Source organism: Nelumbo nucifera, chromosome 1 (assembly GCF_055504915.1).
Source record: "Nelumbo nucifera cultivar China Antique chromosome 1, China Antique-T2T, whole genome shotgun sequence".
NCBI lineage: Eukaryota > Viridiplantae > Streptophyta > Magnoliopsida > Proteales > Nelumbonaceae > Nelumbo > Nelumbo nucifera.
In genome coordinates, this window is record NC_142649.1 from 111,490,217 (window position 1) to 111,558,931 (window position 68,715).

A 68,715-nucleotide genomic window follows, 5' to 3' on the forward strand; every position below is an offset into this window, starting at 1 on the left:
ATTGCTTTTACCCCAAAGGGCGGATCTACTAGAGTCCAGACTCCATTGGTCTCCATTGAGTCCATCTCTTCTCTCATGGCCTCCACCTACTTCTGGGAATCTATGTCCAACATAGCTTCCGCATAAGTTACGGGATCCTCCTCACTAGTCAAGGTTTCCACCAGGTAACTATCCTGGTCATAACCATAACGGAGTGGTGGCCTGGATACCCGAGTGGATCTTCTAGGTTGGTCACTACCTGGAACTTGTGGGACATCACCCACTGCTCCTGAGCTCTCCTCATCAAGAACAACTTCCTGATGATGGGTGTCCAGGATGTAATCAGTTTCCAAGAATTGTGCATTTCGACTGCAGAACACTTTCTGCTCACTTGGGTCATAAAATAGGTAACCTACAGAGCCTTTTGGGTAACCTACAAATAGGCAACGGCTGGTATTGGATTCCAACTTGTCTACACTCGTTCTTTTAACGTGTGCTGGACAACCCCAAATCTTCAAGTGTCTGACACTTGGTTTCTTTCCGGTCCAAAGTTCATATGGAGTATTCGGAACCGATTTGGTTGGAACCCGATTCAGCATGTAAATCGCAGTCTCTAATGCGTAACCCCAAAAGGATGTGGGTAACTCTGAGTGTATGAGAAGCGACCGGACCATATCCAATAAGGTCCTATTCCTCCTCTCTGAAACACCGTTAAGTTGTGGTGTAGCAGGAGGAGCTATTTGTGATACTATCCCATTGTCCTTTAAGTAGTCCCTGAATTCGTCAAAGAGATACTCGCCACCTCAATCTGATCGAAGGGCTTTAATTTCTCTCCTAACTGTTTCTCAACCTCTTGTCTAAACTCTTTGAACTTTTCAAAGGATTCAAACTTGTGTCTCATTAGGTACACGTAACCATATCGTGAAAAATCATCTGTGAAGGTGATGAAATACACGTGTTGATTTCGTGTCCTAACACTCAGGGGACCACATACATCAGTATGTATTAGGTCAAATGTGCCTGTACATCTTTCAGGCTTACCGTAAAATGGTCGTTTCGTCATCTTGCCTTGTAGGCAAGGCTCACAAATGAGAAGATCTTCTATAGTTAAAAAATCCAAAGGACCATCCTTTACCAACCTTGTGATTCGGTCAACACCAATGTGGCCAAGTTGATAATGCCACAGACACGTGGGATTAACTGTATCACGGGCTCTCTTCTTGGGGATTTCAGCCGACGTAGTTTCGGTTATGTTAGTTTCTAGAGAAGGATGTAGAACATAGAGACCGTTCTCCAGTTCCCCGTATGCGATGAATCTGTTATTTCTTTTAATAGTAATCGTATTACTAAAGAAGACAGAAAAACCATCTGCACACAGTTTTGAGACAGAAATCAAATTTCTCCTTAAATTTTGTACATAAAGACAATCTTTCAGTACAATTATTCCTTCTCTAAAAAGTAACTCCATGGTTCCTATGGCCGCGGCTGCAACAGTTGTAGTAGTCCCCAAGTAGAGTGTGACTTCTCCTTCACTCAGCCTTCTGCTTACTTTGAACCCCTGCAGTGAGTTACACGCATGAGTTGAAGCCCCGGAGTCAATACACCAGGACGCAGAAGCTACCAATAAATTGGTTTCTATAACACAAGTTTCGAAATTACCTTTCTTGGATTCCAGGTAGGCAGGACAGTTCCTTTTCCAGTGGCCGATCTTCTTGCAGAAGTGAGAGGCATCCGATGCTTTGTCTTTCTTCTACTTCTTGCCCTTAGTGGCTTTCTTCGGAGACTTCTTTGCCTTCCTCTTTCTCTTGCCTGTCTTGCTAGCTTCAACAAGCATAGCTACGGGTTCATCCTTTCTAATCAGTTCTTCAGCTCTTTGCAACATATTGCTGAGCTCTTGCAAGCTGACATTCAGTTTGTTCATGTTATAGTTCATGATGAACGGATTGAAGGAAGGAGGCAAAGAATTAAGGATAGCATCTATCTGGGTCGCAAGGTCCAGCCCGAATCCAAGAGCCTCCAGTTTGTTGATATATCTCATCATCCGAAGACAATGATCGTGAACTTATTGGCCCTTGGTCATTTGTGCGGTCATGAACTGTTTCAAGACCTTTTGTCGAGTAGAATGATTCTGCTCTTCATACATCGTCCTGAGACTGTCCAATATGTCCTTGGCAAGTTCGATCTGATTGAACTGCCTATGTATTGGCTTGTCCAAGGAGGCAATGATGTAACACCGGGCAAGGGAGTTTTTCTCCTTCCATTCCTGATAGTCTCTCCTTCGGGCCTCAAAAGCCCTATCTCTCGGACACTCCGGGGCAAGATTCTTTGCCACTTTGTCTAGCTTTTCAGAAGCTAGGACCAGCATAAGGTTCCTGTACCAGTCGACATAGTTTGGGCCCTTCAACTTGTTGTCATCAAGTAATTTTTCAAAAGATCCGTTTGCCATTTTCTGATAAAAGAGCAAACATCAGTCCACAACCTAATTTGATTCATGTTCATTACATAGGTATGGATTTTAACCTACATTCCATTTCCATTTATTCATCTCTGAGATTTCCCTCATTTCTCAGTGACGGAGACTACGGGTTGTCTCTGGAAATGTGGAAAATCACATAGGGTGCATGGAGCCAACTGTTTCAGCTGCATAACCCCACCACCTTTCTGTGAAAGATCATATCCATTTTCGGGTAAACCTTTCTGTCCAGTGAGTGCTTACCCATCATATTCATGAACGCCAAAGTACCGTGAGAGAGTTCCCATTTTCTAGTGAAGCCCCTCCCACATCGGTCTATGACGCCCCTCTCATCTTATGAAACACTCAGACAAGCCCAATAGCAAATGGATAGCCCATTTTCTGGTGCGTTTCCTCATTACTGAAGGACCCATCCTCATGCTAATGATGGAAGGCCTTTAGAGAGTTCATCATATGAATCTCCCTATCACATGCACTCATATTAGCTGGAGGGAACAGTTAATTACGCCCTAGTTCTTATTTTAGGTCAAACCAAAGTGGCTCCCACCGACTTTCATAAAGCCAGATTTCGGTGGGCCTAAATTGGCTAGGGTTCCGCACGTAACCTCTTGATGAGGTATGGGGCCCACCATTGAGGGAGGTCATCCAATGACCAAAAGGGACACCATGGTAATGATGTGCATTCAGCCATGGTGTGCGCAAGAGCCACTGTCGATTGAGCATGGGCCAAGCACTTATGGCCCATTTACGTAGCACATCACACATCCATACATCAAATGCAGGGATAAATTGATCCAATCAATTAATCATCTATAAGGCCCATCTGAAGCCCATTTTAAATCCATAATATTAACGATTAATATTATCTAGGTATATGGGCCGAATGGTTCAACCCATATAGCTTTAAATGTTAAGTGGGCTTTTAGCAGTTTTACCCTTTTAAAACTGGGCCTTTACAGGTTGGGCCGAATTAACCATTTAATTAAACATCAATCCTCATGCCCATTAGTGGGAAAATTAGGGCTGACTTTCAGCCTTGATTAAACCCTAGATTCGGTCCAAACATTTTGAACCAATCTTGGTTCGAATGGGTCTAGGTTTGATCTTTAATTAAATCTTTAATTCAAGAAAATAATCTGAAATTAAATACTGATAAAAGAAAAAGAAGAATCAGTCAATCAGGGTTGTTCGCACAATCCATCCTGCAAAACAGAGGTTAGATCACAGTTTCCAGTTTCGTAAACTACAAATCGCAGATTGTAGTTCTCCCATCTGCGAAATCTCCTTTTCTGCGCCGCCATCTTCGATCCAAAATAAAATAAATAGAAATCTTATTTCTATTAATGATTACATCTGATCGAATACCTAATACATTGAGTCTAGAAAATAAAAAAAAAAATATTTACAGACCAAATGTAATGAATAAATCAAGAAACTGCAAATCTTACAGGTTCCCTGCGCAAACCAAGAATTCGATCTTCTCTTGTACGAACAGCCCATAAATCAAGAAAATCATAAAGAACAGTTCTAAATAATTATCAGATTTATGCAAAATTAATTTCAGATTATTCACCCATTAATTTTGGGAACAAATTTCCCAAAACCCATATCTGCGCAAATCGGGTAGAACACCTTCTGCCCATTTGCGCAGGTTCAGATCTGAAACAAACTGGTTCAAGATTTGAACCTGGCTCTGATACCACTGAAGGGGATGAGAGATCCATCGAATGGATGCCCAAAGATTGCGGAATAAGGGGGCGAATTTCAAAATTTTTCTCTCCCTTCAACTGGGAATCGCATTCCCTATTTTAGAAAATCATATTTTCAATGATCATTCTTGAACCATAAACTGAACCAGATTTGAATCAAAAGGAGTATGAGAGGATTATACCTGATACGGAGAAATAGTATCTCCCAACGAAGGTGTTCACGCCCAAGGAAGGATCCAAACACTACTCCCACTGAAGATGGCACAGTGCAGGAGGGAGCAGAATCAGCAGTGTTCTTCTCCAAGAACTTTGTCTTTCGCAAGAATCAGCAGGATGGCACGTGACCACAGCTTCCTATCAATTCTTTCTCAAAGAACTGATGTCAAGATCGAATCTTGACTTCTCCCACAACTGGAGATCGAACTGGCAAACAGGGCGGCAAGAACAGGGAGGTGGCAAGAGAGTATTAGCAGGGTGCAGAATTCTCTCTTCTTGTGATTTCAGCACTAAAGAAAATCTGATTGTGCGTATTCTAAAGGCTGCCGCCCCCTCCTTCTTTTGTTAAACTAAAAGATCAGCTCCTGATCCAATTAGGAGCTGCTTATCCAAATCATATTTGGATAAGACCTCTTTTAGGTGATAGGGATAAACCCTTATCTTATCTGCAGATTAGATTAGCTTTCTCCTAATCTCATTAGGAGGTTTCTAGATCTAAATCACATTCAGATCTGGACTCTATGAGTGGATAGGGTCAAGACCCTATCCTATCTACTAATCCATCTCAGAATTTGCCCCATTATTAACTAATAAAATAGCCCAGTTCAAAATGGGCTTTAGGCCCATTAAGCCTATGTGCTCACCTAACCTTCCTAATTGTTGCCCAGTTGGGCTTCCTTGTATGGTGTGGGACCCAAGCATTGATCTACACATCAGCCACATGGGTTCGGCCCAGCCTTTGTTATAAGGCCTAGCCGAATACACTGTCATGGATAGTGCGCCCCCTGAAACCCATCAAATGGGCTCTATGGGCCCAACACTTACCCTAAGTGGTCCCTGGGCCAAGCCACCTTGTAACACCCAGGGACTGTGGGCAGATGCAAGATTAGCCCATCTGGTATTATCCTCAATGGTCTTACACTTAACTTCTCAGCCCATAATGATTATACACTGCCCGACAAGAGAGGACCTCTCCCTCGGCTGCAAGGAACAGTGTTGCACTCTCTACTTAAATGGATCCCGGGAATTAAAACCTTCGTGCAAACCTTTTAGAAACCATAATATATATACTTTTATATCTCATATAAAATATATTTTGCAAAACAAATCTCAACATTTGAAATCGGCTGCCGGTAGTCTTGGTTTCCATCAGTGAGAGTGCATCCCCGATCATTACCTTTGTCTGACAAAGGGGCTGATCCTGTCACTATGATCACCCACTCAGATGAATTCTCGGACTGTCCCAACATACCCAGGTTTTGACCCCCGCTAAGGATCTCACTGAATGGTACATCAAAGACAGCCCAATCCGACACCTAGTGCAGTATCATAATCTCCAAGGTCCAGGGCAATACTGGAAATTTGGTCCAGTTTATAGATTCAATTAATCCTACACTGTATGTGCCTAGGGTCTCACCCTAGCAGCTAAGACAGGCCACCCCAACCGACTTGGTGGCACCACAGTGTCAGCCTTGTCAGGATAGGTCTCCCCAGACCGACCCACTAGCTGTGAACATTCTAAACTAACACAAGTCTCATTAAGTGTCCAATTTAAGGGTATTACACAGAAACATACCAAGGGAGCATAAATCAAATATGCACTTTTATTCATTTACAATAAATTCATAAAGTACATCATTCTGATTGAAGCTAAGGGCATACAAAACATGTCTAACAGACATATCATAAAAAAATCTAGAGTGATGAAAATAAATAAGACAGAAAATATTCTACGCTAAAACACAAACAATCAAAGTGGTCTCTATTTTTTTTTTCAAAAGTTTCAAGAATGAAACAATGATCACAATAAGCACAAAAACCGATTAGAAAAACTCCCCGGTAGCAGTGCCAAAATTTGGCATGCTGTCGTAGGCACCAAAAAATAAAACCTATACTCCTAAAAATAAATGCAGTAGTGCGAGTAAGGATCGTTCCCATAGAGAGTATCTACCCTAGTTTGTGTGCTGCGTGAACAAGGATGGAGGGGGGGGGTTTGTATGTAATGAAAACCAGAATTAAAAAGAAAGAAAACCAAATGAGAAGCAATGCAATTCAAGGTATTGGAATTAATCAAAAGAATGAGTGTTGGTCTAAGTCAACATCCACCATCAGAATTTCACTACTGCTCATCAATGCAAAGATATATCAATTCAGACTTTGAATATTCATTGTATGAATTATTTTCCTGTATCTCCCTAATCACAGTTATTCAAAAAACAAGCGATCCTCTTAACCCTTACTATTGAACAATCCCTAAACAAGCATTAAAGATTTAATTCAGCAATAGCCTTAAGCATTAGAAATCGATAAAGCTAAACAACACAAGCATAAGCAGTTGCATTTAATTCAGTTGTGTTCATCCTAAGATCTAACAATTTCTGACGTAGCAAATCATTAAACCTAGTTGCTTCACAAATTAGAGGGATCAAACAATTATGAATCTAATATCTAACCTAGCAGTAGATTGCAATGATTAATAAATTAGTAGGCCTCCTAGGAATCAGACGAAACAATCATAAACATGAACATAGAAGAACATTCGATATTCAAAGCATAAATCAAACAATAAAAATTAAATTAGATCTCACAGTTTTGTTGATTCTGAGGCTTCCGTTTCCTTCGACCAAGTATCAGAATCCAGCCACGCATGATTATGGTGAAAAATCAAGAAAGAATTGGAGAGGAAGAAAAGAGGGGCGGCAGCCTAGGTCTGATTGTTTTCTTTCTTGTTTTTCCTCTTCTTTTTTTTTTCTCTTTACTTCCCCCAAGAGAAGTTTACAAAATCTCCTAAAATTTCTCTCTAAATAACAGTCTCTAAGTCTGACTTATCAAGAAAAAATTCAAAAATAAGATAAAACAAAGTCCTCATGTAAGTGGGAGAATAGTGATTTCGCATATGAAAACTTGTAGGCTAAGGAACGTTTTCAGCACGTTAGTAGTGCGGTTGCAGCTACTTCGGACCCGATTTCGACTTCGATGTAATTAGTATCTATCAAAACTCAAAACATGAAAGTTGTAAAGTTTTTCCTTATCGTTCCAACGCATCTTGAATCATTTCAATCGGAGTTCGGATGGGATAATTATACCCAAATTACGACGCGGTGCTGAAACTGTCCAGAATTACCGGATTAGCTTTGTTTTTCACTTAACGCCTCCATTTGTGCCCTAAATCAAAATATAAGAATAATGAGTCCATTTAGGCACTAAATAAGTATAAAAGACTAAACATTAAGGAAGAAAAATATGATATTTTGCATTTGCATCAACCGGTGACGTTTTACACTGATTCGAAACTTGGCCTTAGTGGATGAATATAAAATATATTTTTCAAAGAGCCATATTAATGTTTTAAGACCCAAAACTGGAACCATTTTGGCAATCAGATTCCAGGTCAGTGGTTCGACCATCTGGTTCAAATAGATCAGCCTGATAAAATTTAAAACAAAAAATAAAAAATAAAAAATAAAAATGGCCAAAAATTATAATCAGGATCGAACAGATCAACAGTTTGATTACTTAGGACAGTGGGACACTAATCAAGAACGGTTTTTAGTAAACTAACGATTTAGGGGTGGAATGGAACTTATTGCTGGTCAATATCTTGGCTAAATGGTCCAACTATCCATCCCCATCCCCATCCCCTTACCCCCCAACCCTAGTGGCGATAGCCGATAGGATTTGATCCTATGTCTCCACTAGACGAATCAGAGTTTTTACCAAGTAGGGGTGTCCATAGTTCGGTTAATCAAACCATAGGTATTTTTTTTTTCAAATCAAATCAAATCGGTCTTATTGGTTTTTCTATTTCTCTGAACCAGTTTTATCGGTTTTTCTATTTCTATAAACCGAAACTGAACCGATACCACTGATTAATTGATTTATCAGTTTTGGTTTTTGACTAGTTCGATTCTTTTGTTTTTCGGCCTTTTATATTTATAATATATATTATATAAAAAAATAAATATATATATATATATATGTGTGTGTGTGTGTATGTGTGTAATAATATATTATAAATAATAAATGATGTATAAATATATATGTATAATATTATATTATAAATATTATAAATAGATCATTGTAAATATATAATGAATATATATTTATATATAATATATGTGACATATATTAAAAATATATATAATTAACATAAAATAAATATATATATATATATCGGTTGATTCAGTTAATTGCTACTTTTTTCTAGGTTAACCGAAAACCAAACAGGTCCTTCGGTTTTTTAAAAATACCGAACCAAAACCAAACTAAACGATTCGGTTAACCACATTTTCCGATTCAGTTTTCTCGATCCAGTTTTTCTGTTTTTTATGGACACCCCTACTACCAACTAAGCCACCATAAAATTCAAGGGCAAAGTAATCTGTCTATATGTAACCTCCTTAAAAACTTATTTATAAAAAACAAAATAATAAGCTATTTAATTCAGCCACTACAGTTGTAATCAAACAGATTCTTGGGCATCGTCTATACCTGTATCTTAGACTGATGGCCCATTTCAAGGTTTTAAAAATCGACCCAGAACTAAAACAGTTCTGGCCATCGATTTTTTGGTTGACCGCTTGAATGCCTGGCTCATTCTAACTTAAAAAATAAAAACAGTAAAAAACCGTTAAATGGATCAAATTGGTCAATGGTTCAATCGCTTAAATCATATTGACCGTTGACCAAATCAATAATTTTTAGCCAAAGACCAGATTATGGGTGAAACAGAACCAATTGCGTGAACAATTTCCGGGCCAAATACTCTGACCATCCGGGTCAGTGAACAGTTCTATTAATGCGTTCTATAATCTATCTATTACTATAACAGGATACTTAACTTGCGTGGGATCCACCCATAAAACGTAAAGTGGTTCTCTATTTTTTATGTCTATTACTTGTATCAGGTGCAAGGTATGTCTATCCCTACCTGCTATCGTATAAGGAGGATACCTGACTTCAATAAGACTATCTTCACTAAAAAGATTGGTATATTACAAGTAGAACCGCAGATGATTTGAACTCCAAATAATCAAAATTGGAAGATATCTTGGCTGACCATGAAAAGAAAGTAAAGTAAAAAAGAAAAAGAAGGAAAATTAAAATTCCTTTTTTACCTCTACGGTTTGCATTATTTACATTATGTTTGGGTCAAGGCAATAACTGATTAAAATAAATCAGATCAGAAGTTTACATTCAAGTCATTTGCACTCTCATTCTTTTGCATCGATGCATGCATTGAGAATAAACCATACCTAACTTCTCCCAATGCCCCCTGAAAATGTGATAAGGACATAGTCTACAATGCCCCCTGAAAATTGTTCACATTTCTTGTAAAACTTTCCATTTTGAGGGGTTTTGAAATACCTATATGTGGAATTTACCATAGAACTTTGGACAAAAAAAAATACTCCAATACTTCTACCAAAATTATCCATACATTAATATTTAGGAAAATATTAAAAAAAAATAAAAGGATTATGAGCATACCGAATGGAAAATGTTGATGGAAGTGATAGATATTTTGGCCAAAGCCAAATTTACATGTTTTTCCATATAAATGCATTTTATGTTTGGTGAGTCTACGTTTGTTACCCACAATACACTGCAACTTTTGCACTGGACAAAAAATCACAGGTCAAATAATCAGATCATCTTAGTTGACCTTTAACATAAATAAAAAATTAAGCAAAATATACTTAATACCATGGGTCATAGCAAATATACATGTATTTCAGGGAAGTTTAACCAAATGGACAGCCTTAAAATCGTTGTAGCTTTTAATTCACGATTTTGATGATCAGACCATATAACCATTCGAATACATTCATGTGTGAATGTTCTTCACATGGGTCCAGTCCTCACTTAGAGGTGTAAAGTGGGCCGTGCCAGGTCAGTGTGGCATGGCTTGCAGGCGGCTCGTATAAAGTGTGGATCATGTCGTGTTGGCTGTCACAGGCTGTGTTGCCCTCCCCAATGAAAAGTTTGGGGGTCGGCCTGGCATAGTCCATGGCCTAAGCCTGTGCGTGTTGTGTTGTGTCGTGGGTCGGGCTGGCCTGTGGGCCAAGCCTTGGCCCAAGCCGGGCCATGGACCGGGTCAAATTTATTTTTGTCTATTTATTTAAAAATTAAAAAAAAGCTTAAAATTTTAATTTTATATGAATTTTGATGTACACAATTGCTTATATATACAATAATTAAATAAATTAGTATAATAAAATTGAAAACAATTATTTATTTTATTAATATATTATATACTATATATTATCATATAATTATAATTTATATAATTATAATAATATTATATATAAATATATATATATATATAATATAAATAGTATATATGGGTCATGCTGGCACACGGGCCGCGAGCGACACGACCCACTTGGTGGTGCTGTGCCAACCCAGCCCGCGGACCTAAAACCCTAGGCCCAATATGGCGCGGACCATTGTGTAGGGCCTGGCATGGCCCGTGTGCCATCCGATTTACACCTCTACCCTCAGTGCCCTCACCCTACGAGTGATCATGGGCCAGGCTAGAATTAAAGTATTTGGCCCAAGTCTGGCCTGAAAATTTGTGATCTGATCCAAGCCAGGCCTAAAATACAAACCTAGGCCCGACTAGAATTTTTATGCTAGACCGAGCTAATAAAAAAATAAAATAAAATAAAAACACCCCTAACTCACCAAGACCTTTGGGCATCAAAGATGGTTATTAAATGGTCATGGTGCTAACAACATGGTTTTCGAACTGCCATTAACCCAAACTGTTGGACTATTCGGCTTGGGAACTATCCAAGCAACTGGTTCTATTTTACCCCAAACCTGGTCCTTGGCCAAAAATAATTGAATTGGTCAATGACATGTTTACCCGAGTGGTCAAAAATTTTGACCCATTCAACAGTTTTGACCATTTTTTATTTTAATTATTTATTTTTTATTTTTTTGTCAGAATATGCCATCCGTTTCAACCAAATGGTTGAACCATCATCCTAGAAACTAGTGGCGAGAATGATTCCGGTTTTGGGACATTTTTTTTTAAAACATTGGCTAACAATCTGAAAACTCGTTAAATGGGATAGATAGCTCAATCGTACAGGTTGATGAACTGTTAACCGAATCCTTTTTTTTTTTCTTTGGTAACTTGACATGTTAAAGACAATATTTTAAGATTCGACTCATGTCAAATGGTTGAAGTTGAACCATGAAAATCAAGAACTGTGGTCTTTCCAGTCCTGGTTAAATGGACAGACAAACTGCCTACTTAAATGGACCTAGAGAGCCTACTTAATTGGTCTTTCCAGTCTTTCCAGTCCTGGTCAATTTCAAAAATAAGCCCACGATTTGGATAATCGAACCATTAGCACCCCTAACTGACAATGAATTAATTGTAGTTTTATTTTTTGTTTATTTATTTTTTTTATAATGGTTAATTGTTAGTCTTAATGGTTATCATTTTCAAGACTGTTGAGAGTGATTTTTTGGAACGTAAAGAGTATCATTCAAGATTATTGCGAGCTCAAAGAGAGGAGCGGGAAAAGAATCATCTACAAGCATTATTTATTGAGAAGCAAATCAAGCTGTGGATTGGGTGGCTCACCATTTGTTATAGTGATTTGTGGGGACGTGCTACCCTTATTTTTATTATAAAAAAAGGGTTATCATTTTCAGCCCGGGCTACCCAAAAATTCTGGGTTTTGGGCCAGATATTTCAAACTCGGCCCAGCCTTGCCCATGACAAAACAGAAGCAGAAGGAAGTTGGAGGAAAGTGGACAAATGTACTTTATTACGAGTATACGTGTTCATTCACTGAACATTAATAGCTGATTAAGAGGGAAGAGTACAAGAGGTTGGACATAAGGACAAAAAGAATTGATGCAGGTTGATTTCCTGATATCGATATTTGATACATCGATTCTTAATGACCGTCCGTGTCTCACGACTCTCTTCGGGAGGGTCCCACTCGATCTCTCTCTCTCTTTACGACTTGCTTTTCCTGCTCTCGACAGCTCTCGATGATGGCGGATTCAAATGCAATGCTGCAACTCTTATCTAGCTCTTCCTTACTCCTTTTTTAAGTTCTTTTGAGTGTTGGAGCTATTTTTCTACTTTCCTTTAATGGCTATCTGCAGCTCTCTTTCTCTTCTTCCTTCGTCTAGGTTCTCCTCAATTCAGCTTGTCCCTCACAAAGTTTGTAACCTTTCATCTGTTTCATCTACCGCCAGCACCGTAAGTTACATTGCTGGCTCTCTAACTGGTTTGAAATCCCAAACCGAGAGGAGAATGTCCGAGCGAAGATTTTCGAACGACGATGTTACTGCAGATCTCGTTGGAGTTGGAGACGATTTGCCAGAAGACTATGGAGAATGGTTTCCGAAGGCGGACCCGAAAGATCAGAGGAGAGCCGGTGTGCTGCTTCATCCGACATCGTTGCCAGGACCATACGGCATCGGAGATCTCGGTGAAGAGATCTTTCGCTTCTTGGATTGGCTTCACGAAGCTGGTTGCACCATTTGGCAGGTCTTTGCTTCTACTTTCAGTTAATCAATTTTGAATTTTGTAATGCTTTATCTTTTTCTCTTTTCTGCTTTTAATTTTAATGCTATTGTTTTTTCCTGTCCTTCATGACTAGCAAGGATGTCTTACTTCATTCATAGGAAACTAGAGTTAAAACTTAATTTATTTAAATTGTGCAAATTAATAGCGAATTGCATACTGAAATAGTCTTCATATACTTTTGAGTCAATTTTGGTTTTTGTTTGCTTATAATTCCTTTTCAGAGCTTGTTTTTTCCCCGATATTTAATTCAGAGTGGCTGCATATCTGCAGGTCCTCCCACTTGTCCCACCAGGAAGGAAGGCTAATGAAGAAGGATCACCCTACGCTGGGCAGGTGAAATTTAGAGTCATAAGTAGACTGTTTAACTAGAATTTAAGCATCATTGCACTTGGAATGTTTTTCTTAGACAAACAATTATTATTATGGTCAATTGGTGGAAGAGTGGTGATCATTCATGGGGAATGGGCGGTAAGGACATGCGCTTTTATGGAAACTGTGATTTATTAAAACGAAAAGTCAAAGGGAGGGGCAGGGAAAAAGGGATTGAGTTCAGACTCCAAATGAATGGAATGGGCTGATAAGGATTAAGGAGCTATGATCACTTAACAGCCAAGGGATTGTTAAGTGTTACGTTCCAGGGCTCCTGTAAATTTGCATTTGGGTTGTTTTATGGGTTTTCCTTTGTTTTTGGTGGTTGGAGTAGCTTGTGATGAATTAATATTCATTTTTTCATGTAGGTATCTCATGCTTGTTCTGCTTGCTTGATTTCTTTTCTTATTGTTTTGAGAGGCTTAGGGGGTTCCAGGCGGTTTGGGTGGTATTTTCTCATTTCTTTTTGTTAGTTGCCCGTAAATTGTGGCTGGTATTTTTTTTTGAATTGTGTTTTATAGGGTGGTATTTTCTCATTTCTTTGCTCTTGTTTTTATACTCCCTGACTCCCTGTATATCTATTCTTTTATTTATACATCTACACTTGTTATAGCTACTACTGATACTACTACTGTTCTAGGGGTACCTAGCTAGATGGATGTTTTGATGCTAAGTTTTGGAAGCTTGTCAGGAGCAAAATAGGATGCAAGAAAGTAAACTGCATGGTTGGCTGCCCACTGAAAATGTAAAACCTCAATGAAGATAAAGGAAGAAATGATCATGGAAATAGCTCATTTGTAATTTTATAGTTAATATTATTTTTATATTGTATCCATATTGGATGATGAGGGCTTGAAACATACCATCAGATAAGTGCTATCTGGGAGATCTCTTGGAAAAAAAAGTTTACCTGACGGTGCTAATCATTTGATGAACTCCATACTCTTTGACATTTTGGAAAGAGAAAACAAGTTGGTGATTGGTTCAAAAAGAGTGTGTGGATTGGGTGGCTAGTTTCTCCCAAATTGTTTGATTATCGTGTACCAAACCTTATTTGTTCGATCTGTCCAATGATCACTCTCAACCTTTATGTATGTGTCTCATGTAGTCACATGTTGCATGTAGAAAAACTGTTTTGGAAAATGTCCAACTATTAATCATGTAAAACAAGGAATTTAGTGTACCAAATCTTATTGGTTGGACCTGTCCAATGATCAGTCTCAACCTTTACGTATGTGTCTCATGTAGTCATGTGTAGCATGTAGGAAAACTGTTTTGGAAAATGTCCAACTATTAATCATGTAAAACAAGGAATTTAATGTACCGAGTCTTATTGGTTGGACCTGTCCAGTGATCAGTCTCAACCTTTATGTATGTGTCTCATGTAGTCATGTGTAGCATGTAGGAAACTCTTTTAGAAAATGTCCAACTATTAATCATGTAAAACACGGAATTTAGAGTTTTCGATGATTACCTGTAGGATGCAAATTGTGGTAACACCCTTCTGATTTCTCTTGAAGAGTTAGTCAAGGATGGCTTGCTGATGAAGGATGAGCTTCCAGAACCAATGTAAGATTTTTTTTGTTTGTTTCTTTCCAGTAGCTTATCATATGTGATTGACAAGCTTAATTAGGTTCTCTCGTGTATGTATAAACATATTCTTTAGGGATGCTGAGCATGTCAATTTCTCAACTGTTGCTAAAATAAAGGACCCTATGATAGCAAAGGTAAACTGTGGGAAAGTATCGTACTCTTCTTGGAGCTTACTGTATGGTTCTAAATTATGTGATGTATGAGGTAGGCTACCTTATTTAATATGGTTGTCATTTATTTGTCGGTACTCTTGATGTTTGCTTCAATGGCAGTACTGCATACTTTATATGTTAATTCTTAGGCCTTTCCTCTTTATATGCTTTAGAAACTGTAAAATAATACTTACGATATTTTGCTCAAAAAAATGGAGATCTGATTTTGTCTTACCATGCACAACAGCTATTGATAAGTATTTTAGGGGAATGAACAGAGGTGAACATAGGCAACATGACAAATGCTCAGGGTGTTGTCACATTATAATACTTTGATTTGTTTGTTTATTTGACAGACGTCTATTTTGATTTTGCCATTGCTACTTTATTTGTTCATTTTTAACATTTTAGGTTGTTGTTCACATAATATTTTATACTTTTGCTATGGAGAATGCATATGGAGAAAGAAGCAGCAGTCCTTTGGATTTTGTGTTTCTGCTGAAGAACTTATTTCTTTATTTTTATTTTCAAGTAAAAAATAAAAGATGAGGAAATAAGAAGATATATCAATTGGATGAAGTGTTAGGAAACACCTTGTGTTTGAACAGAAACTCCACAGGTTATAAGAGAGAAATGCATATGAAAAAGAAAATAAAAGTTTCTATAAAATAGTGTGCAAGACCCAAAAAAATCCAAGTATGTCTGTGGTGGAAGCCTATGTTGTAAAATGTCTATAGAAAGTAGTATAATACTTCCTTGCTTGTTCTATTGTCTATGGCACCTCTTTCCATCCTTGCTTCAATGCTATCTTGAGTCTTTAGGTTTCTCATGCCATTTGCTTTGATATCTTTAAATGTTTCTTCTATATGCTCTGCTCCAGAAGAATCATTTTGATTGGTTATTCCATTATTTTGCTCATTCCTCAATTCAGACCAGTCCATATTTATTGGAAACACAAAGAAAAGATCTTATAAACCATGATTGCGTTCTTTTGGTCAAATGTCTATTTATTGAATATAAAATATAAATACTGAGAGAAATTCCAAATGAAATGTTGGGAGAAATTCAAACATGCAAGCATAATATAATGAAAATAAAAAAAAAGCATAAAAAAAATATATCAGGGTTCTATCTCATCTCCATGTTATACTAGACCTTGCCCTAGGAGGCAACTGAGCTTGTAAGCCCCCCTAAAACAATTTTAGGCCCTGTGTTTTCGGATTTCTCCCTAGATTCTCATTACATGATTTTTCTTCTAGAGTCTTTTTTGTAGGAAAACGAGCTTTCTTCTGGAATTTACTACATCTTAGGTAGACACTAGACAGATATCATTTTGTTTGTATCAGTAACATAAAAGATTTATTGAAGTAGTAGAGATGAAGGCACTATCATAACCCCCATCCAAAGAGGCAAATTGATAAACAATAGGTCAAATCAGAGAAGTACAAGACTTGGAATAGCTGATCCATGATATAACTTTCCCCTCCCGACTGCATCCTTGATAAGAAATCAGCTAGAGATGTAGTCAGTCCTGTATATATAAGGTAGATGTTCACTCTGGATGCCAAAAGATTTGACCTCCCTAATAATAATATGGCATGGAGTCTGGGGCCATGGGTAACTGCTGCATCCACCTAATAACAACATCTGAATTTTTTTGGATGCATCAGTCGAGCAGATTTTAAATCTAAGAGCTGTCTTGTTGAATTTTGAGTTGATGACAGGGCTGAAAGTTAATCTCTCAAAGAGTGTGATAATTGGAGTAGGGGAGGTGGACAGGGAGTTATTACTGGAGTGCGCTGAGGCCTTTGAGTGCAGAATTGGGGAATTGCCTTTCACTTATCTAGGGATGCCGGTTGGGGGTGTTTCAGGCTTTCAGCTTCAGAAGTTTTATGGAGCCAATTGTGGAGAAGGTGGAAAGGAGACTGGATGGATAGAAAGCAAAATGCTTATCTTTGGGAGGCAGGATAACTTTGATTAAAAGTGTATTATCAAGCTTACCAACATATTACTTATCTTTACTTGGGATTCCTTCTCAAGTGGCTGAAAGAATTGAAAAAATTCAGAGGGATTTTCTGTGGGAAGGGTGGGGTGCAGAAGTTTCACTTGGTGAATTGGGGGAGAGTTTGTAAACCAAAGGACAAGGGTGGGCTGGGTTTCAAGAGAGTGAAGGATTTCAACAAGGCTTTGATAGGGAAGTGGTTATGGAGATTTGGTTTAAAAAAGGAGAATGCATTATGGAGATTTGGTTTAAAAGTGTATTATCAAGCTTACCATCATATTACTTATCTTTACTTAGGATTCCTTCTCAAGTGGCTGAAAGAATTGAAAAAATTTCAGAGGGATTTTCTGTGGGAAGGGTGGGGTGCAGAATCACTTGGTGAAAAGTGATTTCTTCAGTTTTTACTGATAACTCTTGGGACTTGGGTTTGAGGAGAGGTCTAAGGGAGTTGGAAATGACAATGGTGAATGAATTAATTAACCTTCTAGGGTCAACCTACTTGGATCAATCTTGTTTGGACAGTAGAATTTGGAAACCTTCCCCATCTGGTGTGTTCACTTGTTCCTCCTTTTTTGATGTCCTTGTAAACGTACAAGAAAACAGGAGGAAGAGAGAAGAGAGAGAAGAGAGGAGAGGAGAATAAGAGAAAAGATGTGGGAGTTGAAATCTTAGAGCTGGTGGCTACAGCTCATCTTTTATTTAAAATGTGTTATAACTTATAACAAATATAAGAAATTGCAATTAGGCCCCTGGGGCTCACCCTAATACAAAAGAAAAGAACATGATGATAGCAGTCTAAGCTGGCAGCATTGTAACAGCATAAATAAAGAAAAAACTATTTAAATCTAACAACACTCCCCATCAAGTTGGGTTGAATATATCTATCATACCCAACTTGTTACACAGTTCATTGTGCCGCAAGTGTGGAAGTCCTTTTGTGAGAACATCAGCAAGTTGCTCCTTGGATTTGACATAAGGGGTGCAAATTTCTCCCTTTTCCAACTTTTCTCTTATGAAATGCTTGTCCACCTCAACGTGTTTAGTCCTATCTTGTAGGACTGGATTACTAGCAATGTTAATGACTGCCTTATTGTCACTATAAAGGAACATAGGATTGTGGACAGTAACCCCAAGTTCTCCTAAAAGGTTCTTCAGCCAAGGAACTTCAGCCACCCCATGTGCCATTGCTCCATACTTTGCTTCAGCACTTGATCTTGCCACTACACTTTGCTTCTTACTTCTCCATGTCACTAGATTTCCCCCTACAAAGGTACAATACCCACTTTTGTTGAATAGTAACCCTGTTCCTGGATACTTCTTCAAGTACCTAAGAATCCTCTCTGCTGCCTGCATGTGTTGTCTTTTAGGAGAATGCATGAATTGGCTTAGGACCCCGACTGAGTAAGAAATGTCAGGGCGAGTCATGGTCAACATCCATAGGGGTATCAGCTGGTTTTGCACCTAACTTGCCTGTATCCTGTAATAGATCTAGGATATACTTCCTCTGAGAGATGAAGATGCCCTTTTTTGAGCGGGCAACTTCAATTCCAAGAAAGTACTTTAGGGGGCCCAGATCTTTCGCTTCAAATTGAGAGACTAGGAATTCCTTCAGCTTTTGTATTTCTGTTCTCCAATTTCCTATAATGATGATATCATCTACGTACACTGTTAGAGTCGGTTGTACAAGGGTAATACAATCCTTTTATGTTTAGTTATATATGTACTGCTCAGCTAATGTGGCTCTCACTTAAGTGAGGGCACAATGGTAATCCTTGTATATCTTAGAAGAGTATAAATAAAAGAAGGGCCGACTAGAGGGATTTGATTTTTTCTCTCTAGTTCGGCTGTGACTTTTCTCCTTCTTTTTCTTCTCTTTCTTATTCTCCTTCTCTCTCTCTTTTCCTTCTCTTTCTTTTGGTCTGAACATATACGAACATCTAATCTGAGTGTTATCATGGTATCAGAGCCACGATAATCAGTTCAGATCAGTTGTCTCCTTTTCTCACTGTTTTGCGCATTCCTCTCTAAGGTTTTGCAAAGTTTTCATTGATATTTAGAGAGTTTTCCAGAAAGAAAGAAAATGTTTGGTCGTTTTCTTCTTTTGGGGGTTTCCATGCCTCCAATGAGTGCAACCGTTGTGGTTTTGTGTGGTTGGTAGAAAACCCTCTACTCACAATTTGAAGAGAGCTGGTTTTGTGATGGTGATAGTGCAGACTTGGTACCCTCTACTCGACAAGTACATGATCTTCGAACTAAGTTGTGGTATGTAGCAAATTTCTTTTATATGTTGCAGAACTGAAAATATTATTCGTGAGGTGTGTTGTGAGGGTTTCTAGTGCTGACAGTAAATGGCAATAGTAGTGTTGTTGCTAAAAGTGGTGAACAGTTTGAAGGGATGAGATCCATCATATGAATAGCCGAACCTTGCAGGAAGGTAGGGCGAAATTTCAAAAATTTCTCTCTCCCATGTGGGAATCATATTCCCAGTTTTAGAAAAACTGCATTTTTCAAGGATCAATCTTGAACCAAGAACCGAACTAGATCTGAAACCAAAAGGTAGGAGAGGGAGATACCTGATACGGAGAAATAATAACTCCCAATGAAGGTGTTCACGCCCAAGGAGATCTCCAAAGACTGCTCCCACTAAAGATGACACAGTGTAGGGTGGAGTAGAATCAGCAGGTGGTTCTTCACAAGAACCAAATCCTTCAGCAAGAATTCGATGGAGGGTATGTGAGCACGAATTCAAATAAGTTTTTCACCAAAAACTGATATCAAGAACTTTTCTTGATCGCTCCTACAGGTGGAGAACGAACTGGCAATGGCGGCAGCAGGAGAAGACAAGAACAGAAGATGGCGCAGTCTTATTGTTGCTTTCTTTCTCTCTTGTATCTGAGAAAAGATTGAGTGAATGGAGGTTCGCCCTCCTCTTCCTTTTATAGCCTTAAAGGAAGCAGCTCCTAATCTCATTAGGAGTTTCCTAATTCAAATCCTTATTTGAATCTGGACTCTCTTTAAGAGATAAGGATAAACCCTTATCTTATCTGCAGATTAGGATCAGCCCTCCTAATCTAATTAGGAGTTTCCTAATCCAAATCATTATTTGGATCTGGACTCTCTGAGTGGATAGGGATAACTCTCTATCCTATCTGCTGATCCAAATCCCAGAACCACCCCTCTCTAATTAATCAAATTAAACCAGTTCGATTTGGGCTTTAGGCCCATTAAGTCCATGTGCTCATTCGGCCTCCAAACTACTGACCAGTTGGGTATCCTTGTATGGCGTGGGACCCAAACATTGATCTACACATCAGCCACATGGGTTCTGCCCAGCCTTTGTTACAAGGCCTGGCCGAATTCACTGTAGGATACAGTGAACCCCTGAGCCCATCACTATGGGCTCTTAATGGGCCCAACACTTACACTAAGTGGTCCCTGGGTCAAGCCACCTTATAAAAACCTAAGGACTGTGGGCAGATGCAAGATTAGCCCATCAGGTATTACCCTCAATGGTCTTACACTTAACCTCAACCCATAATGATCAAACACTGCCTAACAAGAGAGGACCTCTCCCTCGGCTGCAAGGGACAGTGTTGCACTCTCTACTCACATGGATCCCGGGAATTAAAACCTTTTGCAAACATTTTGAAACCATAATATATATATATATATATATGTATATCTCTATATAAATATATTTTGCAAAACAAATATCAACGATTGAAATCAACTGCCGACAGTTTTGGTTTCCATCAGAGAGAGTGCATCCCCGATCATTATCTTTGTCCAACAAAGGGGCTGATCCTATCACTATGATCACCCACTCAGATGAATTCTCAGACTGTCCCAACATACCCAGGTTTTGACCCCCTCTAAGGATCTCACTGATTGGCATATCAAAGATAGCTCAATCCGACACCTAGTGTAGTATCATAATCGAGTCTAGGGGTCAGGTGTAACATTCCAGTTTTGCCCATCAATCTCCAAGGTCCAGGGCAATACTGGAATTCTGGTCTGGTTCAGGGTTTCAAGAAAAACCCACACTACATGTACCTCAGGTCTCACCCTGGCAGCTGAGACAAACTACCCCAACCAACTTGGCGGCACACCAGTGTCAGCCTTGACAGGTTAAATCTCCCCAGATCTATCCAACGGCTATGAAGATTCTAAACTAACACGAGTCTCATATGTGTCCAGTTTAAGGGTATTACACAGAAATACACCACAATAACATGAATCAAATATGTACTTTATTCATTTACATTAAATGTCATAAGGTACATCATTCTAATTGGAGCTAAGGGCATACACTGTCTAACATAGTTGTGAATATTGTTGCTGAAACAGTGGTGAATAGTTGTGAGTGTTGCTGCTGAAACCTGGTACTAGGAACCCTAGTGGTGTTTAGTCATTCGTGTGGAGTGTGGTGATTTATTAGGGCAGTAGAGTAATAATTTAGTGGTACAACTTCCCACTGTTTTTTTGTGCAGTTATGGGAGACAACAGTGAATACAAATCAAGTGTGATGGCGCCTTCTGATTATTTGAATGTGCAGGTGACCTCTATAAAACTGAATGGTGAGAGTTATGTCCCTTGGGCTAAGTCTGTTAAAGTTTTCCTGAAAGCCAAAAAGAAAGTGAAACATGTGAGGGAAGATAAACCCCCAATTGATTCTCCGGGATATGATGAGTGGGAGCAGGAGGATGCTTAAATTATGACTTGGCTATGGAACAGCATGGAGTCCAAAATTAGTGTGAACTTCATGTTTTTAGATACAGGCAAGGAAGTCTGGGATCATGCAAGGAAACTATATTTTGGACAGGATAACACTACTAGGGTTTACCAACTGTACCAAGAGTACTTTAATCTGCAACAAGGGAATTAGAGTTTTGAGGACTATTATGCCAGTATGAGAAATTTACGAAATGAGTTAAATGTTTATCATCCTCTTACACCTGATGTCAAACTTCAGTAACAACAGAGAGAGCAGTTGGATATGACCAGATTTTTAGTAGGGCTGAAATCTGAGTATGAACCTGTAAGGGCACAGATATTAGGTGGATCTACTCTTCCCTCTCTTGGGGAAGTGTTTGCTCGTCTTCGAAGGATTTTAGTTGGACCCACAGAGACTTCCACTATGTCAGATAGGTCTGCATTTGCAGTTACGAGAGGGGGAGGTCGTGGTGCTAGAGGAGGTCAGCATGGTCGTGGTAGTGGTGGTAGTGGAATGTATAATCGTGGCGGTGGTTGTGTTGGAGGACGAAGACTTAGGGGGAGCCCGTGGTAGGGGACGTGGTAATATTCAGAGAAGGTGTACTCATTGTGGTATGGAGGGACATACTATCAACTTTTGCTGCGATCTCCGTAGCCCACCTTCAACCTAGGCGAATCATGCAATTGTAAATGGTGGTAGCTCAAGACAAGAATCTCAAGTCACTGATCAAATCTCCACTACATCTATAGATGATATTCAGAGAAGGTGTACTCATTGTGGTATGGAGGGACATACTATCAACTTTTGCTGCGATCTCCGTAGCCCACTTTCAACCTGGGCGAATCATGCAATTGTAAATGGTGAGTGTTTCACGGGATGAGTATGAGCGGTTCATTCAGGGTACATCTCAATAGAACACAGCTACCCTTGCACACACAAGTACGACTTGTCTACCATCCACATCTTCCCGTTGGATTATAGATTTTGGAGCTTCTGATCATATGAATAGAACTCCAACTGTCCTTGGGTTTTCATAAGATGGTTGGACTCAATGACTATTTAGTGTAAATGTTGGGCCCATTAAGAGCCCATAGTGATGGACTCAGGGGTTCACTGTATTCATCAGTGAATTCGGCCAGGCCTTGTAACAGAGGCTAGGCTGAACCCATGTGGCTGATGTGTAGATCAATGATAGGGTCCCACGCCATACAAAGAGAGCCAAGCTAGCCAACACTAAAGAGGAAGTGAGCCTGAAAGCTTAATGGGTCTAAAAGCCTATTTCGAACTGGGTTAATTAGATTAATTAAATAGGGGCAGATTTGGGATTTGGATCAGTAGATAAGATAAGGGATTATCCTTATCCACTTAAAGAGTCTAGATCCAAATAAAGATTTGGATCAAAGGAACTCCTAATTTGATTAGGAAGGATGGTCTTTATCTGCAGATAAGATAAGGGATTATCCTTATCACTTTAAGAGTTCAAATCCAAATAAAAGATTTGGATTAGGAAACTCCCAATGGGATTAATAAATTGTCTCTTTAAGGCTATAAATAAGAGAGCAGGGTGAACCTCCAAAGACAAATTCATTGAATACAGAGAGAATACAACACAGTTAGACTGCTCTTGCCTTCTGCTCAATAGAACACAGCTACCCTTGCACACACAAGTACGACTTGTCTACCATCCACATCTTCCCGTTGGATTATAGATTTTGGAGCTTCTGATCATATGAATAGAACTCCAACTGTCCTTGGGTTTTCATAAGATGGTTGGACTCAATGACCATTTAGTGTAAATGTTGGGCCCATTAAGAGCCCATAGTGATGGACTCAGGGGTTCACTGTATTCATCAGTGAATTCGGCCAGGCCTTGTAACAGAGGCTAGGCTGAACCCATGTGGCTGATGTGTAGATCAATGATAGGGTCCCACGCCATACAAAGAGAGCCAAGCTAGCCAACACTAAAGAGGAAGTGAGCCTGAAAGCTTAATGGGTCTAAAAGCCTATTTCGAACTGGGTTAATTAGATTAATTAAATAGGGGCAGATTTGGGATTTGGATCAGTAGATAAGATAAGGGATTATCCTTATCCACTTAAAGAGTCTAGATCCAAATAAAGATTTGGATCAAAGGAACTCCTAATTTGATTAGGAAGGATGGTCTTTATCTGCAGATAAGATAAGGGATTATCCTTATCACTTTAAGAGTTCAAATCCAAATAAAAGATTTGGATTAGGAAACTCCCAATGGGATTAATAAATTGTCTCTTTAAGGCTATAAATAAGAGAGCAGGGTGAACCTCCAAAGACAAATTCATTGAATACAGAGAGAATACAACACAGTTAGACTGCTCTTGCCTTCTGCTCTTTCTCTTCCTACTCTTGCCGCCCTACCCTGTTCGATCTCCAGCTCTTGGATTGGATCAATATTCGATCTTGATATTGTTTCTTGCTAGAAGAAACAATCTAGAAGTTGTGCTCACTATCCCACTCGATTCTTGCTGAAGAATCACTAGTTCTTGGTGAAGAACTACCTACTGATCCTGCCTCATCCTAAGTTGTGTCATCTTCAGTGGAGGGAGGATTTGGTACTCTCTTTGGGCGTGAACACCTACGTTGGGAGGAGCTGTCTTGCGTGGATTCCGTATCAGGTATATCCCTCCCTTAATTTGGTTCCAGATTTGGTCCGGTTTGGTTACAAGAACAAACCTTGAAAATGCAGTTTTCTAAATTGGGAATAGGATTCCCGAATGGGAGTAAAGAAAATTTTGAAATTTCGCCCAACCTTCCTGCAGGATTCGGCTGTCCATATGATGGATCTCCCATCCCTTCAGTGGTATCAGAGCCAGGTTCAAGTCTTGAACCAAATTAGGATAGATCTGAATCTGCGCAAAAGGGCAGAAAGCGTTCTACCCGATTTGCGCAATTAGCATTTTTTCTGGGAATTGGTTCCCAGATTATGGGCAGATGAACTAGAAAGTAAATCTTTATTATTCTTTTAAATTTATAGAATAGTTCTGTGAATTTTTCTTGAATTTTTGGGCTGCACATGTGATGGAGATCGAATCTTTATTGTGCCAAGATTGGCATACCCTGCGATTTCTCTTCTATTCAATTATGGTCTGTAAATAATTTTTTATTTTTAGACAATTTGTATAGGAATTTGATGCGATGTAATAATAGAAAAATTAGGTTTTTCTATTTTATTTCCATCTGGAGATTGCTGGAGTGCACATCAGAGGAGAAGAAATTTTCGCATAAACACGTTCTACGATCTGCGATTTTGCAGATATCGATTTTGTAATCTGCGATTAACTGTTCTTTGTAGGTTTGTAGGATATCCAAGAAAATCACAGTGCAATCCTCTGATTTTAATTTCTTGATAATTTGATTATCTTGAATTAATTTATTTTCAGATCATTGTTCTTGAATTAAATCTTGAATTGGATACCAAAACTTGGGCCAATTTACACTAGATTTGGTCCAAACTGGTTGGATCGAATTGATTGGTTCGATGGGTTGGTTTTTTCTAACCCTAATTCGATTTAGGTCAGAGGGTTGATGGCCCACTTCAAGGTTTAATTTGGCCCACCTCTATAAAACCTAATTTTAATATGATAATGACTGAATCAGCCCTAAATTAGCTACATGGGCCGAACTGCTTTTTGCAGTACAGCCCATGTACCTATAACATTATGGGCTCTGTTGGGCTGATACTAATTTAATCTAATTAATTAAGTATTTTACAGATATTTTAATTGATTGGATGAATTTATTTCATGCATGTGATATATGGATGTGTGATGTGATACACACAGACATTACAGAAGACAACTCAGTTTAACTAATTTTTGCCTTCAAATCTTTTTCTCCCTGGTTTTGCCACCCTACCCTGTTCGATCTCCAATTCTTGGAACTGATCAAGATTTGATCTTGATATTGTTTCTTGCCAGAAGAAACAATTCTGAAGCTGTGCTCACTATCCCATTCGATTCTTGTTGAATCACAAGATCTTGGTGAAGAACTACTTGTTGATCTTGCCTCATCCTAAGCTATGCCATCTTCAGTGGAGGGAGGATTTGGTACATTCTTTGGGCGTGAACACCTGCATTGGGAGGAGCTTTTTGCATGGATTTTGTATCAGGTATATCCCTCCCTAATCTTGGTTTCAGATTTGGTCCGGTTTGGTTACAAGAATGAACCTTGAAAATGCAGTTTTCTAAATTGGGAATAGGATTCCCGGATGGGAGTAAAGAAATTTTTGAAATTTCGCCCAACCTTCTTGCAGGGTTCGGCCATCCATATGATGGATCTCCCATCCCTTCAAAGAGAACCAAACTAGCCAACATATAATGGGTTAAGTGAGCAATATGACTTAATGGGTCTAAAACCCATTTCAAATATCCTGAGAGGATTATAAAGAGGGGGCGAATTCCACATAAAGTAAAAAATTCTCTCTGCAGTCTTTTCTCTCCCTCAGTTCTTGGCGCCATCCCAGTTCAATCTTCACCTACTGGAGTGATCAAGAAGTGTCTTGATATTGTTTCTTGTTGAAGAAATAATCAAAAGTCGTGCTCACACCACCTTGCTCGAATCTTGGTGAAGAATTCCAGGTTCTTACTGAAGAACCATTCTTGTTGATCCTGCCTCAATATACGCTGTGTCATCTTCAGTGGAGGTGGATTTGGTATCCTCTTTGGGCGTGAACACCTACGTTGGGAGTTTCTTTTAATTCCGTATCAGGTATTTCCCTCTCCCTCTTGGTTTCAGACCTGGTTTGGTTTTGTTTCATGAATGAACCTTGAAAATGCAGTTTTCTAAATTAGGGAATACGAATCCCGGATGGGAGAGAAATAAATTTTTTTGAAATTTCGCCCTACCTTCTTGCAAGGTTCGACCATCCATATGATGGATCTTCCATCGCTTCACTTTCTTCCTCTCTTCTTCTCTCCTGTATCACAACACTGATAACAATAATAAAAGGATCTTCAAACGCCACCTTGCAGAAATCTCATGAGGACATTTTCTTAGTTTCCACTATTCTCCTCTTCTTTTAAACATTGCCTTTTTACTACTGAATCTGCTGTTCTTTATATCTTGAAAATGTTTTTGCTTCCACATCATGCTTATGATATGATAGTCACTCTTGTTTGATTGTTATTATATGAATATGTATATAATATCTATTATTTTGTTAGGCTGCAGAGAGGCTCATTCTGAGTGAAGGAGAACTCAAAAATGAACTTGAAGAATTTCGCAAAGACCCTGAAATATCAGGTGATCAATTATTTTAGACTGACTTACTCATGAAGCTTTTATTATTTTCTGTAGCTTAATCATATAAGTTTTATCCATATAAGGAAATGTTTGTTTTGGAAATTTTGAAGACAATGGAAGATTGGACTGCATTTTTCTCCTTGACAATTATTTTTTACTCAAATTAACAGTATAAATGGTCATTAAAATTGATAGGAGCTATATTCTCATAATCAGTGGGGTTTGGATAATAAGAAGTTAAGAACATAAGAACCACTATCCATATAAAGTCAAGAATCTATGAAGAAGTAATAAAATTATTACTATATCTGGGAAATTTTCTTTATGTAGGATGTAGAAGTACTATATCCCTGACATATTGCAAAGTAATGTTTATGTATGAATTCATGAATGTTGCATTGGCTGGCCACTTCTTGTATGGATTTCAGTTCAGCTTCCTAGTTGTCTAGCTTACATTATATACTTGAGGGTGATTTTTGTCTTTTGCAGCTGTTAGAGTTTTTTCCTTTTTGCTTTTGTTTTCTTTACAGTGATTGATATAATTCTTGGGCTATGATCCATCAAGGATGCAGTTCTTTGATTGAAAAGTCCAGATTTGTAAATGACAACTCCAGTCCTATTCACTTGAACATCATTAAAGGCATCTCCATGTTTGTTTTTGGTGACTAATAGCCAAGAAACTCATTAGTGATCAAGAATCATACAGATGAAACCAAGAGGAATCTCACAGGGTAAGACTCAAAAAGCAAAGAAGAAAAATCCCCCAGAGGAAAATGTAATTTCAGTATGGAATAGGTGAGATGGGATTCAGACCAATACAATTAGCAGAAAAAATTAAGATTAAAGCAAAAGAAGTAGAGAAGAAGAGGAAGACAGCAAGGAGGAAGAATGGAGAAGAAAGGAGAAAGAAAGGAGGAGTTCAATAATCTCCTCTTTCCCCACACTAATCTTTTATTAAACTTAAGTTACATAATTTACAAGATTGCCTTTAAGTAGGCGCCCACATCAACAATATACTTAAAAAAACATAAACAAGACCTAAAGGCCCAATAAGAAAACATAACAAGAAAGAACTAATAAGAAAGACACTAATGGACTAGGGCCCATTCAGCCCAGTCTCTCTACACTCCCCCTCAAGCTGAGCATAGATATCAATCATGCCCAGGTTGCTTATATAGTGAACCAGCTTTCCTTTAGGAACACCTTTTGTCAAAACATCAACCAATTGTTCTTCAGAAGCAACAAATGGTAGACAGACTTCTCATGAGGCCCTTTTTCTCGTATAAAATGCCTGTCAACTTCAATGTGATTAGTTCTGTCATGTTGAATAGGATTATGTGCAATGTTGATAGCAGCTTGGTTGTCACAATATAACCTCATTGGCTTCTCATAGTCTATACCCAGTTCTTCTAAAAGTGATCTCAATCACAAAAGTTTAGAAACTCCATGTGCCATTGCCTTGTACTCCGCTTCAGCTGAGGATTTAGCCACTACAGATTGCTTCTTACTCCTCCATGATACAATGTTCCCTGCTACCATAGCACAATAACCTAAAGGGGACCTCTTATCATTAATACATCTGGCCCAGACAATATCAGTGTATGCTTTCAGCTTCATGTGTCCATGCTTAGCAAACAAGATACCTTTCCCTAGAGTCCCTTTTAGATAGTACAAAACCCTCTCAACAGCTGATAAATGTGTATCTCTAGAAGAATGCATGAATTGGCTAATTACACTAACTGCATAGGAAATAGCTAGTTGAGTCATGCAAAGGTATAATAACTTCCCAATCAGTCTCTGGAGCACTCCCTTATTAGTCAACAGTTCACCATCAGTAGCTAACAACTTATGATTTAGGTTAATAGGAGTAGAAGCAGGTCGAACACCCAGTTTGCCAGTCTCTACAAGGAGATCAAGGACATACTTCTGTTGAGAAATGAAGATACCATCCTTAGATCTGGCAACCAAACGGGCCTTATATCTCTCAATAGTACCATTTGAGTGATACTTAATAGTGAACACCCACTTATAGCCAACCGGTTCCTTTCCCTCAAGCAAATCCACAATTTCCTAGGTATTGTTCTTATGCAAAGCATCTAGTTCAGTCATCATAGCACCCCTCCATTCTGGTTTGGACAAGGTTTCTGGGACAGATCTAGGAGTCACATGTGTGGAAACAGAGGCAATGAAAGAATAGTAGGAAGGGGAAAGAAGGTTGTAGGACAAGTGTTTGTAAATGCAATGAGCTGTACATTTCCATTTGCCTTTGCGAAGGGCAATAGGGAGATCAAGGTCAAGGAAGGTATCCGAAGTGGTAGAAGAGGGATGACCTATTACCTCAGTAGTGATGGGAGGAGCAAGAGGCTCATCTGAAGGCGTGGAAACAACTTGCATGTCTCTGATACCACCTTTGGGTAATAGGATTGGAAGGTGTTGAGTTGGGCTGATTTCTAGTTATTGGGCCCAGTTGTTTTATTCTTATTTTAAGTTGTTAAGTTAGGAAGTTGTTGGGCTTTAGGCCCATTAGCTTTTGTTTTTTAAGTTGTGACTGTTCAGCTACTTTAGTAGCCGCCCTACTAAGGGCCCGTAGAAAAGGATTCTTTTGTGGGAGGACCATCTAGGGCACCAGAAAGGTGTCGTTGGTTCCAAAAGTGTTCCATTTGATCTTCTTGCATATTACAGTAATTTTCTTTGCACCTTTTGAGAAGTATGAATGGTTACGGAGTTGAAAACAAGCCCGGGAGTGAAATGGGACTAGCGAGAGGAGGTGCTAGAGACCTTTTCGGGGTTGGGACCATTACTACAGTTAAGTTGGATGGTTCGAATTACTTAGAATGGCCACAATCTACAAAGATGGCCATTGGTGCTCGTGGGAAGTTAGGGTATATCACTAGTGAAGAAGTGAAACCCGAAACTAACAGCTCCCGGTGGGTATAGGAGAACTATATGGTGATGACTTGGTTGTGTAATTCCATGTTGCCCCATATAAGTAAAAAATTTTAATGGGCAAATACAGCTAAGGAAATATGGGATGGGGTTGCAGAAACCTATTCATAGAGGGAGAATGTTGCTACGACTTATCAATTGAGAAATCGGATTATTGCTACAAGGCAAGGAGATAGACCTATTGCAGTTTACTTTTTAGCCCTTAAAACGCCGTGGCAGGAGATTTACCATTTAGAGACATTTGCTTGGGTAACCACTAAGGATGTTGTTGCCTACCAGAAACACCTAGAGAAGTATAGGGTGTTTGAATTTCTTGTTGGCCTTAATCCCGAGTGTGATATTGCAAGATAGCACATTCTTTCCAGGGACAGTGTTACCCTCTCCCAGGCATATGCCTTTGTGTCAGGGGAGGAGAGCAAGAGAAATGTGACGATGAAAAATTTTAGGTTTGATCAGTTAACCATGGTTAGCACTGTGAGACCTAAACAAGGTGGAGACCGGGGTGGTAGTGAAATCAAGAAGGAAGACAGAAAAGATTTGATCTGTGACTACTGTAAGAAGCCTAAACACACAAGAGATACTTGCTGGAAGCTTCAACCACATCTTGTATCGAATAGACTCAAAAATAAGAAGGGAAATGCTCACATGGCAGTCACTGGTGACACTCCGACCCCTCCTACTACAACTGCTCTGGAGTCTGTTGCAGTTGCTACAGTAAGGACCGAACTTGAGAGGTATGGGCAGTTTCTTAACCAGCGGGATACAATCAGTTCTAGTTCAGCAATAGGCGGACAGCAAGGTACAAGTGGTTCTGGTGGAGTTCATTCTACTTCCTTTGCTCACACAGGTAGCTCACATGCCACCGCAATTTATGTTTCTACTTTAGAGAGCACATGACCCATAGCTCCACCATTTTTCCCTCTTACCAGCTCTGTTCTGGCAGGGATAGACTGACCACCCTTCTTAAAGTTGTTCCGAAACCTCTCTGGAAGAAGACCTGGATGAAGTTTCCAACAAGAATCCTTCGTATGTTTCGGCTTCTTGCAATATTCACATATCACCTCCTTTTTTTCATTTACCCCCTTTGGTTTTATTCTAACATGTGCAAAATGTTCTAGGGGTGGTGGAGTCTGTAGCTGTACCTGTCACCTACTCTCTTCACTACTCACCATAGAGTATGCCTGAGCAAGTGAAACTTCATCCATGGCCAGAATATTCTGCCTTGTAATATCAAATTCAATATTGAGTCCTGTAAGGAATTCAAACACTTAGTTCCTTTCCACAAATTTCTTAAAAGTTTCTGCATCATTGGTGCTTTCCCATACAACTACTTCCATAACATCTATCTCCTGCCATAGTGACTTCAACATCGAATAGTAGACAACCACACTCTTCTCCCCCTGTTTTAAATTTTTCACATCATTCTTCAGTTTGTAGGCCCTTGCAACATTTAATTTATGAGAGTATGTTTTTGTAACACTATCCCAAATCTCCTTGGCTGAAGTCATCCAAAGATAGTGTTGACTTATGTGGGGCTGCATAGCATTAACCAACCACCCAATGACTGTGTAGTTGTCTTGCATCCATTTCTCATATGTAGGATCAGTCTCTTCCGACATCACCTTACTACCCGTGAGAAATCCTAGTTTACCTCTACTACAGACATGGATCTTAATAGATTGTGCCCAAGCAAGGTAATTTGTTTCGTCAAGTTTAATTGTAGTCACTCCTGTCAGAATGGAATCTACAGGACCAACTCCCGACACCAGGATCTGCTCCATCTCACTTCTAGATTGCTCCATCAATCAAATGAAAATCAAAAAACAATGTTTTCAACCTTTATAGACCTAACTAAGGTCAGTTATGCACTTAAAAGTCCTGAAACTAGGGTTTCACTGTACCTGGCCTTCGGGGAGAAAGAGAGAAGAGGTAGCCGCTCAAACCAAAGCTATTTAAACCACTTCCAACTACATCCGCCCACTTTTGGAGATAAAAAGAAACCCTCCAAGCCTTGAGCGCCACACCCAAACATTCTCTTCAACTCGCAACTGGAAACTCTCTAGTCGGCTAGGGTTTTGGGAAAAAATTCTGCAGTCCCACTTTCTTGACAATCTACGGCCAGATTTTGACTCTCCAAACCCTCTACCAACTAGGCAAACAAGCTCTCTGAATGATCAGCAATTTATCTCTCCATACACCTTTCAGTTAGAAAAAGTGTATGGGTAAAGAAAAGAAAAAAAGAGAAAAGCGAAGGGAGACCTGCTTTGATACCAAGATGTGATTCAGACCAATAAAATTAGCAGAAAAAATTAAGATTAAAGCAAAAGAAGTAGAGAAGAAGAGGAAGACGACACGGAGGAAGAATGGAGAAGAAAGGAGAAAGAAAGGAGGAATTCGATAATCTCCTCTTTCCCCACACTAATCTGTTATTAAACTTACTTAAGTTACATAATTTACGAGACTGCCTTTAAGTAGGCGTCCACATCAACAATATACTTAGAAAAACATAAACAAGAGCTAAAGGCCCATAAAGAAAATGCCCAATAAGAAAACATAACAAGAAAGAACTAATAAGAAAGACACTAATGGGCTAGGGCCCATTCGGCCCAGTCTCTCTACAAGATGCACTCAGAGACAGGATACTTTTTCCACACTCCCAGTGAAACTGTCAGTTATTTGTTGGATGTGCAGAGATGGTGATGGTCCTTGTTCCCTTGATCATTTCATTAGAAAATCTAGATACTTGGAGTCTAGATGAACATCTTGTTCAGGTTCTCTCCTATATTTGCAACTTGATATGGAATTATTGGCTACATGCATGGTTGAGAGGACAAATTTACATGGGGGAGCTAACTACCTTGCGTAGAGGGTGGCTCACTTTGGCTCTTTGATTTTCTTCCTTTTATTTTTATTGCTTGTGGATACTTCTTTTTTGAGGTGAGAGGCTATATTGTGCCATGCCCATTTTTGCCTATTCTCCTTTTGATTCTTAATAAAATCTTTCTAGTTATCCATTGAAAAGAAACATTTAGAACTTTATCTGATGTTAGTTTATGTCACTTGTTAAATTTCATGTGCATGGTCTCCCAATAGAAGGTTTTTACTTTTGAAAGACTAGGCCATAACTAGATTGAACTGACTGGAAATGCTTGAGAGTTCATGGCATCGCATTTAAGAATTTGAAAAAGAAAGAACATTAGAAGAGCCCTTAGAGTTGGAAGTCCAAACTTAGATGTAGAATTTCTCAGTGTCAATTAAAACATCCTTCAGGTTGATCACTTAAGCCCCCTAAAGAAGGTGGCTCTTGTATACTTTAATGTGAGAGGTTGGTTGTTAGTTGAGGTCTTTCATGAAGGAGAGATGGGAGTGGTTGCTTCCTAATCTCAACATTGTGAAACTCAATTTTGATGGTTTTTCTTGTTGGGATTTTCCTGTTGGTGACAGGGTCCTTTTAGAAACAATGTTGTTGAGACCATCAATGCTTTTTCTTGAGTGGTTAACAGAGGAAATTCAGTTGGGGTTTTCAAAGAAGTCCATCACCCTGGTTTGAGCAGTTTAGCGCTGGAAGGTGACTCAAGAAATTTCATTGCTTAGATGATGGATCCTCACCTCTAAATTTCAATGTACCTTTTCCTTGAACTGGCTATTCGATGAAGTGACTGTCATTTGCTATTGCACCTCTTCCTTGCATTGGCTTATCCAAACTATATGGGGACACTTTTGGGATCTTTAATAATATTTAAATATTTGAATATGTAACAACTGTTAGAGTTAGTTCGAAAGTCAGAAAAGAAAGTGAGAGAGAGAGAGACAGAGAGACAACAACTGAATGGTGGGTGTGACACCTTATGTCAGTCGACACCCTAAAAGAGATATTTAAATTAAGTTGTAAAAGGACAGAACTGCCCTTAATGTACAGGAGAGAGATAATACAAAGAATAGATATACAACAAAGAAAAGTAAAAATACAAAAATAGCCCTACGGCTAGATTTCACTGTCTCTACACTCCCCCTCAAACTGATGCCTAGGAATAAGCATCGGTTTGTCCATGAGAAATAGATTTTGAGCCCGTGTCATTGCTTTAGTCAACAAGTCTGCTAGTTGGAGCCCGGAAGAGACATGAGGGAAGAGATATGGTACCCTCGAGAAGGAGGTCGCGAATGAAGTGGCAATCAACTTCTATGTGTTTGGTGCGCTCATGGAAGACGGGGTTGAATGTAATTTTTATTGCATTGATATTGTCTGCATAAAGAGGAATAGACAATGATGGCTCATTTAGTATTTCAAATAGAAGAGCCCGGAGCCATATGATCTCACTACACACAGAAGACATAGCCTTGTATTCAGCTTCAGCGGAAGATTTGGACACAGTAGCTTGTTTTTTGCACTTCCATGAGATAAGGGAGTTGCCTAGGAAGATACACCATCCAGTAGTGAACCGTCGAGAGATGATGAGGAGAAGAATATCCCATGTGACGGTGTGCCTCGCAATATCTTATAATTCGATGAACTGTAGATAAATGTGGTTGTCTCGTAGAAGACACAAGCTGACTTATCTAAACTGCATAAGATATGTCTGGCTGAGTCATGGTGAGATGGATTAAACTGTCCACTAGATGACGATAAAGGGTAGGATCTTCAAGGGGAGAGCCATCATCTTTGCTGAGTTTCAGGTTCAGTTCTAGTGGAGTGCCCACAATCTTAGAGTCACTAAGATTTTCCAGTTTAACCAGGTCAGCCACATTCTTCTGTTGATTAACAAAGTAGCCTCGGCAGTTTTTGCTCACTTCAAGGCCCAAGAAATATATCAAAGGCCTCAAGTCCTTCATCTTGAAGGATTCACTTGAGTAAGTGTTGTAGCCTAGAAATTCCTTCTGTGTCATCCCTTGTAATGAGTATATCATCAACATAGAGGAGTAACATCTTTACTCCCTACTTCCTCCTTAAGATGAATAAGGAATAATTGGAAGGACTCTGGGTAAAGTCAGCATTAGTGATGATGGATCTAAACTTTTCAAACCATGCCCTAGGGGCTTGCTTCAGGCCATAAAGTGACTTCTTCAAACGACAAACAAGCTGCAGATCTGTACAGTATCCTAGAGGGGGCTTCATATAGACTGTCTCTTTTAATTCCCCATGAAGAAAAGCATTCTTGACATCCATCTGATGGATTGTCCACTGTTTGGCTGCAGATATGGCCATCAGAAGACATATAGTAGTCATTTTAGCTACAAGAGCAAAATTCTCCTCATAGTCTATTCCGTATTCCTGTTTGTATCCTTATGCAACAAGTCTAGCTTTATATCTGTTTAGGTTACCATCAGATTTCAGTTTCACAGAATAGACCCATCCAGTTCCTATGAGAGAGGCTTCAGGTGGAGCTTGAACTGGGTCCCAGGTGTCATTCTCAAGAAGGGCTCGAATCTCAGAATCCATGGCATCTTCCTAGTGTGGTTCTGCTATGGCCTGTTGGTTGTGTTTTTTTGTTCACATTCTTGGCCCTCATCGCAAGAAATTGGATCCTAAGGCCAAGAAATGTGTTTTTCTTGGGTATGCTCAGAACCAAAAGGGGTATTGTTGTTATGACCTAGTGTAGAGGAGCAGATTTGTCACTATGGATGTTAGCTTTTTTGAATCCACATTCTTCTTCTCGAGTGGTTCTCCTTAGGGGGAGAGTTTTGAGGAGAAGAACTCACAATCTGTTCCTCTTCCTGTTTCTATGGTGCTTCAATCAGTTCAGCCAGCATCTACATCCGTTCAGCCACCACTTGCACCATTAGTTCAACCAGCACCTACACCTTCAGTTTCATTACTTGAGCCACTATGGGCAGCCTTACAGCAATATTAGCGCCGACAGATGATGGTTGACTCCACACATCCTCAACCCATACCACTCTCTGTCAATCCTTCTGAAACTCCAGATTCGGCAGATACAATTCCAAGTATTCCTCTTGAGCCTGAGCCTGTTATGTTTTCTGATGATAATGTTTCTGTCCCTAACACCATTGTTGCAGTTGATCCCACTGACCTTGATCTTCCCATTGCACTTCGTAAGGGGAAGAGAAAGTGTACAACCCACTGCATTTCACACCATTTTTCCTACAGTGCCTTATGACCCTCCTATCGTGCTTTTCTTTCTTCCCTAGATTCTGTGTATATATCCAAGAATGTTATTGAGGCTTTCTCCAAACCTGAGTGGAAAACAACCATGCAAGATGAGATGGATGCTTTGGTCAAAAACCAAACTTGGGAAATAGTTGATCTCCCCCCAAACAAGGAGACAGTCAGATGTCGATGGGTATTCACAGTGAAGTATAAGGCCGATGGCAAGATAGAGAGGTACAAGGCAAGGTTGGTAGCAAAAGGGTATACTCAGACCTATGGTGTTGATTATCTGGAAACCTTTGCACCAGTAGCTAAGATGAGTTCAGTTTGTATCCTTTTATCTCTAGCAGCCACCTATTCATGGCCCTTGTTCCAGCTTGATGTCAAAAATGCTTTCCTCAATGGTGACTTACAGGAGGAGGTATATATGGACATTCCAGCAGGCTTTTATGAAAATGTTGGTAAAGGAAAGGTGTGCAGACTCATAAAATCTTTGTATGGACTGAAACAGTCACCTAGGGCTTGGTTTGACAGGTTCAGAGGGGCACTCATCCGTTTTGGATACACACAGGCACAGTCTGATCACACCCTCTTTGTGAAGAGGAGAGATGCTCTGGTGTTAATTCTGATTGTGTATGTGGATGATATAGTGATGATAGGAAATGATCTAGAGGAGATTGATGATCTCAAAAAATCATTGTAGCAAGAGTTTGAGATCAAAGGTCTTTGTGAGCTCAAATACTTCTTAGGGATTGAAGTTGCAAAGTCCAAGCATGGGATCTTCATTTCACAGAGAAAGTATGTACTTGACCTATTGCGAGAGATTGGGAAGCTGGGGACCAAACCAGCAGACACTCCTATTGATCCAAATCACAAAATTAATGGTGTGGATGGTGAATTGGTAAATGATGTGGGGAGATATCAAAGAATGGTGGGCCAATTACTGTATTTGTGTATGACACGACCAGATATTTCTTATGTTGTCAGTGTTGTGAGTCAGTACATGCATGCACCTCGGGGAAGGGGTTGGCAGCCAGAACTAATTCTATTCTGGGCGACATCCTACTCTCTTTTCTTCTCCTCTCTTCTTCTCTACTGTTGAAACCTTTCAACTTCTACTTTTCTTCACAAGGAATTCATCTAAAACTGTTGTCCGCAACTTCTACTTGGTATCAGAGCAGGCCAAAGGTTCCTTGAGCTGCTCTATCATGCAGCCCTAGATCGACCGACTGCATGGTGATTTGAGAGGCTGATCGAAGATCTCAAGTAAGCCCAGTTTTTGGATTTTTTGGTGGATCTGTTTTGCCTTATAGCTGGTCTAGGGTTTCCCATCAAATTCAGGAAGAGCTGGAAAAAGGGAGAAAGCCTTGTTTTTGTAGAATTCTTCAATTTTGACCTAGGAAGTGGCACCCTAATTTTTTAGGGTTCTTTGGAGTTTTCTGAAGAGGGCGGTTCAAGTCATACCTTTTTTGGAGGTCTCAGGAGAGAGCGGCTGCCTCTTCTCTCTTTTCTTTCGTCCTGCAGAAAGGGAATCTTTTGTGAGAGGATCATCTGGGGTACCAGAAAGGTGTCTATGGTACCTGAAGGGATTTATTTCATATTCTTTCATCTTAAAGGGACCTTCTAACCCTTTTTTGAGAATTATGGAGGGTAACAAAGTTGAAAACAAACTCGGGAGTGAACTGAGACCAGTGGGAGGTGTTGGAGACCTTTTCGGGGCTGGGACCATCACTACAGTTAAGTTAGATGGTTCAAACTATTTAGAATGGTCACAATCTGCAAAGATGGCCATTGGTGCTCGTGGGAAGTTGGGGTATATCACTAGTGAGGAAGTGAACAGAGTTGAAAACAAACTCGGGAGTGAACTGAGACCAGTGGGAGGAGGTGTTGGAGACCTTTTCGGGGCTGGGACCATCACTACAGTTAAGTTAGATGGTTCAAACTATTTAGAATGGTCACAATCTGCAAAGATGGCCATTGGTGCTCGTGGTAAGTTGGGGTATATCACTAGTGAGGAAGTGAATAGAGTTGAAAACAAACTCGGGAATGAACTGAGACCAGTGGGAGGAGGTGTTGGAGACCTTTTCGGGGCTGGGACCATCACTACAGTTAAGTTAGATGGTTCAAACTATTTAGAATGGTCACAATCTGCAAAGATGGCCATTGGTGCTCGTGGGAAGTTGGGGTATATCACTAGTGAGGAAGTGAAACCCGAGACTAATAGCTCTCAATGGGTACAGGAAAATTATATGGTAATGACTTGGCTATGTAATTCGATGTTGCCCCATATAAGTAAAATTTTTTTGTGGGCAAACACAACTAAGGAAATATGGGATGGGGTTGCAGAATCCTACTCACAGAGTGAAAATGTTGCTAGAACCTATCAGTTGAGGAATCAAATTATTGCTACCAGATAGGGAGATAGACCTATTGCTGTTTATTTTTCAGCCCTTAAAACCCTATGACAGGAGATTGACCATCTGAAGACAGTTGTTTGGGAAACCACTAAGGATGCAATTGCCTACAAGAAGCTCTTAGAGAAGTATAGGGTTTTTGAATTTCTTGTTGGTCTTAATCCCGAATATAATATTGCAAGGTAGCATATCCTTTCCAGTGACAGTGTTACTCTCTCTTAGGCATATGCCTTTGTATTAGGGGAAGAGAGTAGGAGAAATGTGATGACGAAGAATTTTGGTTTTGAACAATCAGCCATGGTCAGTACTGTGAAACCAAGTGGCACTGAAATTAGGAAGGAAGATAAGAAGGATTTGATTTGTGATTACTGTAAGAAGCCTAAACACACAAGAGATACCTGTTGGAAGCTTCATCCTCATCTTGTGCCGAATAGACTCAAAAACAAGAAGGGAAATGCTCACATGGCAGTCACTAGTGACATACCTGGCCCTCCTACTACAGATACTCCGGAGTCTGTTATAGCTACTGCAGTGAGGGTTGAACTTGAGAGATATGGGCAGTTCCTGAATCAGTGAGATACAATCAGCCCTAATCTAGTAACAGGTGGACAGCTAGGTACAGGTTGTTCTGGTGGAGCACACTCTACTTCCTTTGCTCACACAGGTAGTTCACTTGCCACTGCAAACTATGTTTCTACTATAGGTAAGGAGAGACCTCCTTGGATTATAGATTCTGGAGCCTCAGAGAACATGACCCATATTTCCACTATTTTTTCTTCTTACCAACTCTGTCCTGGCAGAGACAGAGTCTCCACAGCCGATGGATCTCATGTTCCCATTGCTGGGAAGGGGTCTGTCAAGATTATTGATTCCATTTCCCTATCCTCTGTCCTTCATGTTCCTAGATTGAGTACTAACTTGTTATCTATTAGTAGTTTGACTAAGAAACTGAATTGCTCAGTGATTTTTTCTCCTGGTCATTGTGTTTTGCAAGATCTGGATTCGAAGAGGACGATTGGGAATGGTCGTGAAGTGAATGGAATCTACCTCCTGGATGCGCTTCCTCATCATCAGGGTCATCATGTCAGTAGGGATATTGAGTTAGAGTTTGTGAGTTAGATTATGCTTTGGCATAATCGTTTGGGTCATTTGTCTTTTTCTTCTTTGCATTTCTTATTTCCAAAGCTTTTTGAGTCTGTTAATTTGTTCAGTCTAAAGTGTGAAGATTGTCAGCTTGGAAAACATTGTAGACATTCCTTTAAAGCTAGTAATAAAAGATGTTCATCTGCTTTTGATGTTATTCATTCTGATGTGTGGGGACCATACCATGTTCCTTCTATGGGTGGCTATCGATATTTTCTCTTATTTGTGGATGATTTCTCTCGATATTCTTGGGTTTACTTGATGAGATCCTGAGATGAGGTACCATCCTTGGTTAGACAATTTCATTAGATGGTGCTAACACAGTTTAGAACACGAATAAAGGTGTTTAGATCAAACAATGCCAGGGAATTTTTTGAAAAACACCATGCTTCATATCTGTTAGAATAAGGTGTTGTCCATCAGAGCAGTTGTTCCTACAGTCCATAGCAGAATGGTGTTGTAGAGAGGAAGAACAGACATATTGTTGAGATTGCAAGAAGCATGATGATCACATCTACTGTTCCAGTTCGGTTTTGGGGTGATGTAGTTCTCATAGCAGTCTTCTTGATTAATAGGGTGCCCTCTCGTATACTTGGATTCAACACCCCATTCAGCCTCCTTTTTCCTGAGGGGGAGATGTTCCACATTCCTTCTTGGTCCTCACCACTTGAAGCTCAATCCAAAGGCAAAGAAATGTGTTTTTCTTGGGTATGCAAAAAATCAGAAAGGGTACCGCTGCTATGATCCAGTCTCTGGGAGTCAGTATGTTACTATGATCCACATCCTTTTTCTCAAAGGATCCTTCTTAGGGGGAGTGTTTTGGGGAAGTGAGTGAGCAATCTATTCCTCTTCCAGTTCCAATTCTTGTGTCCACATCTGTGCCTGATCCTCCTATGTCACCTACCTTATCACCTCCTTTGCGTCCTGCTTCTCAGTGTTACTCACGACAACGACTTCATAGGGAGGTTGGTTCCACTGCAGAAGAACTCACATCACTTCTTATTGGTTCCTTGGAGACTCCAGTTTCAGCTGACATGGATTTAGGTCTTCCTCTTGATCCCTCTAATGTTTCAGTTCCTATTGATTCTACTAAACCCATTACAGATGACTTGGACCTTCTTATTGCCCTAAAAAAAGGGAAGAGAAAGTGTACTGCTCATTGTATTTCACAGTACCTATCCTACAGTGGACTTTCTCCTTCCTATCGTGCTTTCCTTTCTTCTCTTGACTCTGTGTCTATACCCAAGGGTGTCAGTGAGGCTCTCTCCAAACCTGAGTGGAAGATAGCTATGCAGGAAGAGATGGAAGCCTCAATTAAGAATCAGACATGGGAAATTGTGGATCTACCAGAGGGCAAGGAGACTGTTGGATGCAGATGGGTTTACACAATTAAATATAAGGCAGATGGAAGTATAGAAAGGTATAAGGCAGACTGGTTGCAAAAGGGTACACACAAACCTATGGCATTGATTACTTAGAGACCTTTGCACCAGTTGCAAAGATGACTTCTGTTCGGATCCTTCTCTCTCTTACTGCCACATACTCTTGGCCCTTATTTCAACTTAATGTGAAAAATGCTTTTCTGAATGGAGATTTGCAAGAAGAAGTGTATATGGATCGTCTTGTTGGTTTCTACAGCGATGCTGAAAAGGGGAAGGTATCCAGACTAAAAAAGTCACTTTATGGTTTAAAGCAATCTCCTAGAACATGGTTTGATAGATTTAGGAAGGCCTTGATTGCTTTTGGCTACACTCAGATTCAATTAGACCATACTTTGTTTGTGAAGCAGAGGGGATCCTTGGTGTCAGTCCTGATTGCTTATGTGGGTGATATTGTTGTCACAGGAAATGACCTATGTCAGATTGACAATTTGAAGAAGAATCTACACAGAGAATTTGAAATTAAGGATCTTGGGGAGCTGAGGTACTTCTTGGGCATTGAAGTTGCAAGATCAAAACATGGAATTTTTATTTCTTAGAGGAAGTATGTTCTGGATCTTTTACACAAAATAGGGAAGCTTGGAACAAAGGCTGCCAATACTCCTACTAATCAGAATCACAGAATTAATGCTTCAGAAGGTGATCTGGTAAAGGACATTGGGAGATATCAGAGACTTGTGGGGCAATCACCGGCAGCGAACTCAGCTCGGGGTTCGGGCTTTTTATCAAGGCCGGGCTCGGGTCCAAATTGTAGGCCCATTGGTCGGGTCGGGCTCGGGCCTAACAAATTTCCATTAATGAAGAGTAAAAGCCCGACCCATGCCCGGCCCATGAACAGGACGACCCTAAAAGATATATTTATATTAAGTTGTAAAAGGACAGAACTGCCCTTAATGTACAGGAGACAGATAATACAAAGAATAGATATACAACAAAGAAAAGTAAAAGTACAAAAATAGCCCGACAACTAGATTTCACTGTCTCTACAAAACTTCTAACTATATGGTGGTGAGAATTACTAGCACCACTTGAAATGATAGATCATTATGTGTAATGAATGATGTTAGTATATTGGCCTTTATATTTCATTCAAACTGATGACTTTGTGATTTGAGGGGGAAAGGAATCCCTGGATGGAAGCTAATGTTTAACCCTTTCTTTTCTTCTTTTTACTTGATACACATTGTATTATAGGGAAAAGGCTGACCTGAGAAAGCATTCGTATGCATGCTACTTAATGTTGCAGAGCTTATACCATCTTTTCCTTTCCTAATTTCTTGTATTCCTGCCATGCACCTTTGTATTTGAGATTTTTTTTCACATTGTTTGAACAAGCCAGGATGGTGAACTTCTTTTAAATCTCCAACTAATTCCACTTCCACATGCACCTTTGTCAACTCTCTTTACATCTTTGTAGGCTGGCTAGAAGATGCAGCTTATTTTGCAGCTATTGACAATGCTCTAAATACTTTCACTTGGAATGATTGGCCTGAACCTTTAAAAAACCGCCATCTTGTAGCCTTGGAGGAAATTTACCAAACCCAAAGAGACTTCGTAAGTATTGGGTAACAATGTGAATGCATCTGTCATGTATTGGTGTGTTGGAGCTGCTCTATTTGATATTTCTATTCCTTATGGAAACTTGTTCATGTTTCCACCGAATGCAGATAAACATATTCATTGCCCAACAGTTCTTATTTCAAAGGCAATGGCAGAAAGTTCGCAACTATGCACATATGAAGGGAATCAGTATAATGGGAGATATGCCTATATATGTAGGATATCATAGTGCGGATGTCTGGGCAAATAAGAGGCTATTTTTATTGGTGAGTGGTTCTCCATGGGATTGCAACAGATATTTATCTCCTTAACTTTATTGGTGAGTGGTTCTCCATATGTGTGCAGAGCAGGAGTGGTTTTCCTCTTCTTGTCAGTGGTGTTCCACCAGATGCCTTCAGTGAAACTGGTCAACTTTGGGGCAGGTTACTACCACCAAGTATATACATTTTTTTGTTCTATCTTATTTTATATTGTGGAAGCTTTGATAGGGAAATTTTATTAAGTAGATGTGTTCATCCACTAAAGCATTACATCATGAAGAATTGTGGTCCCCATTCAGAATACTGTATATTACATTATACTCCATTTCATTCTTATATACTCTTTTTACAATCTTCTCGATGTGAAAATGGTTTTGGATCATATCCACTATTAAGGTTTTAAACTTTGGTTTCAGTGTGAACTTTGATCCAAATCGAAGTTGAATTAGTTTCTGCAAGTTTATAGAAGTTAATAGTAACAATTTATGGAAACTAGAAAACAGTACCAAATTATTGGTAGTCTGTAATGATCCTTCAGAAAAAGAAAGAATAAACATCAATACATGGTTCAAGTACTCGCCATACTATTTAAGATAGGAAAGAGAGATGCCAGAATATTCACAGAGAAAGTGTGGGACGAGACTGGTGTTTGGGATTGCCTCATTAACAGAGCCGTTATGTGGGCCAAATCTCTAGATCTCTTCTCTTCTTTCTCCTACGAGGATATTTGGAGGAATGGGGATTTGGTGGCTAATAGTTCAGTTTGAAGACTTAAGCCTGTGGTGGAATGGAAACCCCCTGAAGAAGGTGTCATCGAGTTAAATTTTGATGGTAGCAGTCTAGGCAACGCAGGCCCATCAGGGATTAGGGGAGTCTTAAGAGATGCACAGGGATGGATTATTGTTTTATTTTCTGGTCCTATTGGAGAGGCAGACTCAGTGTGGAAGTCCAAGCAGTTCTACAAGGAGCAGTGTTTTCTAAAGAGCTAAACATGGAACATTACTAATTGAAGGTGATTCCAAATTAGTAATTGGGTGGCTGAAAGATCCAAAGACAGTGACCTGGTCGTTTAGGGGAGCACTGAGGAGATTTAAATGGTTAACCACAAACATCTATGTCAGCTTTCAATGAGAAATAAGATCAGTGAATGGGACGGCAGGCTGTCTAGCTAAGCAAGGGGTGCATAGGAATCAGCTCGAGGCAGCATCTTGTGCTTCTTTGAGGGAAAGCATTATCTGTGTCATTCTGTATTGATCATTCTTAATTAATAAAATCACTTATAAAAAAAACGTATGTCATTGCATATATATGATTGAAGGGATGAGAGATCCATCATATAGATAGCCGAACCCTACAGGAAGGTAGGGCGAAATTTAAAAAGTTTCTCTCTCTCCCATGTGGGAATCATATTCCCTGTTTTAGAAAAACTGCATTTTTCAAGGATCAATCTTGAACCAAGAACCGAACCAGATCTAAAACCAAAAGGTAGGAGAGGGAGATACTTGATACGGAGAAATAATAACTTCCAATGAAGGTGTTCACGCCCAAGGAGATCTCCAAAGATTGCTCCCACTGAAGATGACACAGTGTAGGGTGGAGCAGAATCAGTAGGTGGTTCTTCACAAGAACCGAATCCTTCAGCAAGAATTCGATGGAGGGTATGTGAGCACGACTTAAGATCAGTTTTTCTCCAAAAACTGATATCAAGAACACTTCTTGATTGCTCCTACTGGTGGAGAACGAACTGGCAATGGCGGCAGCAGGAGGAGAAGACAAGAGCAGAAGATGACACAGTCTTACTGTTGCTTTCTTTCTCTCTTGTATCTGAGATCAGTTTGAGTGAATGGAGGTTCGCCCTCCTCCTCCTTTTATAGCCTTAAAGGGAGTAGCTCCTAATCTCATTAGGAGTTTCCTAATTCAAATCCTTATTTGAATCAAGACTCTCTTTAAGAGATAAAGATAAACCCTTATCTTATCTGCAGATCAGGATCAGCCCTCCTAATCTAATTAGGAGTTTCCTAATCCAAATCATTATTTGGATCAGGACTCTTTGAGTGGATAGGGATAACTCCCTATCCTATCTGCTGATCTAAATCCCAGAACCGCCCCTCTTTAATTAATCAAATTAAACCAGTTCGATTTGGGCTTTAGGCCCATTAAGTCGATGTGCTCACTAACCTTCCAAACTGCTGCCTAGTTTGATTTCCTTGTATGGCGTGGGACCCAAACATTGATCTACACATCGGCCACATGGGTTCAGCCCAGCCTCTGTTACAAGGCCTAGCCGAATTCACTGTAGGACACAGTGAACCCCTGAGCCCATCACCATGGGCTCTTAATGGGCCCAACACTTACACTAAGTGGTCCCTGGGTTAAGCCACCTTATAAAAACCCAAGGACTGTGGGCAGATGCAAGATTAGCCCATCAGGTATTACCCTCAATGGTCTTACACTTAACCTCTCAGCCCATAATGATCAAACACTGCCTGACAAGAGAGGACCTCTCCCTTGGCTGCAAGGGACAGTGTTGCACTCTCTACTCACATGGATCCCAGGAATTAAAACCTTTTGCAAACATTTTGAAACCATAATATATATGTTTATCTTTATATAAATATATTTTGCAAAACAAATTTCAATAGTTGAAATCGATTGTGGGCAACTTTGGTTTCTATCAGAGAGAGTGCATCCCCGACCATTACCTTTGTCTGACAAAGGGGCTGATCCTGTCACTATGATCACCCACTCAGATGAATTCTCGGACTGTCCCAACATACCCAGGTTTTGACCCCCTCTAAGGATCTCACTGATTGGCATATCAAAGACAGTCCAATCTGACACCTAGTGCAGTATCATAATCGAGTCTAGGGGTCAGGTGTTACATTCCAGTCTTGCCCACTAATCACCAAGGTCTAGGGCAATACTGGAAATCTTGTCCGGTTCAGGGTTTCAAGTAAACCTACACTGCATGTACCTCGGGTCTCACCCTGGCAGCTGAGACAGGCTACCCCAACCAACTTGGCGGCACATCAGTGTCAGCCTTATCAGGATAGATCTCCTTAGATTGATCTATCGGCTGTGAACATTCTAAACTAACACGAGTCTCATATGTGTCAAGTTTAAGTGTATTACACGGAAACACACCACAATAACATGAATCAAATATGTACTTTATTCATTTACAATAAATGTCATAATGTACATCATTCTGATTGGAGCTAAGGGCATACACTGTCTAACAATGATATCCCTAAAATTCAAATGCTACATAAGTAAATAATTCATAGCAACATCATTTGATAATACATCTTATATCACAAATAAATGCAACACACAAAATTTTGTTCATGCTTATTTGAGATTTTCAAGTATTTTCTTTTAGTCTATTGGTTTTCTTAGGGTGAGAGTGTATCCTTCCTTTGTTCTAATTTATACATATATTTCTTTGTGTTAAGTTTATATTTGAATCTTAGGGTGAGAGTGTGTCCTTCCTTAGGGTGAGAGCGTGTCTGTGTGTCTAAATCAAAATCATAACTATTTTGATTTGAACAATCAAAACTTATCGAGATTTGACTGAAAGTCATTGCAGGGAAGTTTAAAAACACACCCACAATTTGATTGGTCCTACTTTCTAGCTTTCATCATCATCATCATCCAAGCGTTATCCCAATTTCCAACTATATGGGGTTGGCTATCAAGAGAGTTTGGCAAAAGTTTTAGTGCTGACTGCTAACCTGATGCAACCCTCCTCCTAGTGTTTTAAAAGTGCAAGGTGAAAAATTTTTAATGTTTCAAAAAATCAAAAAATTCAACGGAATATTAAAAATAGCATTAATTAAAAAATTGCAAACTTTAATTTTAAATTATAATTTTTTTAAAAAACCTATTAGCTCAAATTAGAATATATAAACATAACACATAAAACACAATAGCATATTTAAAGTGAAGAAGAAAAAATAAAATCAAACATAACTTATAAAACATATCCAAGCACTCAACAATTCATGCACATGAAACTTTGAATCTTTTTATTTCTTTTCCAATCACATTATTTCAAATAACTGATGTGACATTAAATGTTTTGAATTCCTAAATCTATGAGCTGCCTTTGTTTGCTTGTTGTAGCTCTGAGAACCCCTCCCCCCCCCTTTTGCTAATATTGTTCATTCATTCTTCTTTATACAAGACATTTTTAAAAGATAAGAAACTATAATTAAAATTATAAAATCATTTTTTTATGTGTAGATTAAAAATTTTAGACCCTAGTGTGGACTTGTTTAGGCTTCCCCCAAGGGGCTTGGTCGTGGGTCTAGAGGCAGAGCCTTGGTCCAGTCACCATGCTTCACAAAGCACAAAAAAATGCAAATTTTAACCAAGGTGCATGCCTGATCTGAGGTGCAAGGTGCATAGGTGCGAACCTTTTCAAAAGTGCTGCACCTGGGTCTAGGTGAGGCACAAGCCTTGAAATGTGCCTTGCTTGTGTGCCTTTTACACCACTACCTCCTCCTTTATCCAAGCTTGTGTCCAGTGGTGTAAGACAAGCTTACACTGGTGGAATTTCCACTTGCTAGCTATATTATGCCAAAAAATTGACATGATCAGGTGACTCTAATCCTTTACTTGTGAATTTCTCCCCAAGTTCTATCTTCATTCATCTTGTCAATCTCTCCCCCCCTCTCTCTCTCTCTCTATATATATATATATAATATATATATATATATATTGTCCAGTAGGACTGCAATCAGTCCTAATTATAATGTACAAAAAACTAAAAAACAGGTTTGAGAACGAGAGGAGAAGAAGAAAGAGAAGAAAAGAAGGAGAAGACGAAGAGAGGAAGTCAAAAAGAGTGTGGGTTATGACATGAATTGTCGCCCCACTCATCTATTTATATTAATAGTTAAAATAGGGGAAAAAACCTGAATTACCCCTACTACTTACATAAGCAAAGAAATAAGAAATATAGCAAACTGAAAATAACTACCAACTACCACTAACATAAATAAACAAAACAGTAGTGGGGACCACATTAATGTTCTCTACACTCCCCCTCAAGCTGGGAATAGATATTTGTCATTCCCAACTTGCATAGATTTGCATCTAACTTTGTCTTTGAAACTGCCTTAGTGAAGAGATCTGAAAGTTGCATGTTGGAGGTGATATATGCAATACACACTTCTTGGGAAGCAACTCTTTCTCTGATAAAATGTTGGTCCACTTCAATATGCTTAGTTCCGTCATGTTGTACCAGATTATGGGCTATGTTAATAGCAGCCCAATTATCACAGTACAACATTAAGGGCTTCTAATAAGTAATACCCAACTCCTCAAATAGGGATTTCAACCATAACACTTTAGCCACACCATTCGCCATGGACCTATGTTCAGCTTCAGCACTGGAGCGAGCAACAACATTTTGTTTCTTACTCCTCCAAGAAACAAGATTACCCCCTACAAAAGCACAATACCCAGAGGTAAGCCTCCTGTCATCAACACATCTAGCCCAATCAGCATCTGTGTAAACTTATATTTTCATGTGACCATTATCTTTGAATAGTATACCTCTGCCTGGACGTCTCTTCAAATATGCCAGTATCCTCCCAACTACAAGTAGGTGAGTAGTTCTAGGAGAATGTATATATTGGCTAACAATACTGACTGCATAAGAGATGTCTGGTTGTGTGAGACAAATATAGAGAAGTTTTCCAACCAACTGTTGGAACATAACTTTATCTTCCTCCACCTTCTGCACTGATCTTATGATTTTGTTCAATAGGTGTGTCAGCAGGTTTAACACCTAGCTTCCCTGTTTCTTCCAACAAATCAAGAACATACTTTCTTTGGGAAATAAAAATCCCATGTTTAGACCGAGCTACCTCAATACCCCAAGAAATACCGTAGCTCTCCCAAGTCTTTGACCTCAAATTCTTGGTGAAGGAGTTGCTTAAGAGAGTCAATCTCACGGGTATCACTCCTTGTCACCACAATATCATCCACATATACGGCAAGAAGTGTTAAGGAGGAATCCACTTTTTTAATAAAAAGAGTGATCTGACTAGGCCAGCACATAGGCAAATTTTTCAAGAAATTGTCTGAATCTATCAAACCAGGCTCTAGGAGATTGTTTCAGTCCATATAAGGCCTTATTAAGCCAGCAAATCTTCTTTCCTGCTTCTGCACTATAAAATCCGGGAGGCAACTGCATGTACACTTCTTGCAAGTCACCATTGAGGAAGGCATTTTTAACATCCATCTGAAACAAAGGCCAGGAGTAATTGGCTACAAGAGATAGTAAAACTCTGATAGTGTTCATCTTTGCTACTGGTGCAAAAGTGTCTAAGTCAGTGATTTAAAAGGCGCACCTAGGCGCATAGGCTAGGTGCATTTTGGGGTATGCACCTCGCCTAGGTCCTAGGCACACTTCTTTCAAAAGGCGGGTGCTTGGTGCGCCTGATGCGCCTTGTGCCATAAGCCCAAGCGTGCGCCTTTTTAAAATTTTGCGCTTCGCTCGCTCACCGAAGCTCCAAGAACCCCCTATTTGCTAATGTTGTTTATTCATTCATTGCAATAGACTTGTTCGGGCTTGCCTCGAGGAGCGTGCTACAAAGGCAACTCATAGAATCAAGAATGCAATATGTTTTGCATCACATTAACTACTTGAAGCAATGCAATTAAGGAAAAAAAGAGATTGTGGGTTTTACATGCTTGAAATTTATTTTTAAATTTTCATTTGAATACACTTTACATGTTATGTTTATGTATTTTAATTTTAGATAATAGGTTTTTTAAATCATTTATTTTGAAATTTAATTTTATATTTTTATTAACATTATGTTTAATATTTTTTAATTTTTTTGCATTTTTTAAATTTTTTTGGCATTTTTTGGAAATTTCTGACTTTTTTTATTTTTTTTAGCTTTTCTTTTGTAATTTTGCACCTTTCTTAAAAAGGTATGCGCCTCGCCTTGCGCCTTGCGCCTTAGGCGCAAATTGGCCCTTGCGCTTTTAAAACACTGGTCTAAGTAGTCAATGCCATATGTCTAAGTAAATCCCTTTGCAACTAATTTGGCCTTATACCTTACAATGGAACCATCAGCATTATGCTTCACTATAAACACCCATCTACACTTAATTGGTTTCTTCCCTTTAGGTTGATCAACTAGCTCCCATGTTTTGTGCTTCAGAAGGGCATCCATTTCTACCTTCATTGCATCCTTCCACTTAGGTACTGACAAGGCTTCCTACACTATTATGGGAATGGGAATAGTAGCAATGGATGCCCAAAAGGACTTGTAAGAGGGAGACAAATGATCATAAGACAAGGACTAGGAAATACAATGAGCTGTAGATTAGGTACAAAATGGTGTTTCCCTTTACGGGTTGCAATGGGATGGTCAAGATCATCCAATGGAGGTGAAGGTTCAACAATGGAAGGTATCTCATCTGTAATGGAAGGTGAAGGAACTATGGTACCTAGATCTGGATCCATAGAAGGAATTGGAGATGGCTTGGACTGCTGATGAACGAAATCAACCTACCTTCATTGTTTGTGATAAACTCTCAAATCCCGACACATCTGACAACCCTCCTCACTACACTCCCCTTCAGTGATTGGGACAGGTAATGGAATTTCTGATGAATGAACCCCCACCTCACTACTCCCCCCCCCCTAAGAAGAAACCCTAGGATAATAGGGTACATCCTCAAAGAAAGTGACATCCATAGAAACAAACCTCCTCCCAGAAGTAGGTTCATAGCAGCAATATCCCTTTTGAGTTTGTGCATAACCAAGGAAAATGCATTTTGAGGCTTTAGGATCAAATTTGGAATGATGAGGTCCAAGGATTTGAACAAAACAAGTACATCCAAAGGTCTTAAGGGGAATAGTAAACAACTCTTTATCAGGATATAAAAGGGTAAATGGAACTTTCATGTCTAGAACCCATGAAGGAACTCGGTTGATGAGATACACAACTGTATGAATGGCATCTCCCCAGAAACATATAGGCACATTGGAGTTAAACATAATGCTTCTAGCTACCTCCAATATGTGTCTATTCTTACTCTCAACAACCCCATTTTGCTGAGGTGTATGGGGATAGGTACTCTGATGGATAATCCCATGGTTAAGGAAATGTGAGGCTAATGGTTTTGCAAAATACTCTTTCACATTATCGGATCTGAAAATTTTGATTTTGACCCCAAACTGGGTCAAAACTATCTGATGAAAGATCCGGGTTAAGGTAGGGACCTCATCTCGAGAACGCATAAGGTAAACCCATGAAAAACGAGTGGTCATCAACAAACAACAAGAAGTATTTGTATCCCCCCATAGAAGTGATACGATAAGGTCCCCAAATATCAGTATGCACAATTTCAAAAGGAATACTACTTTTATTACTCAAAGAATAGGTTGTTCTACAATGCTTTGCAAGTTCACAACTTTCACATTTCAAATTGGACATCTAGAGTGACTCAAACAAACTAGGAAACAAACTTTTCAAAGACCTAAAAGATAAATGACCTAACCAGTTATGCCAAAGCATAACCTGACTAACAAACTGAAAAACAAAAGACCTCCCAACTTCCCTATCTTCCCTACGTGAGCTCCCTCCAAGCAGGTAGATTCCATTCGTCTCATGGCCAATCCCAATCACCTTCCTTGTCTCCAAATCTTGAAAAACACATTGATCAGGAAAAAAATGTCACTGAACAATTTTGGGTTTTAGTGATGCTACTAATTGAAAACAAATTAGTATTAAGTTTAGGAACATGTAAAACTAAAGACAAAGAAATGGCATTAGACAATTTAATGTTTCCCTTGCCAGAAATGAGAACAAGGGAGCCATCAACAATAGACACTTTGTCTTTGCCAGAGGATAAGTGATATGTAGTAAACAGTGAGGACAAGCCAGTCATGTGGTCGGATGCACCTGAATCTATCACCCAACAAGGTTCAGTGTTACCTGGGACTGAGGCATGATATGCTGAAGCCTGTGTACTTGAATGAGCAAATTCTGAAGTGGAAGTAGCAGATGTTGTGATTGATGGCTGAGATAATGGTGCTGAATTGCCTAGTTCACTCTCCAACTGAGTCGGAGCAGCCCGAACAGCAGCTAAGGTGTCTAGGGATGTGGCTCTTGTGCTAGATGAGGGTGCACCATCAGTAGTAACAGTCACGTTGGGATTTCCCCTTTTGTTTTTGAGCTTTGCTGGAACTAGATGTGGATGTAACTTCCAACAGGTGTCTTTAGTATGTTTTGGTTTCTTGCTATGTTCACATACTAGCTCCCTCTTATCTTCCTTCTTCATATCCCTCTCCTTATCACCCCCAAACTTTGGTTTCACTACTGCCAAGGCTGATTCAAAAGGCTGATGGTACAACATAACCTTTCTCCTACTTTCTGCACTGTGCACTAAAGAGTAGGCTTGTGACAAGGTCGCACTTGCTCTGGAGAGGAGTTGTTGTCTCACAATATCATATTCAGAATTTAGACCAGGTAGGAATTCAAACACTCTATTAGTTTCAACTTGTTTTCTGTAAGTTTGTGCCATCTGACTTTCCCACTCAATTGTCTCTAGGTGGTCAATTTCATGCCACAAGGATTTCAAAATAGAGAAGTAAACAAAGATTGGTTTCTCTCATTGCTTAAGGTTGTTTACTTCACATTTCAGCTCATAGACCCTAGCAACATTAAGTGGTTGGGAGTAGGTTTCTTTCATGATGTCCCAAATCTCATTAGCAATTTTTGCCCACAAGTAGTTTCGGCTCATGTGGGGCTGCATAGAGTTGCACAGCCATGTCATAACCAAATAGTTCTCCTGAACCCATTTGGCATAGGTTGGGTCATCCTTAGTTGGTTCCTTCACATCCCCCAATAAATAGTTCAGTTTTCCTCTACCCCCAAGAGCCATCATGGCCGACTGGGCCCATTCCAAGTAATTTGATCCGTCAAATTTGACAGTTGTAATCTGAAATGCGTTCTCAGACATGTTACCAGAACCACCAGCCCCTAAAGCACCTTCCCCTTGATTCTTAAACTCCATTCCTGTCAGCCCCTTTCAAAATATTGATAAAAAACACCGAAACAGGTGTAATTGCACCCAGAACTTGCTAACAGCCGACCTAGAAAGGTGAAATAGGTTCAGCAACCACCCAGAAGTATTGGAACAGATCTTTTAGTTTCCTAGAAAACAAAATTACTCAATCTGGAATGCTGTAACAGATCTAACTATTGCCCCAGAATTGGCAAATCATAAACTTAGGGTTTTAATCCTAGAACTGGTCGTAGGTCAAGAAAGAAACCCTAAAACTCAGGAGAAAAATAGAAAACTCTCAGCTGCACCTCCCAGTTTGCTCAAAAAAAGTTTTTATTAAGGTCGATCTCAAGACCAAACACCAACTTACTCAGAAAAGTCTGGTTGCCACCTCCAAACCACAGCCTGAACCCTAATCTTGAGGTTTCTTCCCTTCTTATGATTCTTCATGATCACTGGACACACCCTCCAAGGCCCTACGATCCCTTGGGCATCAGCTTCACACTGCCAGCAACCTCCAAGAATCAGCCGATGGTCTTATCTATGCTGGAACTTCCAACCCTAGGAAGTTCTCATGTAGTCGGCCTGATTAGACTCGCATGAGAAGCCCTAGGTTGGCTCTGATACCAAGTTGTCCACTAGGACTGCAATCAGTCCTAGTTATAATGTACAAAGAAATAAGGAAAAGGTTTGAGAATCAGAGGAGAAGAAGAAAGAGAAGAAAAGGAGAAGACGAAGAGAGGAAGTCAAAAAAAGTGTGGGTTATGACATGAATTGTCGCCCCACTCAACTATTTATATTAATAGTTAAAATAGGGGAAAAAACCTGACTTACCCCTACTGCTTACATAAGCAAAGAAATAAGAAATATAGCAAACTGAAAATAACTACCAACTACCACTAACATAAATAAACAAAAGTAGTGGGGACCACATAACAAACATAGTGGGGACCACATTAATGTTCTCTACAAAATACAAAGAGCATGGAATTATAGGAAGATAGGGTAGGGTTAATATTGAATATTTTATATCATCCTTTTGACCTGAGTCCTTGACACTTGGTGCATTAGATTTCCATGGTAATGCCCTAAATCCAATACTACCTGTTAACATATATGGGTGATGTTACTGATAAAAAAAATGACGGGTGATGCCATAAGTCCTGTATATATCCTGCTAAAAATGTGTATGAGATATCATGCTTTCCAGGAACCATGTGATCTCTATTAAGAGGAATTTCTATTACGTTCTAAAATATCTCCCATCTTTCTCATTCTTATGTATGATACTACTGCAGCACTGGAGTGATTCACTAATATGTGTTTGTTAGGTAATATTACCCCATTTGACCTTTCTAATTATTTTCATGTTATGTACTGGAAGTCCTCTATATGATTGGAAAGCCATGGAGAATGATGGATTTGTGTGGTGGATACAGAGAATAAGGCGTGCATATAATCTGTATGATGAATTCAGAATAGATCATTTTCGAGGATTTGCTGGCTTTTGGGCTATTCCTTCTGGTGAGACCATTTATAATTATGTAGATTGAGTTGCTCTTTTCGATGTAAGTATATTATAGTAATTTTAACTGCATCATTGTGCAGAATCAAAGATTGCTATGGTCGGAAGATGGAAGGTCAGGTCTATGAAAGCTTATTTCTAGTTGTTTTTTCTATAGCTAACCTAGTAATTGAATGCCTTCTTTCCCTCCCCTCCCTCTTTTTTCTTTTTGACTGAAGGCTGGACCAAGGAAAGCATTATTTGATGCCATCTTCAGAGCTGTTGGAAAGATCAATATAATAGCAGAAGACTTGGTATGGTTTATTGTATTCTAGTCTTCCAACTATCCTCTCTAATCTCAGTCTGTGATGTCCTACCCTGATGGTATTATTTTTAAATTGTACTTTTTCTGTTTACAAAACTCTGGGTCAAGAACCTTTATATATACAATTTACATTCCTGTGGTCCCTTATCATGGTCCAGAAGCTGGGGGAATTTTAATATATACCATTAATCAGCCTACTAAATTTTCTTCCATTTCCATTTTCCCCCAATTTACCTTTCCTTGTATTTTTTGAAAATGGAAACAAAATTTTCTTCTATAATGATTGTTCTGTTCAATATGCCTTTCCATATATTTGATGAACATGCAAAACATAAGGCCATTCCCTGTGTACAGCTTCTTGTTGTACATGGTTTTGTTCTCTTTTTTCTCCTTCAATGAAATTATATTTTACCTGTTTCAAAAACACATAAGGCCATTCCCAACTGTCCAAGGTTTCAGCTGCAACTGTCAACATTAAATTGCTAGTGCAAAACATACAGTTTGGGTGGGTCTATTTTGTAATTGGCTTTATCAGATCTTCACAACTTCTTGTTGTAATTCTTTCTTTTTAAGATTTAATGAATGAACGAATTTCTGTATTGCCGATAAAAAAAATTAAATTGCTAGTGCTTCTTGTCTAGTATTGCAGTTGCTCTGAAAATAATGTGAAATTGGAGACTCCTTGGACTTTGCACTTTGATGCTATTGAGAAGCTCCAAAGAGTGACTTGAGAAAATAAAATGAGTTTAGGACCAATATTCAGCATTTTGGGTGACATATCATTAAATGTATCAAATAATTCTTGTAGTCATCTTTGTTTCTACTTCCAAAAAGCTCTCTGGTTTGCTTTTGTCAATAAATTTGATGCCTGTAATGTTGTCTTTTTACTTCATTATCCTGTGTGCCTTAATAGGGAGTAATCACAGAGGATGTAGTTCAGCTAAGGAAAGCTATTGGTGCACCTGGAATGGCTGTTCTCCAGTTTGGTAATGAATTGCTGATTATTTGGCAGATGATAGCAAATTTCCAAATCTTTATCCCGAGAAAGTCCTTTTAACTTGCTTTATATGATATTTTCTTGGTGCAGCATTTGGAAGTGGCTCAGATAACCCTCATTTACCTCATAATCATGAGCGTGACCAAGTAGTATATACTGGGACTCATGATAATGACACGGTGAGGGTCTTCTATTTTTTAATGATCCTCCTTATACTTGCAGAAAAATTGGAGAACTGTCTAATTGTCAAGAGGTCATTACTAGTTGACATACTTGAAATAGAATAATGTCCTGACTTTAGTGACATCTTTAAACATTCTTTCTGGAGCTGTGTTTGTAAAAGTATTGTTCAAATTCTTATAAACATTATTTCAAGTTAAGTACAATGTGCTAGGGAAAGGAACCATCCCTTCCTACCTATGGTACAACTACAAGTGACATGTATGCAGGGGATCCGGGTGGTTGTTTGATGGGTTCAACATAGAAGATCTCTTTGGCAGAAGGTGACTTGATCTATTAGATTCCTTGGATGATCAGGAAAGATATGGAAGCCAGCACATGTAAATGCCAATAGATGGAGATCTAGGATGATACCATTGGATCTTTGTATAGTGTTAATACTCTGCCAATGTAAATTGAGCTGGTTTTTGTAGATCTGTTTTGTACATCTTTTTTTTAACCCCCTCCCCTTTCTACTCTTGAACGAAAATTACCTTTTTTCCAAAAGAAGGAAAAAAAAGGAACAATTGGATCAACTTATGGAGATCCAGGCAGGATCATCAAATTTTGCATGCCCATGGATGGCCACCTCACTTAAGCACCTAGGCTTTTTGTACAAGGTTCTACCTTTTTTTTTATTTTTTCTGAGATTATAATAATAAAGAAGACATTATAATGCAACATTATTAATTTTTTGGGTTTATGTACTAGTTTCCTTGTATTATTTACTTATTTGTTATGGTTCAATCAACACACATGTTGGTATATGCCGTCTTGAACCCTTGAAGAATTCAAAACCTGAACCCATAAGCAAGAAAGAACTTAAAATTTTATCCAATCAACACATTCTTCTTCTTTTGACAAACCAAGGGTTCAGCCCCTATATTTTTTGAAATTTCATTCTTTCTCTTCTCAAGTTCTCTTGGTTATGTTAATTCTCTAGACTTTGGTATGAGGTTTATACTTATTTGATGGATATTCATAATTACAAATGAAAGATGATTTGTGGATTCTATGGAACCTAGGGAATTATCCTAGGATTTAGGGTTTTATTAAAAAAAAAAAAGAACATTGCCTAGGTGGGTGCCCCCCTTCCCCTAGCCTCACCTTAGCATTCACAATAGTATGGTCCTGCTTTCCACGTGCCATAAGGAATATTGTGGATAGGACGGATAGATTCTTTCTGTTCTCACCTAAAGATTTTTGTATGGCATTTCCATTCCCTTTATTGACATAGCTTTCAAGTTCCAAGACCCGTTTGCATAATTTTTCAGGTTCGAGGTTGGTGGGAAAACTTGAATCAGGAGGAGAAGACCAATGTGAGTATCAACTTATTGTTTTTTGGGTCATGCTTATCGTCTGGTTAAATGTTGGATTCAGTTGGACATTGTTGTAACAGGTCTTGAAGTACCTTTCAATAAGTGAAGAAGAAGATATTTCATGGTCTCTGATTCGGGTTGCAATGTCTTCAGTGGCCCAAGTTGCCATCATACCCATGCAAGACGTTCTTGGTTTAGGAAGTTCTGCTAGGATGAATACTCCAGCAACACAGGTAAGGCTCAAATACTTATTGATATGCAATTTTCAGGTTAAACATCAAACTTCCTGTTCATAAACATTCTGACTATACTAGAGCTGCCTGGTTTTCCACCTCCAGGCAATAAACTGTAGTTTTTTTTTTTTTTTTTTGCTTTCATAAAAAATTTATTAGATCTCTAATTCCAGTGCTATTAACTTATCTCCAAACTCCTCTTTGTTTGCCAATGCAATCAGAAGAAAATCTGCTTTCCTATCTATTCCATTAACTAATGCTCATATTCCTGCCACGTGAATGCTCTGCTGTGTAGGTCTAGGTCATTACTAGGACATACATGTATACGTCATTCATTGGATGTTTGGACTTGCATGTATCAGCTCAGTGATACTGAGTGCAGTATCCAGTATGTGATGCCCTTTCCAGGCTGAGTAAAAACAAAAATAAATCTAATAAATACGAAAGACAATTAGTCTAAAAATTCAGAAATAAAAAACTCAATTGCCTCAAATTGAATTGAAATTTGTCCTGTTGTCCATATGGGGTATTTGCAGCTGAGGTATGCTTGCAAACTAGTGCGTTCATCTGTTTTCGTCATGCTGTTGGTGCAACAGCTTGAGCACGCTAATAAATTCTCCCATTGCTTTTGCCTATGAGCAAATGTAGTTTAGGTGATATCCCCTACCAGGGGTAGGTGAACTGTTTAGCTATAGAAAAAGAGAAGCTGGATGGATTTTATTTAATAGTGAAATCTGGTCTTGGGTATTTCACTGTTATGTAATACATGCAAATAATATTTTTCCTTGTGATTTGTCTGACAATAAATTATTGAAAAGCTCTCATCTGACAGTACTTTTTCCTCTCTTGGATATAGTTCAGGAATTGGAATTGGAGGATACCGAGCTCAATTAATTTTAATGTCTTGGAGCTAGAAGCAAAGAAACTAAGGGATATTCTGTCAATGTATGGAAGGCTTTGATCTGAGACAGCAGCAACCTGTTCACCAGACTGTGATTCACCTTGAACCATGGGCTGCTCTTGAATACCTGTATAAACTCTATGTATGAGCATGGATGTACGTCGATATGTAAATCAGCTTTAGGTCAAAAGGCGACCTGCAGTATTTGAATAATGTGTTGTATTGGATCTATGAATAAGATGACTGGTTATGAGAGTTCCTTGGGTTTCAGCAAATGAACCTAAATTCTAGTGAAAATTTATGTTTCATTGCACGATTGTCAATGCATCAGAATTGAATAAAAACAGAATAAGCCGTGTGGTAAAAAAGTTCAAAGCCTTGTGAAGAGCGGCGCTGTAAATGGTATCCAAATGATCTGCTTATAAATAGATTAAAACTGTAGAGGAAGTGTGGAATTTCAAAAGATATTCTATGAAAAAGATTTGATGCCTTCAATTCAAGGGATTCTTTGTCATGTGGAGAGCTGACATGGTGTATCCTTGCTGCCTTTCTGATGAGGAGGGGGAAAGACCCTTGGAAGCCACAAGATGAGCAGCACCTTACCAGACCAAAGGATGAAAGAGAAAGAGCACTCCAAGGGCTTGATGAAACCAAATAAGTCTTGTATCACAAAACAATGGACATTCATTACAAACCCTTGTTGCCCTCGGCCTCATCCTAGGCAACAATAATTGGTGCCTTCTGTGGGAAATGTTCTTGAGACTTCCCCTAAGTGAACATTTAACTCAAAACAACTAAGCTTCTGAAAATGGCTAACAAACAAGACAATAATCAAAATGCTCAAAACCTTGTCAACATAGACCAATTCAAAATGGTCCTTCATAGAATGGATAAGATCACTCAAAGAGTGGACAAGGTGGGGCTCTTGACAAGAGGAGGCCGCCCTGTCGAAAGCCAGGGGTAATATAGTTGGTGCTCCACTCACGCGCCATTGGTCCAGAGCCCCCTTGGCCCCTGCAAGGCCAACCCCTCAACGTCCAACAGTAGCAGCCGATAGGCGAGAAAGCCCCCGTTGACATCCTGCCTCCCCAACCAAAGGAGAGATGATCCAGTTGGGTCCCATGACAACCACTAGGACCGCGACCACTACCACCGTGTAGAGAGCCACTAGGACTAAGGTGGGTGCTCTGGTCACTACAATCCTCCTCTGAGGGCTGGAGGCCGACGCCACGCCTCTCCCTCACCAATATTGAACCTTCACGATCTCCTTAACGATTACTGAGCCTGAAAAGCCCAAGATGTATCGGCATCCAAAAATTTGGGGAATCGGGCCAACCCATTCTGTGTCAGAAAAAACCAGGGCGAGGCCCAGGCCCCCATCGACCAACGTCTTGGCGATCTACAGGCATAGATCGATGCCATTCAAGATGAAATCCGATAGGTGGAGGAGGGCCGAGGTGATGCCTCCACAAGTCAGAACCCCTCGTCCACCTGGATGGACACCTTTACTGACTCCATCACCTTGGAGCTGCTCCCATCTCATCTCAAGGCTCCCACCTTGGGGACGTACAATGGAACCACCAACCCGGACAACTACTTGGAGAGCTTTTGGGCACTCATACTTCTTTATGGGTACTCCGATGCCCTGACATGTCGAGTTTTCCAAGCAACCTTCAAGGGAGTGGCGCACAAGTGGTTTTCTACACTCCCTCCTCAATCCATCAACTTGTGGGAGTAATTTGCTGACCTCTTCCTCTCCCACTTCGTTAGCAGCCAACAGTGCTAGAAGACAGTTGTCTCACTTATGTTGATTAAGCAGAAGCATGGAGAAAACCTCTGAGCATACATCGATTGTTTCAAGAAGGAAGAGCTCAAAGTCTAGGACCTTGATCCCTTAGTCTCCACGCATGCCGCAATCAACGGCTTTCAACCTGGCCCCCTCATGTGGTCCATCTCCAAGACATCGCCCTAGAATACGGTGGAATTCTTGAAAAGGGCATAGAAGTACATCACCGCTGAGGAGGTCGAGGCCAGTGAACACCTCCAAGAGCCTAAGGTTGACACTAGTCGAGGAGCCTCAGAGAAGAAGAGAAAGGATAGAGACGGCCGCAACCACGACCACAATAATAACAACGACACTAACAAGAAGTTGTCGGCCCCTTCCTTTAGCAAGTACACGCCACTCAACTCCACCCAAACGCATATCCTCATGCAAGTAGGGAAGGAGGAATACAAGAAGTGGCCAGCCAAGATGAGGAGGAACCCCAAGAGGGGTAACCCAAAGAAATACTACAAGTATCACCGCGACACCGAGGATTGCTATGAGCACAAAAACGAGATCGAGTGCCTCATTTGCCATGGTCACTTGAAAGAATTCATGGGGGGTGATACCGTCGGTGCCTCATCCTCACAACAGTAGTAGCATCACACCTTGGCGGGAGTCATTGACGTCATCACCGGGGGCACGACCTCAGCTCAAAAGGTGTACGCCAGGCAACTCATCATCCGGGGCCCGACACCCAAGAAGCTGATGCCAAACGGTGTCATATCCTTCTTGGACGATGACCTAAAGGGGGTCTCGGTGCCCCATGACGATGCGTTGGTAGTGTCCATGACCATCGCGAATGGTGAAGAGGATACTTGTGGACAGTGGCTCTTCAGCAGACATCCTCTTCTATGACACCTTTGAGAAGATGAAGCTGACATTGAAGGGATGAGAGATCCATCATATGGATGGCCGAACCCTACAGGTAAGTTGGGTGAAATTTCAAAAATTTCCACTCCCCTCATCTGGGAATCACATTCCCTGTTTTAGAAAATCTGCATTTTCAAGGATCAATCTTGAAACATAAACCGAACCAGATCTGAAACCAGAAGCAGGAGAGGGATATACCTGATACGGAGAAACAGTATCTCCCAATGGAGGTGTTCATGCCCAAGGAAGGAACCAAAAACTGCTCCCACTAAAGATGGCGCAGTGTAGGATGGAGTAGAATCAACAATGTTCATCCAACGAACCGAATCCTTCACAAGAATTCGCTGGAGGCTATGAGCACAACTTCAGATCATTCTTTCTCCAAAGGCTGATATCAAGATCCAATCTTGATCGTTCCTGCTTGAAAGAGGAGATCAAACTGGCAGTTATGGCAGTGGCAGGAAGGAGGCGGCAAGGAGAAAATAGCTCAGTCTCACTAGGTGCTATGTTCTCTCTCTGATTTGAATGTGATGATCTTCTAAAAGTTGCCGCCCCCTTCTCCTTTTATAACCTTAAAGGGATCAACTCCTAATCCCATTACGAGTTGCTGATCCAAATCATATGTGGATCTGAATTCCCCTTAAGTGATAAGGATAGACCCTTATCTCATCTGCAGATTAGATCAGCCCTCTCCTAATCTTATCAGGAGGTTTCCAGATCTGAATCTGTATTCAGATTTGGACTCTCTGAGTGGATAGGGTTAGGACCCTATCCTATCTGCCTAGTTCGAAATGGGCTTTAGGCCCAATAAGAATATGTGCTCACTTAGCCTTCCAAACTACTGCCCAGTTGGGCTTCCTTGTATGGTGTGGGACCCAAACATTGATCTACACATTAGTCACAAGGGTTCGGCCCAACCTTTGTTACAAGGCCTAGCCGAATTCACTGGAAAGCCCAGTGAACCCCTTGAACCCATCACATGGACTTTATGGGCCCAACACTTACACTAAGTGGTCCCTGGGCCAAGCCACCTTGTAACACCCATCAGGTATTACCCTCAATGGTCTTACACTTAACCTCTTAGCCCATAATGATCAAACACTGCCCGACAAGAGAGGACCTCTCCCTCGGCTGCAAGGAACAGTGTTGCACTCTCTACTCACATGGATCACGGGAATTAAAACTCTTTTGCAAACGTTTTGAAACCATAATATATATATATATATATATATATATATATATATATCCGTATATAAAATATATTTTGCAAAACAAATTTCAACGATTGAAATCGGTTGCCGGCAGTTTTGGTTTCCATCAGAGAAAGTGCATCCCCGATCATTACCTTTGTTCGACAAAGGGGCTGATCCTGTCACTATGATCACCTGCTCAGATGAATTCTTGGACTGTCCCAACATACCCAAGTTTTGACCCCCACTAAGGATCTCACTGATTGGCATATTAAAGACAACCTAATCCGACACCTAGTGCAGTTTCATAATCGAGTCTAGGGGTCAGGTGTAACTTTCCAGTTTTGCCCACTAATCTCCAAGGTCCAGGGCAATACTGGAAATCTGGTCCGGTTCAGGGTTTCAAGTAAACCTACAATGCATGTACCTCGGGTCTCACCCTAGCAGCTGAGACAAGCCACCCCAACACTTGGCGACACACCAGTGTCAGCCTTAGCAGGATAAATATCCCTGGACTTATCCAACGGTTGTGAACATTCTAAACTAACACGAGTCTCATTAAGTGTCCAGTTTAAGGGTATTATACAGAAACACACCACAAGAACATGAATCAAATATGTATTTTATTCATTTACAATAAATGTCATAAGTACATCAAACTTATTGGAACTAAGGGCATACAACTATCTAACAGACACCAGATCGGTTGCAATTGATCAATGTGCCACCGGTTGGATTCTCCAGAGCGGTCGTTAAGCCAGAAGGAAGAATCACCCTACCAGTCACAGTAGGACCAAAGCCTTGACAGGTGACCAAGATGACCGAACTCTTAGTCATGAAGATAGACTCCCCATACAATAAAATCATTGGGAGGTCAACCTTCATGCACTCAAGGCAACCATTTTTTCCTATCATCTTTCCATGAAGTTCCCCACTGACCATGGTATCGGAGTCGTCCGAGGGAACCAGTAGACAACTAGAAAGTGCAATGTGGCAGCACTAAAAGGCAAAAATAAAGGAAATTTGTCGTTGGAAGGACTTGACCTTAGGGACAAGCCAACGAGTCGAGGATCTCGTCTCAGTTCCTCTAGACGAGGCTGAGCTAGAGAAGATGGTACATGTCGGGTCCCACCTTTGCATAAGAGCGTTGGAAAGTCATCGTAGAAGAGGTAGACAAGCTACTCGACGTTGGCTTCATCCGAGAGATCTCAGCCGAGCCTACCCCAAAGACAACTTTCCTTTGTTGATGATCGACCACCTCGTCGACACCACTAAAGGGTACGAGTTGTTAAGCTTTATGGATGCCTTCTCTAGGTACAATCAGATCAAGATGTGCCCCAAGGACGAGGAGAAGACCTCGTTCATCACCGAGCATGGCACTTATTGTTACAAGGTCATGTCCTTCGGATTGAAGAACGCTAGAGCCACCTACTAGCGGCTGGTGAACAAAGTATTCAAAGACCAAATGGGGAGGAACATCGAGGCCTATGTCGACGACATGGTGGTGAAGAGCTTGAAAGCCAATCAGCACACCTCGGACCTCGGCGAGACCTTTGTAGTGCTGATGAAATACAACATGAAGCTGAACCCTAACAAGTGTGCCTTTGGTGTCGCCTCAGGCAAGTTCTTGGGCTTTGTTATTAGTCAGCGAGGTATGGAGGCCAATCAAGAGAAGATTTAGGCCATACCTGACATGGAGCCACCTCAGACCATCAAGGAAACACAGAGACTCACTGGCCGAGTGGATGCCCTCAACCGATTCATGTCGAAGTTGGCCGACTGTTGCATACCCTTCTTTTGAGACATCAAGAAGCTGAAGAACTTCTAGTGGACTGAAAAATGCTAGAGAGCCTTTGATGAGATGAAGTCCTACATCACCTCACCCCCTCTGCTCACATGGCCCCTCCTGGGAGAAGCTATGCTCTTATACCTCTTGGTCGGGGATGAGGCCGTTAGCTTTGTTCTGGTACAAGAAGATGAAAGAGCTCAGAAGCCAATCTACTATGTCAGTAAGGTCCTCTACAACGCTGAGACCAGATACCTCAAGGTGGAAAAGCTAGCCTTCGCATTGGTGGTCTCGGCTAGGAAACTCAGGCCCTACTTCTAGTCTCACAACATCACAGTGTTGACCAGGCAACCCCTCAAGTTTATACTCTCCAAGCTAGAGACGTCATGTCAGTTGACCAAGTGGGCCACCGAGTTGTCTAAATTTGACCTACACTGCCATCCGAGACCAACCATCAAAGCACAAGCCTTGGCGGACTTCTTTGTGGAGTGCACCTTCAGCAAAGACCTCGGCCAAGCTCCTACGGAAGATGAGGGACCTCGACCGACCTAGAGAGTGGTTATGGATAGATCTTCCAATGCCAAGGAAAGTGGAGCAGGCCTCATACTTCTCTCCTCAGATGACAACAAGGTAGAATATGCACTATGATTTGGCTTCCCAACCTCAAACAATGAAGCCAAATATGAGGCCCTGCTCGTCGGACTACAACTCACCAAAGACCTCAGAGCCGAGCACATTGAGGTCTTCGGCAACTCTCAGTTGGTGGTGAATCAAGTAAATGGGGAGTATGAAGCTAGAGAGCAATAAGGAACAACATGGATTTACCTAAAGGTGGGCACCCCCTTTTATACTTGACCTTGCAATTAATAGAGTGGTTAAGGGTTGTTAGGAATGGATGGCCTGGATCTCGTTTGACCGATGCCATGTGGCGTAATCCTAGGCCTTGCCATATGCACCTACATCACTTGCCCCCAACTCTCGAGGCCGTGGTTGTCGAGGTTGAACGGTGTGATGGGATGAGGCCTTGGCTTTGGCTGAAGAGAGTATTACAATTACTTATAAAGGCATAGGATGACGTGCTTGGCGGAGACTTCTTCAGCTAGAGAGGGCGTTGTACAACTGCCGCGAAGCCGCCACCCTGACAGTCAGAACTGATGCATGCCACGTGGCATTAACAACGGGAATATGATGAAGGGAATAGAGATCCATCGTATGGATGGCCGAACCCTACAGGTAGGTTGGGCGAAATTTCAAAAATTTCCTCTCCCCTCATATGGGAATCACATTCCCTGTTTTAGAAAATTTGCATTTTCAATGATCAATCTTCAACCATAAACCAAACCAGATCTGAAACAAGAAGTAGGAAAGGGATATACCTGATACAGAGAAGCAGTATCTCTCAATGGAAGTGTTCACGCCCAAGGTAGGAACAAAAGACTGCTCCCACTGAAGATGGCACAGTGAATGATGGAGCAGAATCATTAGTGTTCGTCCAACGAACCAAATCCTTCAAAAGAATTCACTAGAGGCTGTGAGCACAACTTCAGATCAGCCTTTCCCAAAGACTGATATCAAGATCCAATCTTGACCGTTCCTGCTAGAAGGAGGAAATCGAACTGGCAGTAATGGCGGCGGCAGGAAGGAGGCGGCAAGGAGAAAACAACTCAGTCTTACAGGTGTTGTGTTCTCTCTTTGAATTTCGAACGTTATCATCTTCTATATCTGCCACCCCCTTCTCCTTTTATAACCTTAAAGGGATCAGCTCCTAATCCCATTAGGAGTTGCTGATCCAAATCATATTTGGATCTGAATTCTCTTTAAGAGATAAGGATAGACCATTATCTTATCTGCAGATTAAATCAGCCCTCTCCTAATCTTATCAGGAGGTTTCCAGATCTGAATTAGTATTCAAATTTGGACTCTCTGAGTGGATAGGGTAAGACTCTATCTCATCTGCTAATCTAATCTCAGATTCACCCCTTCTTTAACTAATCAAATCAACCCAGTTCGAAATGGGCTTTAGGCGCAATAAGAGTATGTGCTCACTTAGTCCTCCAAATTGCTGCCCAGTTGGGCTTCCTTGTATGGCGTGGGACCCAAGCATTGATCTAAACATCAGCCACAAGGGTTCGGCCCAGCCTTTGTTACAAGGCCTATCCAAATTCACTGGAAAGCCCAGTGAACCCCCTGAGCCCATCACATGGACTCTATGGGCCCAACACTTACACTAAGTGGTTCCTGGGCCAAACCACCTTGTAACACCCAGGGACTGTGGGCAGATACAAGATTAGCCCATCAGGCATTATCCTCAATGGTCTTACACTTAACCTCTCAGCCCATAATGATCATACACTACCCGACAAGAGATGACCTCTCCCTCGGCTACAAGGAACAGTGTTCCACTCTCTACTCACATGGATCTGGGGAATTAAAACATTTTGCAAACAATTCGAAACGGTAACATATATATACTTTTATATCCATATATAAAATATATTTTGCAAATCTCAATGATTGAAATCGGTTGCCGGTAGTCTTGGTTTCCATCAGAGAGAGTGCATCCCCGATCATTACCTTTGTCCGACAAAGGGGCTGATCCTGTCACTATGGTCACCCACTCAGATGAATTCTCGGATTGTCCCAACATACCCAGGTTTTGACCCCCTCTAAGGATCACACTGATTGGCATATCAAAGACAGCCCAATTCGATACCTAGTGCAGTATCATAATCGAGTCTAGGGGCCAGGTGTAACTTTCCAGTTTTGCCCACTAATCTCCAAGGTACAGGGCAATACTGGAAATCTGGTCCGGTTCAGTGTTTCAAGTAAACATACACTGCATGTGCTTTGGGTCTCACCCTGGCAACTGAGACAAGCCACCCCAACAGTTGGCAGCACACCAGTGTCAGCCTTAGTAGGATAAATCTCCCCAGGCTTATCCAACGGCTATGAACATTCTAAACTAACACGAGTCTCATTAAGTGTCAAGTTTAAGGGTATTACACAAAAACTCACCACAAGAACATGAATCAAATATGCACTTTATTCATTTACAATAAATGTGATAAGGTACATCAATCTGATTAGAGCTAAGGGCATACAACTGTCTAACAGCTCCCATTTGCACTTAGGTCCAATCTGGTATAAGCCAGAGTCTCATACTTTTCACGTGTTTCTCAAACACTTTCTGTGTTAGTGGCTTATTCAATGGGTCTGCTACATTCTCCGCTGATGCTACCCTCTAAATCAGGACGTCCCGTCTACCAACAATCTCCCGCAATACGTGGTACTTCCTCTCGATGTGCTTGGACTTCGAGTGGGTTCGAGGCTCCTTAGCCTGAGCGATGACTCCATTGTTGTCACACAACAACGGGATGGGTGATGTGTTGGACAGAACTACTCCCAATTCGTGAATGAACTTTTTCATCCACACGGCTTCCTTGGCAGCTTCACTTGCGGCACTATATTCGGCTTCGGTTGTGGAGTCTGTCTTTGACCCCTGTTTGTTGCTTTTCCAGCAAACAACACAAGATCCTATCGTGAAAACATACCCAGATGTAGACTTTCTATCATCTGGATCCGACTGGAATTCAGCATCCGTATACCCTTGGATCTACAGTGAGCTACCATCGAAGACCCAGTATATAGGAGGCTTTTCCAAGATCTTTCATGGAGAGCTGCTGTGAAAGCCATACTTCCACCGTAGTTAACATTCTTACATCATTCCCAATGAGTAGAATGTCATCTACATACAGAACCAAGAACGTAACCTTGTCCCCACTGGACTTCATGTAAACACAGGGTTCATCCGGATTCTACTCAAAGTCAAACTTTTTGACTTTAGTTTGTTGGGGTAGCTTATCTTAGCTACTAGGGTGAGACCTGAGGTACATGTAGTGTGGGTTTTCTTGAAACCTTGAATCGTACCAAATTCCAGTATTGCTCTAGACCTTAGAGATAGATGGGTAAAACTGGAATGTTACACTTGACCCTTAGACTCGATTATGATACTACACTTGGTACCGGATTAGGCTATCTTTGATATGCCAATCAATGAGATCCTTTACCAGGTCAAAACCTGGGTATGTTGGGGCAGTCCGAGAATTCACCTAAGTGGGTGATCATAGTGACAGGATCAGCCCATTTGTCAGACAAAGTGAATGATCGGGGAATGCACTCTCTGTAATGGAAACCTAAACTGTCAGTAGTGGATTTCAAATGTGTTTTAAATTTGTTTTGCCAAATATATTTATATAGAGATATGGTTATATAAATTGTGTTCCACAAAAGGAACACAATTCTCTCTACAGTCTTTGAAGGGATGAGAGAACCATCATATGAATAGCCGAACCCTGTAGGTAGGTAGGGCAAAATTTCAAAATTTCTCTCTCTCCCATATGGGAATCACATTCCCTGTTTTAGAAAACTACATTTTCAAGGATCAGTCTTGATCCCTAAACCGGACTAGATCTGAAACCAAAGGGTAGGAGAGGGATGTACCTGATACGGAGAAGCAGTAACTCCCAACGAAGGTGTTCACGCCCAAGGAAAATGCCAAAGACTGCTCCCATTGAGGATGACACAACGTAGGGTGGAGT

General features: G+C 40.2%; 1 protein-coding gene across 3 annotated transcripts; it reads left to right on the plus strand.

The window, feature by feature from the left end:
• The first annotated feature begins 12,323 nt into the window (after window positions 1–12,323).
• LOC104589296 (4-alpha-glucanotransferase, chloroplastic/amyloplastic) lies at window positions 12,324–58,757 on the plus strand. Of its 3 annotated transcripts, none has more exons than XM_010247557.3 (16): window positions 12,324–12,898; window positions 13,208–13,270; window positions 14,787–14,875; window positions 14,973–15,033; window positions 26,964–27,042; window positions 42,508–42,644; window positions 42,758–42,916; window positions 42,996–43,072; window positions 54,333–54,472; window positions 54,557–54,588; window positions 54,692–54,766; window positions 55,691–55,763; window positions 55,865–55,953; window positions 57,268–57,312; window positions 57,393–57,545; window positions 58,407–58,757. In XM_010247557.3, the coding sequence occupies exons 1-16, from the start codon at window positions 12,497–12,499 to the stop codon at window positions 58,437–58,439; spliced, it is 1,707 nt and encodes a 568-aa protein (XP_010245859.1). In that variant the 5' UTR covers window positions 12,324–12,496; the 3' UTR covers window positions 58,440–58,757. The 3 variants fall into 3 exon arrangements, with proteins under 3 accessions (XP_010245859.1, XP_088748562.1, XP_010245858.1); XM_088892436.1 differs by having other exon boundaries at window positions 12,327–12,898; window positions 42,996–43,088; window positions 54,388–54,472; window positions 58,402–58,757; XM_010247556.3 differs by having other exon boundaries at window positions 12,327–12,898; window positions 58,402–58,757.
• The last annotated feature ends 9,958 nt before the right edge of the window (window positions 58,758–68,715 follow it).

Coding starts and splice junctions, on each gene's coding strand:
- LOC104589296 (XM_010247556.3), top strand. CDS start 12,497: ATGGCTATCTGCAGCTCTCTTTCTCTTCTTCCTTCGTCTAGGTTCTCC. Junction 13,271..14,786: donor GATCACCCTACGCTGGGCAG/GTGAAATTTAGA, acceptor GATTACCTGTAG/GATGCAAATTGTGGTAACAC. Junction 54,589..54,691: donor CTATGGTCGGAAGATGGAAG/GTCAGGTCTATG, acceptor TTTTGACTGAAG/GCTGGACCAAGGAAAGCATT.